This window comes from Pinus tabuliformis, chromosome 9 (genome assembly GCF_031772625.1).
Source record: "Pinus tabuliformis cultivar Carrire ecotype Pingquan chromosome 9, CPIR1, whole genome shotgun sequence".
NCBI classification, from domain to species: domain Eukaryota; kingdom Viridiplantae; phylum Streptophyta; class Pinopsida; order Pinales; family Pinaceae; genus Pinus; species Pinus tabuliformis.
This window is the reverse complement of record NC_142307.1, coordinates 924,284,332-924,356,420: the sequence shown is the minus strand read 5'-3', so window position 1 is coordinate 924,356,420 and position 72,089 is coordinate 924,284,332. Positions and strand designations below refer to the sequence as shown.

The window sequence follows — 72,089 nt, the reverse complement described above, 5'->3', positions numbered from 1 at the left end:
AGATGAACTGAGCAGCCACATTCTTGTATATAACAATAGCTACCTAATGTAATAAATCGAATCAGTTTTTCTGATTTTTTTGCCAAACTGGAGTTACTCCTGGCCTGACACTTACAATGCTAAATTACTCGATGTATAGAGCCTCTTACTTACTCAAGTTTACAAGACAAAAATCGTCCCAAAATCCCATCTACTCTCCTACACTCAGACATAGACTCTACATCTAGGAGAAAACCTCCATGAACGATTCTAGAACAATTCCAACCAACATTATTTCCCACAAATTCCCATAGGAACCTAACTGCCACCATCTGAACCACTATTCACACATCAAGTACACTAACATCACATCTATTTCAAATGACATTAATTAGAGATTGTTAAACACTGGACTCCACATGTGTGATTGCATATGTGCCACCTGCCAAACGATCACTCTTCCCAAATCAAGAGTGGGGCATAGGGTGGAGAGCCCTTGTTATGATTTTCGATATCCCTCTGTCTACCACCCCCATCATGTTTTATTTTATTTTAGTTCTATTTTAATTTTATTCTTATATAATTTGACTGAGTCAAAAAAATTTAAGTAATATTATAATATTTTTTTTTTTAGTTTTAATTTAATTTAGTTTTTAATTGTATGTAATATTATCAAGTAGAAATGTTCATATAACATAACATAACAAGACTAGACATTATAACATCTCTTTCATACTAGGTTAGATAGTGCACCTTCACTGATACAAAATGGCTAATCAATTTCTAAACAAACGGCTAAAATTTGCATATAAACGACCATTTTTCATCCAATGACCAATAATCGCTAATTTATAGTATCTTATAATGTGATCAACTTCCATTCATATTTAGCTTAATCACTAATTCGTTGTCTCAATTTTATCTTCTAGTAGTATGTCATAAATTTGGCCATTAATTTAGCCATTAATCGCCACAATTAGTGACCAAATACACAAAAAAATATACTACTACATAATCACCTGAGAAATCTAATTAATGACCAAAGAAATATTAGCAAAATTTTGGTTGCGTTATAAGATACTATAAATTAGTTACTAATAGTCATATATGTGCAAATTTTAGTCATCTTGTGAAACTAATTAATGATCAAAGAAATATGATTAAATTATGGTCGTGTTAAAAGATATTGTAAATTAGCTACTAATAGTCATGTATATGCAAAATTTAGTCGTCATTTGTAATCACATATTTATCATTTACAATAGTCATTTTTTTTTTGTAGTTTCATATTTCATTGTATAAACGAATGCTTTAGTAGTTTATATTCATTTCATTTACTTTCATTAATAATCATTATAAACGACTAATTTAGTTGTTGTGTATTTATTTTATTTGTGTTCATCATTAATTAATATAAAATACTAATGTACTAGTTTTAGATTGATTTTATGTATTCATTATTAATCAACGTAAATTAATTGGTATGATTTTGTGACTAAATTTTAAAAAATGTCATATAATGTTCATTTTCATATAATATAAAAACACAAAGTTACATATGTTAATTACAATACTAAATAATATCAAGTACAACTATAAATAATTTCAACCACATAAATTATATTATATGAAATGTCAAGAATTAGAATATGAGTTTCCAACCTAATATTGGTTGGAATACAATATACACATGAAATATTGTTTGATTACTTCAAAACATTATCATTGTGTTGCCAAGGAATTGTAGGTGAATGCACCAACTCTGAAGACTTGACCATCAGTTTGTATGTGTGTGTGTCTCATGCAGGATATTAGCTTTAAGGGTATCACTAAATCAATTATCTTCTTTCTCATTTTTTGAATTTGTCACTCAATTGTTATTTTTTTCCTCTTTCTTCAATTTCTGCTTCTTACCATCAACACTGAGTTCCTTTTCTAAAAATGAAAGAAGATACAATTCAAAGTATAATACATTAAAGACGATGAACACTAGAATATAAAATAAAGTAGACTATAAAGGATTTAAATGACATCTACCTCAATAACAATAATGTCAATGCAAATTTTTACCAAAAAAGCAAGAAACTAGAAAATTTTTATTTAGTTGGGCAATAGTGGCCACTATGTGGCCAAATGACCTGTATAGACAAAGAGAATAAAACGTCACTATAGAAAATAACACTTTAGGAACTTTGTACTCAACCTTTAGGAAAATATTAGGACTAATCATGCCAACTACGTTACATGCTAAAAATATCAGGTTGTATATAACTTGTGAAAACAAATGTAAAGAAAAATAAAATACTTAATAAACAATGTATGATAACTGGCTGAAAATTGCATCAAAGAAGAAAACTTTTCTCTTGTGATTACCCATACATGCGGGTGGGTAACATGGTGCAATATAACATGGCCCTGAGGGTCTAGAGGAAGTAAATCTCCTACTAACATAATGATTGACTCGTTACGTCTTGGCCTTGCCTATCCTCAAAAAAGATATATAATTCCATCCTTAACTAGTTGTACTCCATAGTATCCTTTTCACATGTTATCTCCACATACCCACCAAAAATGTCAGATATGTCAATCTCCTCAGTTTGAAAGGGTTACGTAGGTATCAAGTAACCAATCAGAAAACAAAATTAAGCTTTACACACACAGAAAATCAAATCATTCTTAGAATTCATTGTCAATAAGAACCAAGATTAACAAAATGGATGACTAAGAGCAATTTTCCACCAGAATAGTTAATTATAATTTGAAAAATTCATTGTATCAAAGATATTTTTAGAGATCATGTAATTTTGTGAGATCTAATTATAAACAAATATCAAACTCTTTGTCAATCCCAAAATTATCAAGGCAAAGAATAATCACTATTAAGTTCTTTTCTTCTCTCTTATTTTTCTTATTTGAAGATAAAAACCAAGATTTCTTCAGTTGCCAAAATAATAGTACACATAAAATTCATATACAATCACATAAAACCAAAACATTTAGATGTCAATTACTTCAACATATTATGTTATTATGTGATATATTTTCTTCTTTGTCATAATACTGTTGTTATTGCTAAACCACTAAATTATCTCTAGCAAACATTGTGGTATTAAAAACAAAATTACATTAGCTTTGCCAACAAAAAATATCTTACGAAAGAAAATCATAATATCCATTTAAATATATTGAAAATTAACTATTAGCCATGAAGAACCAAAAAAAAGAAGTTATCTTCTAGATCCCAGTGACATAACACATACTTGATTCCTGACATCCAACATGCTTTTGCCAGTGATTGGATTCTAAGAACTGAGTGTGAAGGATATCAATTATAATGTCTCATGAGGTGATCCAGATTGGATTATTATATTGTTTTTCAACCATATATATGCATTTAGAGTGGAAAACACAAGACCATTTTTACTAGCGGGACCTAGTTTGGCAAAATAGGGTCTGAAACCTTCCGGAAGTGTTTTTAGGCATCAAACGACATTATTTGGGGGTAAAAATTTGCCACTTTAGTGTAAAACATTTTCCTGATATTCTACACACAAATACCTTTTGAACGATGCAAGAAGCATGTTAATTGGAGTATGTATGCAAAAGTTATGCCACTCAGAAGCTGACCTTCCTGTTTTCACCACCATAATTCGAGAGGGTGTTATGTCAACCACCATAATTCATGGAGAAGGGGCTAGTCACATGATTATGATGTTAAATAATATACAAGAGCATATATTGTAACTCTAGTTAAGAGCTGATATAGTCAAACCTAACCACTAGTAGGCTATCAAGTTGTGTTATAATTGGGCCACTTGGAGGAAAAGGGAATCCAATTTTATTTTGAGTGTGTTTGTTCCATGAAATAATAAAAATAGGCAAGAGTGATAGGAGGTAGAGCACACAGAGAGGATATGTGTAATGTAGCAACCCATGAACTAGAGGCCATAATTCTTTATACTCACAGAAATATCTCTAGACAAAGAAAGAGAGCGACATGACCTCACCTTCTAGCTGCAATTTTCTCCCAAAAGGGTTTCCTAGAGAAAATAGTACGTATAATGTGTGCATGAGATTTTATTTTTCCATTCTCTATTCTATGCATAAAATTTATTTTCATGCATGCACTATTTACAGTAAAATATACAGATTTAGAAATATAAGAAAACTATAATAGTGTAGAATTTCATATTTTAAATATAATAATATCATATTTGTTGTGACAAACTATCTAGTGGAATATCCACAGAATTTTACGGATCACAAGGTCAAGTATCTTAGAATTTAAATATTAGCTAAGCACTCCAAGAAATGTAGTGTGATGGATATAAACACCCATTTAAAAATAATTATCCAATAATTAATCTAATGAGAAAAATACATATAAGTAGCTTAGCAGCAATCTTAGCAATCTGTCCCTATATCCCAAGTTGATTTTCTAAATAATTGGGAAAGTAGATAGAACATGAGAATATTCAGTGTTATTTGATTCATAGCGATCCAATTTGATTTTCAAAATCAATTGGCAAACCACCTAGAACTTCACCATCCCAATCACTGCAAAATCATTGTTTTGCAATGACAGGCCTCACCACAAGCTTAGCTAGTTGGTTCATGAGGAAAAAGTATTAACACTGTCAACCTCCTTCGATGTAGGATGGCAACATGTTGTGTAATGAATATAATACATATAAAATTATATACTAATAATAATGCTAATTAAATAAAATAAGGGACACAACCTTTCACCTTCATCACTAGTCTACTTATAAATTATACAATCACAAGCCTCATTGTACAACTCACTTATTCATTATCAATTTTATGTGTATATATATAGACACAAACACACCCACACATATATAAAACATATGGGCTGTTTGTGTTGTCCTTATTATATAGGATATTTTTCCATTATTGAACTATTGTTCATTGCATTGGTATGAAAGCCCCTTCCAGAGCACTTGCTAATCTAGCCTTTGGCCACACATTTAACAAAGTTTCTCTATCTCCGAGTATTTGACCACAAATTGGCTTATGGTATTTTTAAATTCTGAAATTCCATTTAGTAAAGATAATTTTTCTGTAAATTGAATAATTCCATAGCAGTATAAATGTTTAGTCCCCATAACAATACCACTAGTCTCCACAATAATTAGTGTTGCACTAGTGATCTTTTGGATTAAATGATTTCCTTTCTACTACCAATTTTTCATTGCATCGAGATTCTAGAGAAATTAAACTAGCGAAGATCTAAGACATTGGTATACATCACTACATATATCAGCCTAGAAAATACAATATTCAATTCTTTGAAGACTATAGAATGCATCATCAAAAATTGTGAATTAGATTACTCATTCAATATAAGTTAGAACTGTAAACAACTAACAAAACATTAGTTAGAAACATAGTCAAGAAAGGAAAAGCCATAATAAGCTACTACAAATACCAATTCCACAAATATCTTTGAAGGAAATATAGTCTAACAATTTCTGTAATGAATTCCATGAACATCTAAAGTGTTGTAGCCACAAAGTGAGGTGTGCCAATGCAACTTAACAATACAAGACAAAGATTTCACAAACAACAATCTAGTTGTTTTTTAACAACAATTTAACTCCAAGGTAAAGTTGACTATTAAATGAATCAAAATGAATAGAAGCTTCAAAATCGATGAAAATACATAAATATATAATAAATTTGGTAATACTTATGCCAAGAAAGACCAAGTACATTTCCATTAATGATAACTCCATTCTCATACTTCTAGAAAAACAAACAACTACAATCAATTTGCCAATACTAATTAAAGAGTATTTTGATTAATTAAAAGGAATTAAATATATGGACCAATTAGACAAATAATAACTCAACAACATTCTAATACCTTTAATTGCTAAAAAACCTTAGTCTTAACAAACAAGGTATATTCACCCAAACACTAAAGTTCAACTCTAAATGTTCAGAAGCAATAAAAATGGGACTAGATCCCTTGAGCCATTAGGTTTTTAATCATTCATGAGATTCTTACACTAGCACACACTTTTAAACCCACACCAAAGCACAAACACCTAAATAGTATAAAATAGCATTTAAACCCCAAGAGTTGAAAGTTAAAAACCATCTAGGATAGAGGATATAGGAAAATAGGTCTCAATTATGACAAGAAATTCTCCCAAATTTCCTATGTTACAGTTAAAAATAAATAAAAATTTAAAAACTTCATTTTTTTTTGTAAGATTGGTAGCTCCTTTGCTTTCATTTTCAACAAAAACAAGAAATATTTACATCCATATCCTTTGGTAAAGTGGCCTCAACCTTCCCATTGGGAGAGAAGTTCTGTTGACCACTATACCACATTATAAGCCATCCAAAAAAAAAGAGTGGATGATTCCATCTCTAGAAGACTCTACTTGAGTGGATGTCTCTACTCCTAGAACCTCTGCATGTGGCTGCTCCACATCAGTCTGAGGCTCCTCCTCCTTAGGAAACAACAGTTCCTCCACAACCTGTAGTTGGAGCTCCCTCTCAAGGGAATCTCGCATGGCCTTCTCCTCATCATACTTGAGATCTCTGTGAACCATTGTCCTCCGACTGGTAGGCAAGTACACCTTATAGTTTTGAGTTGTATCAGTGTACCCGACAACTATCCCCAACTTTGGTGTCAGCTCAAGCTACTTCCATGCATCCTTTGTCACATGGAAATATACCGATGAGCCAAAGATCCTGAAGTGACCCACATCTGGTTTCTTACCGTATAAAGCTTCCTTTTGTGTCTTCATCCCAAGTATGTGATGTGGGCTTCTATTCTGCAAATAGACTGCTCTATTGCATGTCTCAACCCACAAGTGAAGTGGTAGGCCTTGGTCATACAACATTGCCTGTGTTTCCCCTACAATTGTTTTTTTCTTCCTCTCAGCCACCTCATTCTGTTGTGGGTTATGAGGTGTCGTTAACTCTCATTTAATTCCTTCCACTGCACACAAGTCCTTAAACTCTTAAGATACATATTCTCCACTGTTGTCACTATCTATCATAGCTATATAATTTTAATTTTCCTTAATTCTCTTAGTGACAAGATAACTAAGAAAAAACATTGAAGTATGTAAATCCTTCATTTATACATAGCAAAAATTAAAACCCAAACAATGCAATTAATACTACTACTCATCAAACGAGTCCATGGGTGTTGGATCATTTGCACTAGATCCTAGAAATTTGGTCTATGGGAGACATGGAATGTGCTTCTCTATGCGGCTAGGGTGAACATTCTATTGTTAAATATGAAATTGAAAGTGTTGAAATTCCTTGTGAATTTCCTAGAAATCTGTAGTAGTCTTGGAAGGGCTAGAAGAGGATGTCCTAATGGACTTGGCCATGATGTTCTTCATCAGCTAATAGAGATAAATAGTTTATTTAAATTGAGACGACCAACCTTTGGAATCGCCAAGGTCCAGCACAATCTCCCTCCATTCCTCCATATCCAAATCAGTTATTCTTTCCTACTGATTTAAGTCTACTTCCCACATAAAAATTAATTCACAGCTTTGAGGTTGATTATTTTCCTCGTATGCTTGAGTGGAAGCAAGGATTAGGATTGAGGTGGATTTGCAGCCGTTTACCCTAGTCGGTCTAGGATGGGCCTGAATTCCTCTACTCCTCTATTCATTTCCCTGATTATGCCACCTACCACCCCTACTTACATTATCTCGGCCATAGGAGGGATGTGCTATTATATAGCTCTTCCAATCACGCGGGAGATAGAATAAAATGAAATCAAATGTGAATATGCTAGCTCAGGGGGATGACTTAGCATAGAGCCTTGAGAAATACAATGGGGGACCATACATGTAGAGTTGCAGCAACATATTACAACATGTCTATGAGCATGCAACCTATAAACCATATTTTTCATCACAATATTGAATTGGGATTTTCAAAACAAGCCTCTCATAGCATCACATAGCTCCTCAAGCTTTCTTGGAACAAGAACCAATATCCGATCATGAGTTTCCTTTCCCAAGAATCCCTTTTTCATATGAGGCAACAAGTTCAACAAAGATACTAGATAGTAAACAAAATCCTCCATGCAAGAAGTGAAGACTGAATTCCACCTATTAAAACCAAAAAGCATGCACATTCTAGAAAGAAAAATCCCGTAACATATAGAAATAATTCTATTATTTTAATCTAGCCTATAAGAGTAAATTATTCTTTCCTCTTGAATTAAAATGTTTCCTTTCAAACCCAAGACATCATCTTAGAGACACACTTCCAATGAGTTTTTAGATAGTATATAATCTCAGGGTTAAGTGCAAGCATGAAACATACATAAATAGCATACCCATCACCAACATTCATTGGAATAAGGGTGAAGGCATCTGCTCTAGGGTGGTGGCCTTATTGAGTTACATTTGCAGGAATCTTGGATATTGCAGAGGAAACTGTAACAATACCTCTGGTCTAGGTGTAGACCGTTGCATAAAACCCCAGTTAAGGGATATCTCCTCAATTTCTACTCTCCCAACTAATGAATATCACATGTGCTTCCACCTTGCACCTGGAGGAAAATATGTGAGAGTCATCAATCAGGCACCTGGTGTGTTTTCTCATAATGCATCTAGCCATGGCATGGATCCCGTCAGTGCCTGATAATTGTCTCTCACCCCAATTGATGATCTCTTATTCAATCTTGGTTATTTAAGTTTTTATCCCTAGCATCACTTTCCAAGCTTTTCCCTAAATTATCCATCTCTTCTCTGTGGTCTTGTAATGGCCATGTTACGTCCAACACCCTCCTTGCATTTAAGCATCCCCAGTTTTCGAAGAAAACGACTACCCATTTTCCTTCTCACCTAATGTGCGATGGAATTATGTAATCAAACCCTAGTAGGATGTCTCCAATATTTTGTACCACGCGACTAGTTCTCCAGTTGTGAATAGTCTTTTCACTACCGAAGCCTTGGTTCAGTTTTTTAAGAGCTTCAATCACATGGTTGTAATCTCCTTCTATCACCAACTCCATGTATCCTTCTCTTTTGGATATAAGTAGGCCTTTCTCCAGAGTAGTGAATTCACCCTCATTATTTCTAGCAAAGAAATAGTCTACCATGTAAATTATTTTGATATGGTTCTTAGAGTCTCTAAATAAGACCCCAAACCCAGCCTCCCCAGGGTTTCCTTTAAAGGAACTATCAAAGTTTAACTTTAGGAATCCTTCCAGGGGAGCAGCATACTGGTTTTGGAAAGATCTAGGTGAAACAATGAGTTTCCAGGAAGAAGGAGCGGTCATTTGAGGAGACAAATTCAATAGGGAAAGAATATAAGCTTCATGGGTGGGAACCCGCTAGTCATATAGATGCCATTAGTTTTCTAGAATTTTTTCTCTTATATTTTGAATAATCCCATTACATACCTTATCCTGGGTTGTACATTGAGCCTTAAAGATTCTTCTGTTGTGTTCTTTCCATATTTCCCAAAGGAGTAAGTCAATTTCCAACACCTAGGCATGGTTCAAGAATGGACTCAAGAAAATCCCTTTTTCCATATTTAAATAGTTACTTTGATACTATTATTGTCCCTGTCTAGGTGTCCAAAGATGAGGTCTATCTTATACCACAGCTTCTGAGCAAAGGGGTAGGTGTTCAGGAGGTGTTATAGATTTTCACTATAGTTTCTACATGGAATATAGAATAATGATCCTTGAACTCCTGTTTTTTTGAGTTGATCCTAGGTGAGGATTCTTCTTCAACATACAAGCCATAGGAAATGAGAAACCTTAAACTAAAAGTTCTCTTTCCATATCGTTCTCCATATAGAGCTATTCTGGTCCAAAGTTTGTTATGTCGCTAATTTGTATGCCTCCCAAACAGTGAACATTCTTTTGGTGGAATACCCCCATCTAAGGACGTATTGGCCTTGTTGTTTAGAAATCTTTCTAGTTTGAAGCCCTCTTTCTAGTACTTTACACTGATTGGTTGAAGGAGGGTTTGTCCAATGTTGTTGGCCTTTCCATTTTCTCCAATTCAAATCATTCTGTATGGGTTTCCATAATTTTTCAATTGAGGAGCATCTTTGACTACTTGTAAAAAGAAAGATTTTACCTAGATCTTTCCTACTGAATAACTTCCCTCTTTGCTTCAATGCATCTTTCCAAAAAAGAGAGATTTTCCCATCCCAAATTTCCTAGAATATGTGATGTCTGATGAGATCTCTATTATTTGAATCTAGGTTCCCAGTTGATGAACCATTTAGGATATCAGTATGTCTTAATTTTTCTACGGATGAAGTCGATATTCTATATTTTTGGGTCGATATGTTCTTCCAAATAACTACGCCTCCCTTTACCCATCTCCACCATAGCTTGGCCGCAACACTTGGTTTAGAATTGTTGAATCTCTTAGGACCAGAACTCTTGCTAGTGTGGGTTTTATAACATTTAGCCAAGAGATGAGGGTCCATTTCTTAGCCTTCTGAGATCCTCTCCAAAGGAAGTTTTTAAAAATATTTTTCATGGCAAGATAAGTAGTTTTGGGTGCTTCCATTCTCGAGATTTGGTATACTAGAATGGATTGTAAGACGAATTTCAAGAGAATCACTCTTCTTTATAAGTTTAGTGCCCTTAAGGCCCAACCATTGAGCTTTTATTATATTTTCTATAGGATATCTTTCCAGCAAGAAGTCCGTAAAGAGTTAACAACCAGGGGCATACCCATATACTTGATGGGTAGAGATTCAATACCAAAACCGAGAGTTCAACCAGGAAGGCTTGGATGGAATTAGGGGTATTGGAAAATAAAATGATTGAATTATCATTTTTTATCTATGTTTTGGATGTTTTGATCAACTCATGCGGGATATCTTTCATCTTTCTTACTTGTAGACTTTACAAAACAACATAATATCATCCACAAATTGTTGGTGGGTGACAAGGAGATCATTTTTCGAAAGGTGAAGGCCTTTGAGACTAGAGGACTTTGTGGATGATCTAATATATCTTCCCAAGCCTTCAACGACAAGGATAAATAGAAAAGGATACAATGAGTATCCTTTAGAGATACCTCTAAAAGGGTTAAATTTTTTGGATGGATAATAATTGATCAATATTGAGAAAACTAGAGTAATGATGAGGGAAGAAACCTGGCTAATCCATATTGAGTCAAAACCACAGGCCTACGAGATACTTAGGAGATAAGGCCAACTGACGTGATCATAAGCTTTGGATAAATGTAATTTAATCATCATTCCTTGAGTTTTAAGTTGTTTAAGAGAGTGAAAAAATTCCTAGGAGGTGATGATACCATTCATAATCTCCCGACCTTCAATGAAACCTATTTGTTCTAGGGATATTAGTTTGGATAGGAGGGGCTTTATCCTTTCTACCATAATGGTGGATATGATTTGTTGGAAACTAGATCACTACTAAGAGGGGGCAGGCGGTGAATCAATAGTGATGGCCTTTATGTCAATTTTAAATATTTTTACCACAATATCAAATAGGCATGCACATTCACAGCATTAGCTTAACTGAATATGAAAGCATCAATAAACTCAAAATATAATAACCATGAGAAACATCAACACAAGCATGCATACATAAGAACACAAGTATTTCTGGTGGAAACTCTTTCGAGAGAAAACCAGCTTGTTATTGTTGCACTATTCAATTATTTTATTAATCTGTTGAACAAGATTTTACGTGGATTAGCTTACAACCATAAATTTGAATACTTGGCTTCCTTCATAGTATGCTAACACCTATTTGTTAGGAAATCTATTTCTTTCAAAGGTCTATGTTTAAAGGCCGCTATGATCAATGATCCTCGTCCAACCCCCAGTGGACTATCCAACTCCTATTGGATGGAGAAATGCATTCCTCCCAGTGAATCAACAAAATCAATGTCTACTCTAAAGCCTCCATGCCTTCACTTTGTCCAAGTGAATGACATTTCATCAATGTTTCATATTGGGTTCTCAATATGCTGAATATGAGAAACCCAACAACACCATTGTTATGCGCATAAAATCTAAATAAAAAACGTTTCCTAGAGGAGGGAAATTCTTCTCTTCTTCTCTCACCAAAATTCTACTCTCTAACACACCACAAGCTACCAATTCTCTGCCATATGCAACACATAAATTATATTTTCTCTTATCAGTTCTATCTCTAATTTTATCATACAACACTCTAAAGAAACATTGCAAAACTATGTGAGAGACTGATGTAACCTCTAGTCACTCTCAATGCCCTCTCAATGGCATACTCTCACACTCTCAATGGAACAAAAATAACCAATGAACAACACTATTTTTTTTTCACATAAGTAAATTCCAAAATATCCTCAACAATTCTCCAAGTGAATACCACCGTAAAATACCATGGTTATTCCAATACCCAAGACACTTGTACCATGGTAATCTCCAAAACAATACCGTGGGAAAATACATTGGATATGTCAATACCAAGGACACATGTACCATGGTAATCTCCAAACCGATACCACGAGAAAATGACTTCGTTATGTGAATACCAAGGACACATTTACCATGCTAATCTCCAAACCAATACCATGGGAAAATAACTTGCTTATGTCAATACCAAGGACACATGTACCATGGTAATCTCCAAACCAATACCATGGGAAAATATCTTGGTTATGTCAATACCAAGGACACATGTACCATGATAATCTCCAAACCTATACCATGGGAAAATACTAGGGTTATTTCAATAGCAAGGAATCTTGTACCATGGTAATATCCAAAAAAATACTACGGGAAAATACCATGGTTATGCCAATAGCAATATTATCTGCACCTAGGTAATATCATGTGCCAACCTACTCCACACACACATATCAATATCATGGCAATGGAAACACTAAGAATACATGTACCATGGTAATATTTTACTCATTGTCAATCTAATACCAAGGTAAAACATTTAGCTGCCATACCAAATACCATAGGAACCATCCTTGGTAACACTATATAACGTAAAAATCATATGCATAACCAATGCATATCCAAACACCTCACCACCATCCAATTCTATGCAAAAACATTATCATGAGGACCATGACATCCTTTTCTCACACTCTATATGAAGCACTCACAAATCATAGATCCACTTGCACATCTCCATGCGAGTAGACGTGCCAAAACCAATGCAACACATCAACCAAGTAATGTATTTGGCGGCAATATAATTAAATTCATAGTACATTCAAATTACATTTTAATAAAAAATTGATTTTTTTCATTGCATTTTTTAATAACTAATCATTCTAAAAAGTGACTTTGAAGCTCCTATATGCTCCCTCCGCCCCAATTTTTGAATAGAAACATCGGTAATTCACCCTTTTATGAGAATGAAATCAAACTTCAGTTAAATATCATCAACATATCCTAATTTATCCTTGAACCATGGGGTTTCCAATTGTAGATATCATGCCTAGGAACTAAAGTTTTTCGAGATCAAGATGATATCATCAACATATTGTAATTGATCCTTGAACCATGGGGTTTCCAATCGTAGATATCCTGCCCAAGAACTAAAGTTTTCTGAGATCAAGATAATGAAGATCCCAATGCTCCAATGAAGATTTACTTCCCAGAGTCAGAAAACTATGGCAATTCCCTCCTACGAACACGAACACGTTTTCTTGGTGGGAGATTCAAAATTTTAGAGTTTCAAATTCTATTTCGACTGTCATTTTTGCATTGCATAATAAGTATCCATCTAGATTTTGTCCTGCCCATCGGGAAAAGATTATCATCCAAAATGCTTACTACATTTTCTAGATTTCGATCTAGGGTCTTTATTTTCAATGTGATGGCAATCCGCATGTAGGGTCACTTCTTGTTGTTTTGATGAATTTTGCGTGAGGTTACAAGAGGATTTTATGTAATGTTGAAGCTAATTTGGGAGATGTTTGGAAGGAAATTGTTTTTATATGATGTATGTTTAAATACCCAACTATTATTATATCAATGATTAGCTTTCACTTGCATAGAATACTATGGATTCAATCTATTCCTGGTAATGGATTTCAACGGGGTTGCTATGTGATCATCTCCATTTTGGCTGGGATAGGGTTCTGAAATGGATCAGTATGGAAAACTGGGGGCATTGAAGAGTGGAATGGGTCTAGTTATGGCATGAAGAGACAAAACTTCAAGTCGCTCAAGCATTATATTGTGAATGTTGGAAGGGAGTGTTGGATGTTGTAGGTGATAATGAACCCTTGTAGAGGTCATTTCCTTCAAATGTCGATGGATCAGTGAGTCGTCAATGGGCCATCATTCAATGATTCAGTGACTAATACTTCTAGTATCAGGCCTATTTCTACTTCTGCTCCTATTCATACCTCCTCCCCTTGATTCTCATCCCTTAGAAGGTTTCAAGGGAAGGATGCGTTATTTTATGCTAGTATATTGCAATCGAGGAATACTTTTGGAGATGCACTTGGTTTCTATGAAACTAGTCTCGAAATAGAGCCTACCAATATCAAGGCTAGCATTGAAAAATGAATTTGTCTCCAAATACAAAGTCTCATTCCAAGGGAATTTGAATGCTTTACATAAACTATTGTGCTCAATCCCCAGAATGCGTGTGCTCTCACGCACTGTGGAGTTTTGTACAAAGATGATGCACCAGAGGTTTGTTTCTCCCAACTAACAATGTTTGATTTTTTTTTCTTTTTCTTGTGTACTATTTTTTCGTTACTTATTTTTTTGAGCTTCTATATAGTAGTAGGTGTTTTATAATTGATTTTGAAACTGAATGCATTTCAGCATGTATCTTAAAGAGATCAATTCTTGGTTTTTTAGCTAAAAAAAGTTAGTGTACACCCAAGCACTAGTTTGGAAGTTGGGTTTAAATTATGGAGGTGAGGCAACAAATATGACAATTTATCGAGAGTTTTATATTATTACAACCAGATTGGAAAAATTTCAAATCTTATAAGACTGGTAATTTGTTACTTTGGTTTACAGGCAAATGGAGTTTCAATCCTAAAGTATGCGACTGAAAGAATAAGTAAATTATATCAAGGAAGTACATCTGAATACAACCCTTACTTTTTCTCAGCAGATCATAACACTAACCAAACTATGGTGGAAGTTTCACAATTGGATATTCCTGCATAGAATGTTATTTAGGAAGCAGAAAAACTTGGGCAAGAGGTTCAAAATGTGACTATGGAAGTGCTTGAGAAAGTGACAGAAGAGATTGGAAAATACAAAGACAAGATCAAGGAAATGGAGGTTAGTTTAGAAGTTGGGATCTCATTAGAACCTGATAATAAATCTCCTGCAATGGATAAATATGATAATAATTTGCAAAGTTGTATGCTCCTTCCAAATGTTGATGGGCCTTCTGTTGAAAATAGTGATCTTGTTTAGTCTATAAAATTTCCTTTTGTTTCAATGAGGGGGATTATAACCTAGAGAAGGTTGAGACTGAACATGGAGATTTAGAAGCCAACTCTATGTCTCAAATTATAAATACTTTCACATTTGAGATTGGATAAATAACATCACCACTAGAGAGGGTATTTATGGCTCAGTTGATTTCACCTAGTTTGGTGAGATAGATAAAAATTTTGGATGCTGGAAACTCTTTCAGACTAGCCACCCAAGCAAAGTGATTTAGGTTTACTTCCATTTATGATATGAAGTTTCTTTTTATTATGTTAAAAGAATTGCATTCTTCATGTAGAACAAGTTTTACAAACGAGGCTTATGTTCATTACAATGTCATTTGGAATTATTGAATATGTTGTGGTGATTGAAGCTAGATTGCTTTCTTTTTTTCTAAAAGATTTTGATTATTTAATTGCTCGGACCTTATTCATTTTGACTTCATTTTTTGGACTGGGTTAGAGTGGGTCCTTTCTTTGGCTTTGCAGACTTACAAATAGGGTTTTTATTGAAAATATCATATTGTTACTAGATTTTGCTACACAAAACAAGGCTTCTACAACATGCCCAACTGGGAAAGATGAAGTTGAAGCATGTAAAAAACATGCAAATGATAATGTCAATTATGTAATTCCTGATACAATTTCAATACTCTTGAAGGGCGGTTATGCCTTTGTCGAAGCCAAAGCTAGAAACATACCTAGTGGAGAGAAAATAAGTCATGCAAATATTGATACAGAGTCATAAAACAAATTTACAAGTCATGACAAAAATCTAGTGATAGTGAGGTGGTAAGTTTATGTACTATGGCCATGATTTGTATTGCATCAATTATGCTAGGGAGCCATTCCTTTAAAATTGAGGCTAGATAGGAACAAAAGCCTTCTAGTACAGATCTTCTTGATATTGGCCCACAATTTACATCATCATGTACTATGCAACTATCAACATTAACATATTTCAATGCAACAGTAGTACCAACATCAATGTTGTTTCAACAACTTTTCACAAATTCACAAGTACAGTTGAGTGCAAAATTCTTGTGTACTAGTTGCTTATGTGAGTTATCTCTATTGTGTGTATTCTACCTCAGAACCCACAATTTCTCTTAATTGGGATCTGCATTCTAGCTAGCAATGCATGATGTGTTTTGGCATTCAAGGGTCATTACCATACGAGGCATTGATAATAACAACTTTTTCTAATATAGGGGAAGGTGTGTGACCATGTGTTATAGACATTTTTGTGCCTTACAGCATAGAGCATCAAATGTCAATAATCTAAGGGATCCAAAGTCCCTAAACATGTTGTTCTTACCCTTAGAGGAACAAGGTCAGCAAACCACAACACTGCAAATCAGTTCTCCACTGAAAAACACTCAAAACAGGTCAATTTTGGATCAAAGCAGCTGCTCCAAAGGCTACCTGCACTGCATAGCAAGTGCAACAAGGGCTACCTGCGCTGCATAGCAGGTGCAACAAAGGCTACCTACGTTGGGCGTACTTGGACATGTGGAGGAATCTTTTTCTCAATGTGCCAGTGCCCAGGAAGCTTCCAGAAAGACACTTGATCATAAGATTCGCCTAATGATGAGTTAAGAGCTTCTAAAACTCCAAGTGAAGAACTGAAGAACAACTGGAGTTGAAGAGGACAACAAGTCACACATCAAGCTGACTTATCTTCACTCCAAAACTCTATATAAGGATCTCATCCCATGGGATCTAGAGGCCGGAATTTTGTGCAAAGAATTGCTGTTGGTTTACAGTTGAGAGTATTGGGTGATTGCTTGAGGGAGGTGAAGAAGAGATTTCTCTCCGTCGGGAAGGTGATGCTGGATTGGACCTCTCATGGTTGTATCACCGCCTGAACCTTACTTCCATATATTAATAAAGCATTTGAGGTTCTTCTATTCGCATGTGTTTCAATGATGTATTGTCTTACTTGCGTATTTGATTTATGCTAATCCTTGAATCAGTTATGAATGCATGCCTCTTGTAGTTTCCTTTCTTTGTCTTGTTTGCAGGATCTCGTGTAGCTGGGCCCGTGAAAAGACTTGGAGCTGGGAGCAAGCGGCGAATAGAGGAGATTGGATCGACCATTTGTGCAAGACATCGGTAAGTGGATCTCGTCCTTCTATCTCTTGCATGTCATAAAGAAGAAACTTTAGATAGCTTTGCTTTCAGCTGTTGCTAAGGAACTGTCACCCTTAGAGTGGGTTAGGGTCATTCCAAGTTGGATACTTTCCCCCACAACGGACTGGCGACTCCGCTGGGGATCGTGTCTTCTTGGTAGCTTATGTTTCTTGCTATTCATTTCTTGAACAAAGAGAGTACCGAATCGAACTGCATTCGAGTCCTTCGAATGCAAAGTAGAGGGCAGCTACTCTAGCCCAGTGCTGGGCATGTTTATGATCTGAAGAGCTGATCCAAAAGGACTCTTTTTAGCTCTTTGTGATAGTGTTCATCTTCCTTTAATCATCCTCTAGTGTATACTTGACTGACAGCCTCTGATTTGGCCAAAAACCATTGATTTTTGAGCAAACTGTGAGCCGGAATCTGAGAGAGACGAGAGTTGTCTCATCAGTGCAGCTGCAACAAAGGCTACCTGCACTGCAACGCAGGTCCCGAAGGGGCTACCTGCGCTGCATCTCAGATTGACAGTGCAGCACCTGCGCTGATCCAGTTTTGCCTTGTGCAACTGGGATTCCCCACTGTCTGTTGCCCAGTTTTCAGTATTGTTTTTGCAGCCTGTTGTCAACCTGTATACCTAGCTGAAACCACTTCTCTTTGCCTTCATTTCGCCTCAGTTGTATGAAGAAACCGTGATTGTTCTTATTGTATTTCTTGCTGTCATTCACAGTTTCCCATAGCGAAAGTGAACTAGTCTTGCTATGACCTCTTGGATCTAGACCCATGAGAAAGTGTCGTTGTGATTCTAAGAGTTACTTTATTGCTGTTCATAGCTGCTTGAGCATTTGCTTTCGTTATATGGTTCGAATTTCAGTATTTCTTGTGTTGAAACGAGTGGATCTTAAGGTGTTCTTTTGATTATTGGACAAACACTTGTTGCTTTCGCTTGAAATTGAATTCGAAATTATACAACAGCTTTCTTTTTGTAATACATCAACATTAAGGAAGAAGAAAAGAAATACCTACATTGTGCATGTTCATTTTGACAGTTTGCATGTCGATTTAGGAAAAGTGCATCAGTGTGTGCTCTATGATCTGTTTGAAAAGATGATGTCTTTCTTTTCCTTCAGTAGTTAAGGTTTTCATAAGTTGAAAGAATTGAAAAAGCTTGCTTATCATTCTTAGACTGCATTTAGGAGTTGTATCATACATCACGTGGTGATCCATAAAGGCAAACTGCTAAGCAAGATCAACCTAAAAAGAACTGAATTTATCTAACAACGCTTTGAAACATAACGAAACACAATAGAGGTCTAGGTAGAGACGTGAACCGGCATCGTTAAACATAGTGACTGTCGATCTCTACGAAGGTGGGTGATTCCTCCTGAGGGACGATAGCACTAATACGGACTTGTGCCCCCGCGTACCGTCGCGTATATTGGGGGACCCCTATAGGAACAAAGCCTTTATCCATAGGAAGCCGTGTCGGCCGCCCTACTGATCGCGATGCAGTGAACACAGCATTCACGAAGATCGACCACTCGTACTGTAAAACGTATTCTGTGGTTTCGCGAAAGGTTTGGCACACCCTTGCCTAGAACTCCAGAGTAGTTTCTTTTGGCCTTTTTCAAACTCTATAACTGAAAAAGTCCATCCGAGCATTTGTCACTTCGGGCTCGTTAATACATCGAAGGAGACTAGAGTCATCTTTAGCTTTTTCTCGACTCTTAAAACATGAAAAAGCAAGTTGTGTCTTAAAAGGCGTCTAAAATTAATTCAATTCGAAAACACATTTTACCCTGTGCATTGTTGGTTGATCAAGTAATCCGCAATCGTGGAAGAAAGTCAATCGATGAACCGTCGTTCGCAGAGGAACACGAGACAAACGTCTTTGTCCCCGGAATCGAAAACAACCCGGGAAAAGCGACCTCGTTCAACTGGTTCCAAATCTCTTGTCAAAGTTAGAACAAGTGTTCCAACGACATCTGAGGTTCCAGTTACTCCAAACATTTCTGGAAACCCTGCCCCTATTGAAGAAGTTCAACAGCCCCAGAAGGACAGTAACACTGATCCTAGTCTGAAAGCAAATACTTGTGTTACTGAATCAGGTCCATCAGTGATCGGTTCAGAGAGTCTTGCTCCTCAAACGACTGTCGCTGTCAAAACAACCCCTTCTTCGGCACCAGAAATATTCTACGGACCTGACAGGTCTTCCTCTTCCACCCGGTCTGATCACAATAGAAGAGATTGTAGAAGATCTGCAAGCAACTACTCCAACACATTTTGGAGCAGGGATCACTCTACTTCCTACTGCATCAGAAGCTAGCCTATCACCCAGAGAAGTTCCTGAAGAATCACTAGGCAATCTACTGGATAGTCTCAAAATGTCTGAACAACCGTCAACATCTAGGACTGTGCCAAATGACACAGCGACAGCAGAACTCCCTGCAGTCATTCCGACAATGTTCGCCGGCATACCATCTGTCCCTAACTCTCAACAGCTGGAGGGGGTCCCTTCGGGGGCCATGACAACAGTATGGTCTGTTCCTGTTTGTTCTCCCGGGATAAAGCCCGGTAACTCCTATGTTGGAACTCAACAGATTGATCCTTTTGGAAATCAGTTGGGGCAATCCGGTCCTCGAGGTGTAATAAATCCTCTCGGTTCCGGACCACCACCGTATGGGGGGCAATATGCTTTCTCATTACCTCCTCCGGGAGGTTACCCATACGGGAGTTCACAACCATACCCAAGTTATACTGGAATAACTACCAGTGGTTGGATACCTATGCTACCCCAGCAACCAAGAGTTGTGTATTCTATGCAACAACAAATGCCTGTGACGAACATCCCGACGACACCAGCTATTGTGACTGTGTCGCAAGTTCAAACAATACCTGTTGCATGTCAACCTCAGTTTTCTCAGGTTGTAATGCAACAACCCTTTGACCCTGCAACTCAACCACAATCGCCAACTGGCGGGGCAACACAAGCACAAGCGGGTACCCTTACCCCCAATCTTGGCCCAGCGGTAAGAATAGCGCAACAACCAATGGTATCACAACCATGGTTGGTGAAGTATCAACAACCGCAGTTCCAGCAAGTGTACCAAGGTACCGAGCAGCAAATTTTTGCGAACAATGGACAACCGTACCTACAATACGGTCAAAACCAACCACTCTATGGTGGAGTAGTCCATCAACCGTATCAATCATATCAGCATCAAGTACATTATGCTGGTATGCAAAGACCAACTGCTCAGGCGATTCCATCGTATCCTGGGTACGCTTCGCCTAACCTGAGTCAACAGCTGCCATTCGTGGCAACTTTGGAGTTACCCGATTTACATCGGTTGACAAACGATCTGATTGCCTACGCCCCTTGGTGGCCAGGGATTCCTCACAAACTTCCCTCGGACATTCCTAAATTCAATGGAAATCCAGGTGAAGACCCGTCGAATCACGTCATGACTTTTCATCTGTGGTGTTCATCGAACACTCTGAACGATGATTCGATAAGACTTCGCCTCTTCCAGAGGACATTGACAGGTCCGGTGGCTAAATGGTATATAGAATTGCCAAGAGCCTCTTTTGACAATTTCAGTTCCTTAGCCACGACTTTCTTAACCCATTTTCAATTACCTATCAGGTATGAAACAGGAACCGAGATACTGACCAACTTCAAACAGACGACAGCTACTCACATATCTGATCATATACATGAGTGGCGTCGCCGTCGTAGGATGGTGAAAACATACGTTCCTGATCAGCTACTAGCTGAATGGTTTATAAAGTCACTACTTCCAGCTATAACGGAGGATGTGGCCAAGGGGGGAGTCGTAACAGAGGAGCAAGTCATTGCTCGTGCTCAATATTTAGACTTGGTATATACTCAGTCTGGCACGCTCTATGACAAAATACCTGATGCCCCCAGACCTGAATTTTCAATTCATCCCCCTCCTAAATCGAATATTGACTCTCATGCCGGAAATGGCATGATTGGCACTGCAAGCGCGAAGTCGAAAAAGGCTTCACCTCAGAAAGCCCGTAAGACTTTAGATCGAAATGCCCATGAAGAGATTCTTGCTTCGGAAGTAAATGCCATATCAGCAGATAAAGGCAAAGAAACCAATCAACCAGGAAGCAAGAAGAAGCAAAACAAAGGGAAGAAGAAGCAATAGGATGATCCGTCACCTGAAAAAGCTTCTTCGAACTCTCCTGAGAAAGGGAAAAAGAAATGGCCCTGTATGATATGTGACGAAGATCACAAGACACCAGATTTTCCATACAAAGCTGAGCTCAAGAGATTCTTTAAAAGTCCAAAGAACCCGGCTGTGCTGACTGATCCATTTCCCAATCCAGTTCAAAATATGGTTGATAGTGGAAATGCTTCCCCGTCGCAAGTGCTGATGTTGTCGATCTCTAAGCAGCAAAATGATGCTTTGATTTCGACAAGGAGCAAAGATTACGGGAATCCGCAACTGTCAAACGAAAAAGGTAAAGATCAACCTAGTAGTTTGACAATGACTTCGACAGAAGTTGTCCCACCCATAACGCCAGAATTAACGATAAAACCACCTAAGGGTGTAGTACACAAGTCGACATTTAATCCTCGTGCCAGAGCGGCGCAACATTATAACATAGTAGAAGATTTGGCTCAATCGCCATCCGCTATGTCGACTCTAGAAGTACTACAAAATTGTCCATCCCAAAGGCAGGCATTGTTATCGGCAATAGGGGGGGTTGATCCTAAGGATTCCAATCTTGTGTCCTTTGATCAAAAAGGGTATGACCCTCAGCTACCAGCTCAACTAGCTTTCCTTATTTAGGTAAAGGCCCTCAACAAAATTGTTCAGAGAACAATTATTGACGAGGGAGCATCGACATGTATTATGTCAATGAGCTGCTGGAAAACGCTAGGGTCACCAACCTTGTCAAGATCTTCGACAACACTAAAGGCTTTCGACGGTAGGACATATACCCCTTACGGTATCCTAAGTAACTTGAAAGTTGAACTAGGTGGAAAAACAGTAGAGATTGATGTTGAAGTCATAGATGGAAATCTAGATTACAACATCCTACTGGGAAGACCATGGATTTATGCCATGGCAGCTGTCGTGTCGACTTATTTTAGGAAGATCGCTTTCCCATTTGAAGGAGGGATTACGGTCGTCGACCAACAGAACTTCCTCCTTAATGGTTCACAAGTTACGGGAAGCATTCCCATGATCCATGAAGGCGACCATTCAATTCAAGATATAGGAGTAGGCCTGTTGAAAGACCCCACGATGATGGGGACTTTCTCGATACCAAATCATATGTACATAGGAAATGTACCATTGGTGGCCACCTGCAACATGATATCTTCCACGAAGGCCGCAAAAGACAAAGTCATCATGGATCGGGCAATGGTGTTACACCCGAGCCCAATCGAAATATTGTAGCAATCAATGTTTCAGGCATGGGAGGCGAGCCCAAATCAATGCTCGTCAAGTGTTTGGGTAGATAGGTCAGGAGAATGTGGAACCCCTTTGGATCCTTGGTCACAAGTGCATTCAAGTGACGAAGGAATCCTGCAATCAATGATGATTGAAGGGGCACCATGGGATGATAACCACCATCGTTCCCTTCCAAAGGAAGATACTCAAGGCGACCTATATCACCCTTCAGTATTTGAATTCCTAACAAATACTGTAAATACGGTGGATTCCGAGAGAAACCTATCCAATATAGAATAGACTATAGCCATAAATATCTCGACCAAAACAGACATTGTAGAGAATATTTATGTCGGAAAAGGTTGTTCCCCTTCAGAACAAGAAATATATAAAGCTCTTTTCCGCGAATTTAGAGATGTCTTTGCTTGGTCATATGATGAAATGCCAGGCATTGACTCGAGTATCGTTGAACATGAAATTAAGATGTATCCTGATGTCAAACCAGTAAGACAACGGCTTCGGCAGGTACACCCCAAGAAGGCCGCTGCCATTAAAGCAGAAGTTGAGAAGCTTCTCCATGCTGGTTTCATCTACCCGGTTCCTCTAACCGATTGGGTATCGAATATTGTCCCTGTTATGAAAAAGCAAGGAACAATACGAGTGTGCGTCGATTATAGGGATGTAAATCAAGCCTGTCCAAAGGACAACTACCCTGCACCCTTCATCGACCAGATAATTGATGAATGCACCGGATGTGAAATCTTTTTGTTTATGGATGGATTTTCCGGGTATAATCAAATTAATATCCGCCCACAGGACCAGTCAAAGACTGCATTTATTTGTCCGTGGGGCACCTTCGCTTATCGAAAATTACCCTTTGGTTTAAAGAACGCAGGGGAGACGTTTCAGAGAGCAATGAATTATGCTTTCCATGACATCAAGAACATTGTTCAACCTTATCTCGACGATCTTCCGGCTCATTCGCAAAAGCGGACTGATCATCCGCATCATTTAAGAGCAATATTTCTATGTTGCCGACACTACAAGATAAGACTCAATCCGCACAAATGTGTGTTTTGCGTCGGTTCTGGTCGTTTACTTGGCTTTATAGTCTCCAAGGATGGGATTCGTCTCGACCCTTGCAAGGTGCAGGCAATCATTAATTTGCCTCCACCTTCGAACTTGCTTCAGATTCAGAAACTCCAAGGGAAAGCAAACTTTCTGAGGAGGTTCATTCCGAATTACGCAGAACTTGCTAAAGGTTATACCCGTCTCCTGAAAAAGGATGTACCTTTCGTCTGGGACCAGGTTGCACAAGCTTCCTTTGATGCTTTGAAAGAAGCGCTAGTCAAAGCATCATTAATGTACGCCCCAGACTATCTAAGAGATTTTAACCTGTATCTGGCTGCAGCAGATACGACCATTGCAATGGTTTTAGTTCAAGAAGTCGATGGAATTGAACACCCTATATATTATTTAAGCAAAAACTTAAATGATACGGAAAGTAGATATTCTCATGTTGAAAAGCTGGCATTAGCAGTTGTTCAAGCGATTCAAAGATTTCGACATTATGTCCTCTTTAGGAAGACCACCGTATTGTCAGATTGCAACCCCATGACTTATATACTGTCGCGACAGTTGCTTGGGGGCAAATATTCAAAGTGGATAGCTATCCTTCAAGAGTTTGATCTGGAATTTGTGAAATCCAAATCAAAGAAAGCTTTAGTTTTCACAGAATTATTATGCGATCTCCCATCATCGTACAACGATGAAACGTCCAAAGAATCGATCGTGGACGAAAGTTTGTTTCTGATATCAACAAGTGATGAGTGGTATGGAGATATAATAGTTTATCTCCAAACCCAAAAGTTTCGGCCAGACACCTCTCACTCAGAACAAAAACGCATTCGATACCAAGCAAAAGACTACATGATCGTCGGTGATACGCTTTACCGTCGTGGTGTCGATACGGTCCTGAGAAGGTGTCTAACCCATGAGGAAGCCGAAAAAGCCCTGAATGAATGTCATTCAAGCACCTGTGGGGGGCATCAATCTGGATATGCCACAGCACAAAGAATCTTACGAGCAGGATACTTCTGGCCAACCATGTTCAAAGATTGCATAACCGCAGTTAGAAGTTGCCTTGCATGTCAGATTTTTGATAGCAAAACCAGAAGACCCCCCGCTCCTTTATAGCCAATAATAGCTGTGGGGCCTTTCGCCAAGTGGGGCATCGATTTCATGCAATGTAACCCCACCTCGACCCGGGGGCATGGGTATATTATAGTCGCAGTTGACTATTTTACCAAATGGGCCGAGGCGATGCCTACATTGGATAACACTGGTGAAACAGCAGCCCTATTCTTTTTTAATCATGTGGTCGCTAGATTCGGTGTGCCACAAACCATAGTAACAGATCATGGATCGCATTTTCGCAATCACATGATGGTTGAATTAACTGCCAAACTAGGATTGTCTCACGACAGCTCTACTCCGTACTATCCGCAAGCTAACGGACAAGTTGAAGCGATCAACAAAGTCCTGAAGCGCATGCTACAAAGGATGGTGGGGGTTCACAAAAGAAGATGGCATTTGATCCTGTACTCGGCTTTGTGGGCCTACCGAACATCGGTAAGGAACGCCACTGGGTTCACACCGTTTCAACTGGTGTATGGCCTGGAAACGATCCTACCAATCCAGTGTGAAATCTCGTCCCTTAAACTCGCAATTGATCTCCTCCCCGGAACCTCAGAAGAAGAAGCTCGTTTCTTGGAGTTAATCCAGTTGGACGAAACTCGTCGTGATGCCGCCTTGGCCAACGAAGCCCATAAGAAACAAGTCAAAGCGCAGTTCGACAAAAATGTCAAACCCCGTGTCTTCTCGGAAGGTGATTTGGTCTTGCTTTATGACCAAGAATCCGATAAATTGGGAGCTGGGAAATTCAAGTCCTTATGGATGAGCCCTTATATTGTTAAAAGGGTGTTAGCAAAAGGTGCCTACGAGTTGGTAGATTATGACGGAATTCCACTGGCGCAACCCCGCAACGGGTTGTACCTTAAGCGTTACTATGCCTAATAGTAACCTGTATGCTTTTGTTACATTTTTGTTTTCGCTAAAGCGTTTGTTCCGGTTTAAGTAATCCGCTTTTTAAACTTATTGCAGATGTCAAATCCATTGGAACCGTGGGTTGGATATGTTGACGGAGCGAGTCGTAGTTCGAGGAACCTATCCTCAGCAGCATGGGCCATTTTTAACCCAAGCGGCGAGTTAATGAGTTTCAGGGGGGTATGTATTGGTCAATCAACAAATAATATCGCTGAGTATAGCACGTTGATAGAACTCCTCTCTGATGCCATGACACATGGCATACGCCGGCTAGTCGTCAGGCTAGACTCACAGCTCGTGGTACTACAGCTCAATGGTACCTACTCTGTCCGAAATCCAGCTATTTATCGCAAGTTCCTAAGAGTTAAAATCTTGGAAAGACAGTTTGATTTTATCCAATATCAACACATTTCCAGAAACTTAAACACATTAACCGACTCATTGGCAAACTATGTGTTAGATAGACATTTGCAAAATTGATAAAAAGAGAAGCATCATAGATGTTTCATACATGGATCACATAAAAACTGGAATAAACCCCGAAAATCAAAAATATATATAACTGTTTACGGTTTACATATAATGTTCTGTAACCAAGACAAAATCGGTCATATGACCCCAAAACTCAAAATGGCTGGGGGCACCCTGGCCTAGTGATGCTCATGATAACATGCCATGGCCTGTGCGATCATGCGCAGAAGACGAGACCATCGTCTAGGAACACCAGCAGTATGTCGCTGCAATCGCAGAGGCAACTCGTCAATCCGTACATCCGGAATCCCAAGGGTAAGACCCTCGACCTCTTCCTGCACAGCTGCAAGAGTCTCGACCAAGTCAAGGTCACGGAGAATAGCCCTCCCTAGAGCCTCCCCTGCTGGGGCAGCGGCCGGAACTCCCGGACGAACTGCTGGACGGACAGGGCCCACATCTGCATGCACACATGAGTTTGATTAGAGTCTTGATAGAGTAAAGCACAAAGACATTATAAATAAAAACAGTAAACAATGATAAGGTCAAAATATTTACCAAGATCACCCCACTGCTCGCCATCCGGTAGTACCAAATCTGGATCACCTCGGAAGTCCATGCCAATATATGGATACTCGGAAAAAGCCATATCCTGCCGCTCGAACCACCTAAAGAAGGCATCAGTAAAAGTAATCTTAGATTGACCCGCATGTCTAGCCATGTGGTCAACCCACCTTTGCATGCGTGGCTCAGTGGGAGATGGCAAGTCGAGGACAATGTACTGAGGTTGCATCAGGGGTATCTTCTCCAGAGCGAAGGCAGTCAAAACTGAACCAAAGCCAAAATTCTTCAGTCTCCTGTCCTTCACTTTGGTCAACTGGTTTTTCATCTGAACCAGTACTGCATCACACCAGTTAAAAACTTTCGGCTCAAGACATTCCAGGGCGTGCTGCACATATGACCTGTTGGCAACATGAGGGGATGCACTACCGGCCATCCTACAAATCATGTACAGAATAGACCTGAGAGACCTGTCAGTGACATCACAGATAGAAATCTTGCCGTCTCTGCTTGGCTGAGATCCCTCCCTGCAATACTGACGGATATAATCTTTCACGGAATCACTCCCTCGGGCCGAACCGGACAAGGAAATGGGGGCACCCCGCCTTGACAACCCAGTCAAGAAGTAAATGTCCACTATGGTCAAAGGGATGGACTTGCCCCTAATCTGGAACACTTGGTTAACAGGATCCCAAGCATCAAGAAGGTACTGCAGTAAACGTATCTGTGCCCTCATTCTAGATATGCGGAAGAATTTTAGCAAGCCACAGTTCCGCAACACGCTCACGGTAACAGGATCATGGAGGGCAATCATGTCCTCCTCTTCATGCTCTCGTTCTCGCCACGTAAGAGTCATTCTGCTCCAATAAACTCTGCAAAACAAACAAGAGGAGGAGTAAGATCCCTGACTCAGTGAAGAAAATGGCAAAAATCTCATAAAAAATTGTGCAACCAAGATGTTTTCTGCGCCCAACGCAGGTAGGGAAGGGTCTCACCTGCGTTGGGAGACAAACTGCCTTTAGAAATGAGCACCCCAACGCAGGTTTCGATATAGGGTACCTGCACTGATGGCAGAGCGCCCTAAGGAAACCCTAGGGGCTCATGGGGGCAGGAAAGCAAGCATAAAACTAAGAAATAAGACCATGAAAAGATAGAGCTAGGGTTTAGCTCCTACCTGGTGGAAACGGCGCTAAAAATCGTCCACAGAATCTCCCGAAATCAGCTGGTGAAAAATCAAGAGGAAGAGGCACCTCTAAAGCTCCAACAAACCAAATGCACATGAAATGGTAAAATGAGAGGTAAAAACATCTTTTAATTGCTTTTTGCGTAGTTCAAAGTGAAATATTAGCATTTTTACTTCATGTTATCCATTTCTAACAAGTTTGTTGCAGCAATTGATGAAAACAGTACTATCTCTGGAAAAGAAAAACTAGTCATGGTAAAATATGAATTTGACCTTATCAAACGAGCAGTTTTGGCAAAGTTCATGCTCGTTAAAAAATAAACGCAAGATCCGAGCAGTTTTAATGCGGAAATTCATGCTCGTTAAAAAATAAACGTAAGCTTGTGAGCAGGCTTTCCCCCAGAGTTCAAGCTCATTCAGAAAAAATGAACCAGTAAATAACCATTTGAGACCGTAAATTCATCAGCCATAAAAGCCTTGGTCGTGTTTGTGCACCGTCACCTCCACTTTTCATTTGGCCGTTCATTCACATCCACTTGATTGTTTACCTATTTTGAGGAACAGCTGCGAAGAGTGATCCCACTTAGCCATCCTTGTAATACTGCCGTGATTGGAAAATTCCAACCTGTACCTGGAATCTACTGCTATCCCGTTTATCACTCGTTCCTCAAAATACGAGTCTTCTTTGAGCTCTTTTCACTGACTCGTAAAAAATGAAAAGTTTGCCGAGTTTTGGCCTTCCAGCTCGTTAACAAGACCGGAAGAGCTATCCCTCCTCTAGATTTTAATCTTTTTGGACCTGAGGGATTATTGCACAAAAAGAGCGAGCGCTTGTCTAGTTCGGCTCGATAAAGATATCGAACATTCATCCCTTCTGTATTGTTTTATACTTTTTCAGACTTAAGGGATTAGATGACGAAAAAGGACCCCTGGAGTCTACTTTATGTACCCCTTTTCAGACTCTCTAAAAATGAAAAGGACCGAGTTGTCTTTGTCGCTGGGCTCGTTAAAAATATTAGATAGCGACAAACATGTCTTTAGACGAGAACGAGTTTCCCTATCGTTAGGCTCGTTAAAACATAGCGATGGGCTTGCCCGAAGGGCAGGTTATAGAACAAGCATATGTTATCCTCCTCAAGCTTGACAAAAATAAAGAGGTACTGGTCAGAAATGACTGGGGAAAAATTGGGAAGAACCTCAAAGCTTAATGGTAGCAGGTCGCTCTTGAACATGACACTTTTGCCTCCGTATATATCGGGTTGGGTTATTATCATTCACCGGTCCCTTCACCATGGTCTCGCCATACCATCCATACATGGGGTAATGCTACCGATCCATCACATCAGTGTCGTTATATGTTCAAGAGATGTCATTCAGAAAGTGTCAACTGGGTCCCATCCACTACCGTACATCATCTTTCATCCTTCCATGACCGCCACCCTGAATCATATTTCACAGATCGTTTTCACCATCATCACTAGCTCCGTTCTGTGTCACTGATGTGGGATTCATTAAGGCCCTCCTTCGACGGATCACTTCTTGTCGACATCAGCTCATTATCCAAGAAGTTGATCTAGGGACACCCCTTCAGTACTTTGAAGCTTGCATGCCTCAATGGCAAGTTTCTCACTCCCGGCGATAGGTATACATTAATGACCTTCGACCAGGAGACTTTGCGTGGTGTTCGACGTCAGATCCTATATTCACACCACGTGAATTGTGCTGCAGTACCGTGAGGGTCATCATCATTATCGGTGATTCCTCTCACACTTGTTAACAGTTTACATTATTGACTGGTAATCAAGCGATGTCTTTCCATGTTCGACTTCAAGAAATTCTCACATGGATCGACTTGTACTAAAGTGAAGATCGGACAAGTTTGAAGACCCCGGATCTAGTTTCATCCATCCGAGCTGCGATATATATTCAGGAGATAAAAACATAGACATGTGCAGCAGATGAGCATCCTACTAAAAGGATGATAATTAAAAGCAGAGAATTATCAGTCTATTATTAGACGATCGTCTGTTTATGTACGACAAATGTATTTATAAAGCTGATCATGGGAAATGCCCGCATCAGCTAGATCATGAAAAGAAAGTATGAAAAGATAATGTATTGTATTGTATTTTGTTACAGGTAACCTCCCGGCGATTGAATGAACTTCGGATCCTCCTAATAAAGCATTTCACCCGATAAACAACCTCATACTTTAGGGGGCAACTGTTATAGACATTTTTGTGCCTTACAGCATAGAGCATGAAATGTCAATAATCTAAGGGATCCAAAGTCCCTAAACATGTTGTTCTTACCCTTAGAGGAACAAGGTCAGCAAACCACAACACTGCAAATCAGTTCTCCACTGAAAAACACTCAAAAACAGGTCAATTTTGGATCAAAGCAGCTGCTCCAAAGGCTACCTGCGCTGCATAGCAAGTGCAACAAGGGCTACCTGCGCTGCATAGCAGGTGCAACAAAGGCTACCTGCGTTGGGCATACTTGGACATGTGGAGGAATCTTTTTCTCAATGTGCCAGTGCCCAGGAAGCTTCCAGAAAGACACTTGATCATAAGATTCGCCTAATGATGAGTTAAGAGCTTCTAAAACTCCAAGTGGAAGACAGAAACTCCAAGTGAAGAACTGAAGAACAACTGGAGTTGAAGAGGACAACAAGTCACACATCAAGCTGACTTATCTTCACTCCAAAACTCTATATAAGGATCTCATCCCATGGGATCTAGAGGCCGGAATTTTGTGCAAAGAATTGCTGTTGGTTTACAGTTGAGAGTATTGGGTGATTGCTTGAGGGAGGTGAAGAAGAGATTTCTCTCCGTCGGGAAGGTGATGCTGGATTGGACCTCTCATGGTTGTATCACCGCCTGAACCTTACTTCCATATATTAATAAAGCATTTGAGGTTCTTCTATTCGCATGTGTTTCAATGATGTATTGTCTTACTTGCGTATTTGATTTATTCTAATCCTTGAATCAGTTATGAATTCATGCCTCTTGTAGTTTCCTTTCTTTGTCTTGTTTGCAGGATCTCGTGTAGCTGGGCCCGTGAAAAGACTTGGAGCTGGGAGCAAGCGGCGAATAGAGGAGATTGGATCGACCATTTGCGCAAGACATCGGTAAGTGGATCTCGTCCTTCTATCTCTTGCATGTTATAAAGAAGAAACTTTAGATAGCTTTGCTTTCAGCTGTTGCTAAGGAACTGTCACCCTTAGAGTGGGTTAGGGTCATTCCGAGTTGGATACTTTCCCCCACAACACCATGTTCTATGCCGAGTTTGTTATCTATGTGGGGTGATCATTGCTTACATAATATTTCATTTTTATTTATTTCTTGTCTCTCCAATATCTTTAAGACAAACAATTTGTTTGTGTGCTAATATTGTGTGTCAGCATCTCAAAATGGTTCCTTTGCGTCAGATGGAAGGAGTATGCGGGAGAATTATTGGCATATTTTTTCATACCGTATTCATGGGAAGGGGTTCTCTAGTATCTCAAACACACCTGTTCATGCCCCTTGATCAAGCACAACATCAACAGTCTCTAGAAAAATTGTTGAAGTCATGGATATTACAACTCTTGCATCAGTTGATGCCCCTTATGCAAGGAATCTTTCTTGAGGAATGAGGTCAACAGACTTGGTAGTGTCAAGGAGCCATTTATTACTGACTAAAATGACCAGGGATTCTAACTTAGGGAGGGGTAGGAGCAAGAATAATCCTCGAGCAATTATGAGTCCACTTCCCCCACTCACATTGTCACCACCAGTGTGGAGTACTCCAGTGAATGAAGGGATGCATGGGTTCACCATTTAGAGGAGTCTACATTTTGAACCCCATGAAATGACCGCAGTAAGGCATTTCTATCAATGTGCACAAATTGGAAACTACCTACTCCAGAAGTGCTACTCCTTGGATGCCTCACTTATCTTTCCCTGGATCATGAGTGGTCCCTCCTCAACGACCACCACTAGATATTGGCTTATAGATTTCTAGTTTTTCAGTTCTAGAAGGAACTCAGAATGCACTTAATAACTAAGGTATTAGATATCACCTTATTTACCATATACACCAATGACACCTGTGGTTCCCCATTTCCTAAGTGTGGTTGGGGCTACTACAATTCACACTGGTACCAATGTTAGCACATATGTTCCAAAAATAGGTGTGGTAGTTGGTGGGTAGTCCAACGAGGAGCAGATATGTAGAAAGAGGAAAAATAAAAGTGTTTTCAAAGAAATTGTTTGAACTGGTGGCTTTCAAGTGAGATCTAGTGTTCCTAAACACCCTACTAAACCCACATCAATATCTTTCCTTGGGTCATTAATGATTTTCTCAACTACTTCAAACACACTCATTGCATAAGGTACTGGCATCCTAGGTACACCTTTTGTTTCTCACTACCAGGTAATAAGTAGAAGAGAAACTGGACAAAGAATTATATTTTCAGAGGAAACAACAAATTGTATACAAAAGGTGAAATTGAATGTTGCAGATGTTGCTTCTATGACAGCTACTGTGGTTAGGCACAACCAGGGAATTTAGAGTTAGTTAGTGTAATTTCTCGGTTACATTTCCCTCTTAAATTAAACATTATAAATAGGTTTAGTTAGGGACATGGGTTCCAGGGATGAGGAGGAATTTGTGTGGGGACAAATGGAAAACAAGGGGCAGGTGGCATCATAATGATTAGCTTTCAAGACTTGGCAAGAAAGCATAAGTAAGTCAACAATGACAAGGCTAACACACAAAAAAATATGGAATAAGATGGACAATTAGGAAGGATTAGATTGGCTTGTTGTTTTGTGCTAGGTTGGAAACCAACAGAAACGGGTAGATATTTTTTTCTTAAGCTGTAGGAGCAGGGGTGCTAAAAAGGAGAGGAGAATATCACAAAAGAGGAGCGTGGAGAGGGGTTTGGTTTCCGCTATTGTAAACAACGCCAGGAAGGAACTATTGGGTTGCATGCATAGGAGGAAGGAATAAGGAGAACATTTCATGTCCTTGTGCATAACTCAAGGCCTATAAATTCACTAAAGGGTGGAGGGAATCAATCCCTCGGAGTCCCTACATCAGCTACCTATTTTCAATATAATCCTTGATAAATTTCTCCCCGAAGCTCTAGAATATGGCTCGGGGGTGATTGGGTTGTAAGAAAAACAACATTTTGGTGTAGGCTAGTCTACATACGTGTGGAGAAGTCTAGTCCTTAACTTAGTTTCCATACCTGGTTTAGAGATAATTATTTCCACCATTGTTGACTTTAAGTTATATCTCGTGAAAATATCATTATAAGAATAATCACATTTACATGATGCTACGTTGTTGGGAATTTAATTGTTTCCATTGTCATCCTTATTATTTCATTCATATCTTGATTGAAGGCTATGGGGTGGTACAAGTGATGGGTTTGTCTATTATACATGAGGTGAAAATTATTCATGTGCAAAAATTTATAATAGGTTGTATGTAGGTTACGTTATGCCTACATAGATTGTTCCTGAAGGGTATGAGTAGAAAACCACACATCTAACCAATGTATATATTCACCTTTTGGAAACACTGATAAGTAAAAAAAAAATGAAAGGGTAATATTCAAAATATGTCCTATTTCTCATCGGGGAGCTGTAAAAACTTATTAAAATATCACTACAACAATGATGTTGGAAAAACTGCATTCATTATTGATGAAGGATGAAAAATATTTATCACTCCTTAAGGTTGGCTAACTGACTTGTCAAGGAACATTGTGTTCCTGTTAGATAACCAAGTCAGATCCTCTCATTAGTTTAATCTACAGCTTCAGCCTTGGAAGTGGTAGACTTCAGTGCTGTAGGTGGTGTTAATTTTAGCTTGACATGTTCTTTTCTTAGGAAAATTACTTCAACGTTCCATATTATCCCATTTATCAATCCATTTTATTTCCATTAGAAATCACATGAATCATTATCACATCGATAGTAACTAAAGAAAGGACATAAATGATAAATGCAGAAGACAAGCCAAGATAAGAGAACACAAGTATATGGCTCAAGCCAGGGAAAGCCCCCAAGATGGGGAAACCATTGATCAATTCTTCTTATTATTAATGTCAAATGTTCAATAGAGAGAGAGTACAATAATTCAAAGTCAAAATGACATGGAAATTTTAAGATCTAGTATCGCTTCCCTTAGACAAGTAGATGGCCCAATCAAAACTGCAATTTCAACACTTTGTCAACAAAAGACAAATTGTACCCTATCTAATGGTCAACGATGGTCATGTAATAGAAAACACAGTTCCTCTTGAACTCAGAATTCTTTAGTAAACTAAATCTTGGTTAGGGCTTATTAGATCACTGTAATAACTCCGTTTCTCAACTTCAGACTTCCTTCAAGCAATTTGAATCATCTTTCTAGAGTCTATATTAATTCTAGCCCTCAAACATGCCTCAATACCCTTCTTCTTCCATAAGACAAGGTTTACAGCTTGCGTGGGTTGTTACTTACCTTTTTGGCCCCTTGTCCAAGCACTATTAGGCTTGCAGCCTTCCTCATGAAGCCTCTTAGTGCTACAACCTACCTGAAGAAGAGAGATCCCACACAAAATAGTCCCAACACACATTCTGAACTACCTTGAAGTCTATAACTGCCTTCTTGTAGGATCTCACCTACAAAATAGGATAAACACTACCAAGAACATGCATCAAATTAACCCAGACTTTCTCCTAACAACCTCAACCTCCTGCCTAAGGAACTCGACCCATCAAACAACCCAAAACAACCTTGCCCTTCCTCATTCGGTGGAGACATCTTCTTTCTTTGTCTATTTTAGAGAGGAGAAAATAAGAGATGTCTATGTATCAAATGATGTTGGAGGTCACTTCCATTTATATGAGATGGAGAGGGGTTCAACTTGGTTAATTAACCCCAAATGGACCTTGTTAAATTACACATATGTCGGCTTGAATCCAAAAACATATATCTCCTTATCCAAATTTGGGAATATTTAGGTCAATTTTGGTTCTCTCGAAAAGAGGAATTCAATGCCATGATTATCTTCATCAAATAATATTCCCAAAGTGAAATTTGGCCCTAGTTTCCAATTTTTACACCGTCTCAATAAGTGAGAATTCCACTTGCCAATCCATCCATTATCATGCCATCCTATCATCATGAACTATCTATGCTTCCCTTCTCAACTTTGCTGAACACTGATATAGATAATGAAGAAGAATGGATCGAGAGTGAGTCACAAGACCTTGGCACTTTCCACTGACAAAAGTAAATCCACATAACTAGGGGTAGAACCCTAATCTAGCCTGTCCCTAGACCAAGTTTTTGAACACAATGTGTCCTAGTCAGAAGGAGTACAATAGTACATGATGGGTCCAACTACAATGCTATGGTCCCTATCCACTTTTCCCAACTCATTGGCTAGGTGAGAGGTACTTCCTATGAGTCTAAGACTACATGGATAGGATGTATGTGGGGGCACCTACAGGAGAAGGTGAACCACTCATCGTGCCTATACACCATAGGAGAAGGTGAACCACTCACGCTATGAATCGTAGGGGATGGTGAAACACTCACCCTATACATGTGTCATCATACTAGGGTATATTCTCACAGGGGAAGGTGAACCAGTGACCCTGTACATAATGAACCAATAGGGGGAGGTGAACCACTCACCCTAAAGTCGTACATAGCTCTACGAAGTACCCCAGGCCACTAGGAGCTCCCAGAGCTAAACGTTCAACCAAGGCCCTCATAGTAGGGTCTTTCCATGACTCCCAACCTCTCTTTAAAGGAAGGTAAACTTGACCTTACCAAGAGGCTTTGAGGGGATGCTCATAACCTGCACATCCATCTTGCAATATTGGAGCTTGTTTTCTCCCCATTGTACGATATCCAAAATAAGGTGGTACCTAATACCAATATGCTAGGAAAGGTCGTGGAACACAAGATTCATTGAAAGGAAAATCCCACTCTGCAACAATGGTTTCTAGTATGTGCTCAAATGGCTCACTGATGAGCTTCCTCAACCAAATGGTTTCATAATAAGCCATGCTTACTACTTTATACATTCAGCCTTAATGGTGATCCTAGAGTAAAAAAATTCATTCTTTGATTTAGTCACGAAATAAAGTTGGTCCCCTAGGGATATGGCACTTAGGTGCACCCTTTCCATTTACCATACTTAAAATCCAACAATTCTCAACAGCATATTTCAAATCATAATTAATCTTAATGAGAAACTATCCAATATATGAGTCTTAACCATAATTGTCTCAGTGTCTTAGTATTATGGGCCATCGCATACACCAGTGTCCTCAAAGTTTTCTATAACCAGATCAACAACGTCTCCATCTTATTAGACCTTTAAGCTTAGGCACAATGCTAGGTCTCTCATCTTGATTTTAAGAGTCAAATACCTCTTACATTGATAAATGCGAGGATCATCATTTGTTGGGAAGAAATCATTAATAGTTGCATCCAAACATCATATCTGCCTTTGAATATCGAGAAAGTAACTTTGTCCAAAACATAAACGTGGAGCTATCTGCAACCTGATATTAATCCTCTAGACCATGTACCAAAATCATCCAATCATAGTCATGTGGCTTCTCAAGTAACAAAGATTTATCAAATCATCATTATAGAATTATCACTTGTCATGTCTTGCCTAATGTTCTTTGACATGCTCATCCTTCTTGAAATAATCATAGGGCAAAAGGATTCATCAAGACATTTGGCTAGGGATTATATAGCTCCCTCTGAAGTCTTAAATCAGTTAGTTATCCAACCTTCATCAATATTCTCCTCATATTTAAGATGATACATTGTCATGCTACATCAATAGTACCTCAATATTACATATATCACAAGTACTTCTGACTGTATGAAGACACCAAGAGACTTGTTCTGAATTTTTCCTTGGAATGATCTTCTCTGTTCCTTTTGAACTGTCTGCTTCAATTCTGATTATGCCAGGGTGTCTAGCCCTTATTAGCATTGTTCCAAACATCTTCTGGCATGCTTTAGATAGTTCAAATAGAACCCAAGCAATGAATATCATAGATCAAATCAAGTTATGGAAATTTACTTCTTAGCCACAAATTTTTAAACTTCGAAACATGTTATCATAGGATAGTTTCATAAGGTTGTCAATATGCTTAGAATATATATAACTGTTGATGTACTAGATTTATTCAAAGATTCAATGTTGTTACAGAAGAATGTGGTAAATAGATAATTCACCTTAAGCTTGTTGTTTAAAAACTGGCTTCTTCCCTCAAGGTTTTGATACTTGTCATTGATTGTTGAAGATGAAAAATTGCGAACACTTGTTGTGGCCCAGATACGATGTTCATCACGTATTGCAACATAACTTTCACTTTATTTCTCAATCCAATTTAGGTTATCTACTATATAATATATGGTTAGAAAGTGAAGTGATCTCAACCATATAGAATATTAGTGGCATGATAAGCTCATAATCAACAATGATGTAAAGTTAACTAGCTACTCATCAAGTCCTCAAGTCTGTTGATGTGCTACTATAATCCATGAAGATGTCTATTGTTGCAAAATGTGCCACTTGTGTTTTTTAAGATGCTTGCCAAATATATCACTAACAATGCCCTCACGTTTGGTGATCCACACTTCACTGTACACCTCTTTGCCACAACTATACAAGCTTGAGATTATCCACAATTATTTTGAAGATCCCTCAAGGTATTTTCATACTGATTGTAAGGATATGCTTTAATAAAAAAAAAATAACCTTCATCTCATACACATTTTCTCAGCTTTAGTCTTTATTTCATTTATGCCACAGACCTTAATAATATTTTGCAATATAAATAGACCTTCATGATCTAGACCAACTTTAGTGCCTATAACTGGTCATACCTTGAGTGATGTGTCATTTATCTGTCAATAGGAGTGCCTGAAGTTTCTTTTGATAGATTTCTTCCTTGTGATCAGGATTCATGCTTCATACTGTCCACTAGCCCTAATGTGTTGTCACTGAAACTGCCTTCACACATGCCAAGTATGAATGCCTTAAGTCTGCTATTGAAATTTTTGCTCACAATTTCCATTGAACTCACTATCTTTTGTTAATTTTCCTTTAGATAGGAGACTCCCAATAAGACGAAGAAGAACTACCTATATTAAAACCTTACTGCTTTACTTCAATGTTAATGTTTTTCCTTAGATTGTATTATGACTAAACCCTCTTAGAGTTCAAATATAGGCAAGCTGCACTTGTCTTAATTAAATTCAATGTAACTCTTATTCAGATTAAGACTTTAGGAATTTATTGAAGAACATATATGATTGTATTAAAGTCAAAAATTGCTACACAGATCTGCAACCTCATAAATCGACCTTCAACTGTAGACTTCAATAAAGATTCTAGAGTGAAACAATGATTTAAATCTCGGATCACATAACCATTAGTTTCAGATCAAATTATTTATGGTAAGTTGTCCTTGAGAGGGTTTCCTTGATTTTGTCCTAAATACAGAGGTTAGGGTATATGAATTTTTTAGAATCAACATTTACGTTAGAATGAGGTAGAAATATTCCTTGATGTACTAGGTCAATGAATTTTTAGCCTGTATCTTGTACAAATTACCGATATAACTCTTCCATATCTATCTTGAACAAAAGCGATGATGCTGCCTTAAAGAGGTTGATTGCTTGCTTCAAAATGACTTGTCAAATAATGTTAAGAGGTATGTCATAGAAAACCCTTATACTAGGCCTCAGAAACCCTTTGAATAGTCACAAAACTAACCTTAAGAATAAGCAAAAGACCTCAAGAAAGAGCTTCAAGATCAGGTTATAAACTTCCATGGAAAATTGCCTAAACAAAGCTTGGATTACCTTCAAACTACAAAATAAGCCAACAAATACCACAACATTACTACTTGTTCAAGGGAGAGATTTGATCTATATTGAGATTGACAAGACTCCCCTAGATGTAGAGCTATATAATAGAAAGAAATCACTCTTTTAGCTCAGCTTGAAAGGTCTTCAATAAACTCGGACGTGGTTGCTTCCTTTCTCAAGTGAGAGGACAACTTCAAAATGTTTTCCAAACAACAATTTAGATAATATATTCATAGTGATTCTGAATTTCAGACCTATGAAGAAACTCAGAGAATTCAGTCCTCCTAAATTGATTTCTGACCTCATATGATGTGCCCATGACTTTGATTTCTTTGAAAAATAACACAGCTTTGCGTGTGGGCTATTAGATTAGCCCCTTGGTCTTATACATCAGGGTTTATATGCCCCTCAAAAGCCTTCACTCTTCTTGATTAGGTTTCTTTCCTAGTCATAGTGATTATGGCTTGAGATCCTACCCAAAATTTGACTTAATGCCATAGGGAGCTTGGTCCTAGGTGTTGAAAATGGCAACAAGAAATGCTAAAAATAGAATTGCTATAAATAGTAGTTCGGGTACTAGTGTTGGACAGAGCAACAAGGAATGAAAATGAAAGTGCTAAAAATAGCATTTTGGGATAGATTCCAATTTTGGTTAGTCCTAGAACTAAAATTGAGAAGTAAAATTCGAATTTGATCTTAGCAGCTGTTTGTAAAATAATTAATTAATTCACCATGAGTTAATTAGTTGTAGAAAATCAAACATGAAGTCTATGTGAAGACATGCAACAATTATCCCATTGATCGAGGGATTTATCCATCAGTTAAAGAGATAAGGATGAGTTGTAATATTGAGTTGTAATTAGTTGGCTCAGTTAACTGAGTCAAGTCCAGTTAGGTTAATTCAAAAAGTTTTTTGAATTAATTGTGAGTTGAGTTAGTTAATGCATGCATGCATATAACTGCTGCACTTCAGATAACTGAATATTCTCTCATAAATAAATCATGTGTGTCAGTTCAAATAGAGACCCAATTGAGATCAGAGGAAGTGACGGTGTACTATCAGTTGGAGGATTTTTCCTATATAGGAAACTCATCGATGCAGAAGGAATTATCTCCTTCAAGTTTGTGCAGTTATTTCAGAGGTCCTAGGAATGTGTGAGGGATTATTACACACAGGTGGTATCTTGAGGACTGTTACACTAAAATTTGTCACCATGACTATTTTCAGTTAGTATGGCTCCATCAACTGTCATACTATCCTCCTTGGCAAGTCTCATACCTCTGCTCCTCATGTCAAACTCCAAGAAAGAGAGAAAGTCCTTAAAAAGTCAAATAAATCTGGTTACGCAGTTTCTCTTAGCCTTACCTGCGTGTACGCACCCCAAGTTCACAATACCTGCGTACTTGTATGCTCTGTCTGTAAAGGGGTGGGTGCGTACTCCTGTAAAGGTCAAAAGGTGCAAGTTTCACTTCAAAAAAGTTACTTGTGGTCATTTCTAGAGCATTCTAGAAGTTTGTTTGACGTGTATTGAGCGCCTCCAGATGGTTCATGTATCCCTATGAAAGAGGAACTTATCCCATCAAGAGGGGAGCTATCCCATTCAAAGAGGGGCTTATCCCATTGATGGTTGACCTGATTAACTTCCTCTAAAGCACTATAAATGTAGGCATTGGGCCAGAGGGAGGGGAGGTTGAAAGCTGAACATTCCTAATGGTAGATGCTGCTGGAATTAGGACTCCCTTATAGAGCTTGAGAGGAGAGATTCCCATTCTTTCCTAGCCTTATTTGGAAGTGGGTGAGCTGATCAAAGTAAAGGAGAACTCTTGTTGGACCCTAGGAGGGACCTGCACAACACCAAGGCTCAAGTTGTAATGGTTTCTTTTGTTTCCACTTAATACAATTAAGCTCACTTTTCTCAACAGATTGTTATACATGATTTGTTTCATATACTCCTTGGTCTGTATGATGATTATGTTTTATTTTATAAGTTATTCAGGTGCTATGTAATCTTTTGCTTGTTAGTGAATGCAGGTTTCGAAGAGAAGGAGGAGCTCATCCGGATCGGCGAGGCTGGACTACTACAAAGCGTTGGACTAAAGGTATGTTATAAACACCTGATTACTTGTATTCTAAATGCATATTTAGAGAAAGGTAGTGTTTAATTGTCTTGTTTGTCACTAGAAAGCCTTAGCTTCTAGGGAGGTCGGTTTTGTCCTCAAAATTGACTCTTTCCGCATGACAAAATGGCGACTTCGCTGAGGAACTCCATTGATGTGAATGATTTTTCCTTTGTGTGAAACTTTGATTTGAGAAAAGTCGTTTGTTTTCTGGTTTTTGGCTGTTTGACTGTGTATTTGGGTGGGATAGCTTAGGGTTAAATTAGATTTTAGTTTTTCTTGGTTTTGCTAGAAGTATGCAGCCTCTACGTTGAGCACAGTGCGTACCTGTACGCACTGCAGCTTTGTACACAGAGCGTACACGCACCTGTGCAAACAGGTTGCCTGCGTACCCTGTCAAAATTGAGAAAATTTCAATTTTCCCCTTTTTACCTCTTAGATTTTGTTTACAAGTTGTTTTTACTGCCCAGATCCACTGGTTACCTGCCATAAATCTTCATCTAAACTTGTTTCATTAGTGTCAAGGGTTTTAGTGAAATTCATAGAAATTCTAGCCCTAGGGTTTGATTTTTGCATTGGTCCTGTAGTGACTTTGGCTTTAGAAGTTGTAAAACCTTGGATCTCCCTGTTCTTTTCAGTCTTCTTAGGAGTCGGACCTTTCATAAAATCCACCTGTGTGAGAAACCTACCTTTGTGTTGTCTCTTTGCGGAATTTCGAGAAAGCTTGCTGGTTAAAGTTGTGAATTTCATTCTTAAGAAAAAGAACAAAAGATTTTGATTTTTGTTTTTGACTGGTTTTTGATTCTGCATTAACTAGTCCTTGGTTAAATCATGACTGAGTAAAACATCCTGGAGTCATACTTAGTAGGCTTTTTCCTCATTAGATTTGCTTTTAGGTGATTTTCTCTTAGATTTGCTTTTAGGAAAACTTGTTTTGATTGTCATAGATTTTTAAAATTTGAATTTTGATTTTTATATGCTTTGTTAATATAGGGAAAAAATCCAAAAAATCTCTTTTGAAGAAAAGTTTGCTTTAGTAGCATTTGAGTCTTTGAAAAGAAAAGGAATTTTCGTGAAATAATTAGTGGTCATGTGTTGTATGCTTTGGAAAAGATAAAGAGATTGTTTCTTTGATTTTCATTGCCAAGAAAGTTGTCTTTATATCAATTTTGCATTCTGCAACTCTCTTAGCTAGGGAATTCATTGAAAAAGAAAATTAGTATAAATCATCCTAAGTGCATATTTTTAGTGGATTTGAGTCGAGTCTACACACCATTAGTTTCATCTCCACTACCTTTTGTCCTAAAGAAAAGCCATAAAAATTAACGCTTAAAGTAAAATCAACTTAGTAACTTTTATTTACTAGGGCTCTGAAACACCAATATAGATCAGGCTAGTGTCTTGGAGTAGGAGAGTAATTAACTCTCCAAGACAGTAAAACCAAACAAGTAGCTCATCTTGTGGTAGGATATATCCAATTGTTTCATTTGTACTCTGGGAAAGCTCCTCTTAAAGGAGAAGCACGAGACCGTGTCTGAACCAGTGAGGGGATCAATCCTCCTTCATTGGGAAAGACGTCAGATACGCACGTACTACAAACGGTAAACCTAGGATTATTGTCGAGGAGCCTAGGGTCACTTGTCGGTAAACCTTGGATTATTGTCAAGGAGCCGGCAAGGGGATTGAGCTTGTTACTCTGCCCTTGCGTGCTATCAGGTCGTAGACTGTTCCCCCAGGTATATTTGTTGTTGTTGGTAACCTTAGTGACCATTATCTTTAGGATTCTACCCGAGGTGATGGTGGAGGGAAGATCCCACTGTACCTGGAGCAGACGTCGGCTAGACTCACTTGGATTTTCCGGGGGGTTCACTTCACTCGAGACGGTTAAAGTGGAGGAACTTGTGCCAGTCTATTCATTAAGCAGGTTGCCGGGGTAACTGTTCCACCCACCACTTCTATACTGAATTCGGCAATGTTGGGTTTCATCACCAACTAGTGTTTTTGGTCCGGAAGGCTACTGTTGGTGTATGGTTTGATGCCCTAGATTCTTTGGGCGTGTGATTCGAATTTGTTTGGTTCTTTAGAGACTTTAGGCGGTTTTCTTTGAGATTTTACTTTGTTTGCGTGTGCAGTAGTTAAATTTTTTTAAGTGTGGCTGAATTACCGAGACAGTCCCGTAGACTTCGGGGCCAGTCTCCTGAGATTGTTACCGTGGCCGATTTGTTGAGGAAGTCTCATAGACTTCGGGGCGAACCTCCTGAAGACATCCCGGGTCATTACGAAGGTTTGAAAGTCCTTGTAACTCCTAGTGCCAGTAAAGTAGGTTCACCTGAAGAAGGAGAGTCGTCGTTGGTAGTCCATCCAGATTACCAAGCTTTAGAAACAGGTTACAATCCCGAAGCTATTGCAGTTTCCGAGCTTGCTGGTAGTTTTTCATCTACTAGTGATATACACGAAGAACCTGAAATCTCTGAACCTGTTACTCCAACTTCTAGTGCTCCTGATTCACCTAGGGTAGAAAGAGTCATCACTGAAAATCTTGCTTCTGGTTTGATAGCTATTGAAGAACTTGCTCCAAAAGAAGAAATAGGCGTCTCTATCCTTGAAGATCAATCTACTATTGATCTAAGGGAGCGTGAATCCATTTTTTACAGTCCTCCTAGAAGTACTACTTGGTATCTTTCGTTAACCAATTATTTGGACAACTCAGGGTCAAGTTTTTCTCCACCTCGTACTCCTTATCCACTTGGAGGTATTTATACTCCTGTAAATATGTTTGGTCAGTCGTCCGTGTTCACTCAATCTCCTGAATCTTTCTTGTACGGCGGTCCTTCTGTTCCCTCTAGGTATCTTTCACTTTCTGGTACTTTTGCGGGAGCATCTCCTCAACCCATTGAACATGGGTTATTAACTGGAAACAATGGTAATAAACCATTGGGTGTAGGAGACATTTATATGATGTCAGGTTCAATTCCCGGTTCTCAACCTCAAGGTGGCCAGTTACCGCCTGGGGGGCAGCCTCAATTAACGCCTGGGGGGCAACCTCAAGGTACACAAATTGCGTCTGGGGGGCAACCTCAAGGACAGTATGTACCCATAGTACAGTACATTCCTCAAGGTCAACCCCAGCCTCAATATGTACCCCAAGGTCAACCTCAGTATCAATTTATGCCTTAAGGTCAACCCCAGTATCAGTACTTACCTCAAGGGTATCTACCTCAAGGTCAGTACTCGAGTCAAGGTTATCAACCACCCCAAGGTCAATCGTATATTCAAGGTATGGGAAATGTACCTTTCAATTATCAATCCTACCCTCAATCTAGTTATGGATCTTAATATCATCAACCTGTCGTGGGTCAATACCTCGGAATGAACATAGTGTGGGATCCATCGCAAGTTCAACAGGTATTGTAGCCAAGTGTACAGTTGTCATCTCAAGCTGGACAACCCTTAGTTTCTGGTTCACCCCAGCAACCAGTCCAGTCTAATGTTCAAACTTCTGTACCTTCGGTAGTTACTCAGTCGTCCATTGCACCTAGTACTCCATCTCAAACGACTGCTGCAACTACCGCAACATCTGTTCCATCCACCACACTTACTTCTGGAGTATCGACAGCTCCGGTTTCTACTGTCTCTGCCACTACTCCTCAGACATCTTTACCATTTTCTGGATCCACAATTCAAACTACGGTTCAGATGCCTGTAGGACAGCCTGGTTTAAGTACGGTTGTCACTAGCCAACCACAATTTGCTTATCAACCGTACCAGGGACAGTACCAATACGGGCCTGCTGTCCAGCAACCAGTTTACCAGTATCAACTGTATCCTGGGTACACTTATCAACAACCTCAACAACCCCAATACGGTCCGGTTAATCCTGGCTTTCCAGGAGGATACAATATCCCGAATGCGATTCCTATTCCAAGTTATCCTGGATATCCTCCTCCTGGGACTGGTCTTGTGACCCAGAATTTTAGGGATCCTAATCGGCAATTACCATTTATCGCAACTTTGGATTTACCAGACTTGACGCGCCTAACGAACGATCCGATCAATTATCTTGCGTTTTGGTCGCCAATGCCGAATAAGTTGCCCACTGACATTCCCACGTTCGAGGGTAAGTCTGGAGAGGATCCGTCAAATCATGTGATGACTTACCACCTCTGGTGTGCTTCAAATTCCATCTCGGATGATTCGATCCGCTTATGTCTTTTCCAGCGTACGCTCATTGGTCTCGCGGCCAAGTGGTACATTGAGTTACCACGGGCCTCTTTTTATAATTTTAGTCAGTTAGCTACCTCGTTCTTAACTCATTTTCAGTTGCCGGTCAGATATGATAATGGCACGGAGTTACTAACTTGATTAAAACAATCGACGTCCACTTATATTTCCGATCATATACATGAATGGAGACGTCGAAGGCGATTAGTGAAAGTTTTTATCCCGGACCAAATCTTAGCTGAATGGTTTGTTAAATAATTATTACCGAAGATTACTGAAGACATAGCTAAGGCCGGTGTAGTTACTGAGGAGCAAGTGATTGCTCAAGCGCAGTACCTTGATTTAGTTTACACTCAGTCAGGTATGTTACACGAAAAGATCCAAGATCTTCCAAAGTCAAATCAAATCGTTGTTGCTCCTTCGGGATCTCATGCTGCTGATGAAATGATTGGTACGGTGAATACTAAAAGCAAGAAGAAGTCTTCAAAGAATTCTTCGCCCATTATAACCTTACCAGACTCCTCGACAGGAGAATCTTCTGCTGAAGTTTCCGCTGATATTCACGCTGTAGAGTCATCTACGGCTAAATCAAAAAACGGTGGAAAGAAGAAAGGTAAGAAGAAGAATAAAGCAGACAAGACTCCAAAGGAGAAAACTGAAAAGTCGGAAACCAATGACGAAAAGCGCAAACCTCGATATCCTTGTCTTATTTGTGAAGAGGATCATTTTACAAGAGATTGCCCTCATCGGGCCGAGGTTGTGAAAATCGTCAAGGGTTCCCCAACTCCTACAGTTTTGAAAGATCCATTTCCAAAGCAGGAGAGTAAGATGATAGGTTCTTCCTCGAGTGCCAGTGAAGAACCCATATTGATGATGTCTCATGTAAGGATTGCGACTCGATCGCAAGATTATGGTAGTAAAAGTCTTGTTGATGGATCGAAAGAAGCAGAATCTTCTCATTCTAATCCATCAACCTCAGCTCCCGGTTCTGATCCACTACAGATCGAGAAACCTAACCCTGACTTAGTAATCAAACCGCCCGCCAAGGGTGTACTTCGAAGGTCTGCTTTCAATCCACATGCGAGAGCGGCCCAGAATTACAACATTGTTGAGGATTTAGCTGTTTCACCCTCAGCAATGTCGGCTTTGGAAGTGCTGCAATCATGCCCAGCAAAACGCAAATTACTTTTGTCGGCTATAGGAGCTGTTGATGTTTAGGACCCAAACCTAATAATCTTTTATCTAGAAAATAGTACACCGCGTTTGCCTCATCAGATGGCTTTCCAGATCCCAATGATAGTAAAAAACAGGCCTATTCATCGGACTGTAATTGATGAGGGAGCTTCCACGTGTATTATGTCGATACAGTGCTGGAGATCGCTTGGTTCTCCTTCACTAAATCAATCCCCGACAATTCTTAAGGCCTTTGATGGCCGTGGGTTTCATCCATTTGGCATTCTACAGGATTTGCCTATAGGGGTTGAGGGAAAAACCGTTAGTCTAGATGTGGAGGTGGTTGATGCCCCTCTAGACTACAACCTTCTCTTGGGTCGAAGTTGGTCTTACGCTATGACAGCGGTCGTTTCATTGGTCTTCAGAGTAATAAAGTTTCCACATAATGGCAAGATCATAACCATAGACCAGCTGGCTTACTTTTCATCCGAGCCAGCCTCTTGAGAGAGTATCCAGCATGTCGGTAAAACGACTATCCCTTATAAGGATGTTGGCGTAGGATTAGTTAAAGATGTCGGTTTACTGGGAACTTTTCCTTTTCCTCCAATCAACGTCGTGTCTTCATTTGCATCTATTCATATGATTACTTCAGACACCATTGTTTATGACGATCCTTGGATTGTTCCTTCTAAATCTAAGATAGACTCATTTGGTGATGCGATGCCTTTGAGTCCATATGAAATTGCATATGAAGCCGTGCAGTCTTTTACCGACCCGAGTTCAACCAAAATCGACCAAATGAATGTGGTCCGTGAGGAATCACTTTTCACCTCAACCTCAGAGTTAATAACGTTTCCCGAAGTTGTGTCATTTGACGAACAACTTTGTGAAGTCCTGTGCGTAAACGATTTACCTTGGGAAGATCTCCATCATAGATCTTCGTTTTTACCTGAGGATGATCATTTTGAAAACGATTTCTCATCAATCTTTACAGCTGAATATGTCAAAGAAGCTCAGAGTCCAATGAAACATCCTGATTCAGAGCTGAATTTGGGAAACATTTCTCGCACTATTCCCATTGACATTTCAGTCAAGCCTGGAATTGTTGAGCAAATTCATATAGGTGCCTCGTGTTTAGATGACGAAATTCAGACATACAAGGCCCTATTTCAAGAATTCCGCGACGTGTTTGCCTGGTCCTATGAGGAAATGCCAGGAATTGATCCCGCAATTGTTGTCCATGAGATCAAGACTTACCCGGATGCTAAACCTGTCCGGCAACGTTTGCGTCAGATTCACCCACGAAAAGCGGCTGCAATTAAAGCAGAAGTTGAGAAGCTGTTGAAAGCAGGTTTCATTTATCCGATCCCGTTAACGGATTGGGTATTGAATATTGTTCCGGTTAACAAAAAATAGGGAATAATAAGAATATGTATCGACTATAGGGATATCAATCGTGCTTGTCCCAAGGACAACTATCCAACACTCTATATCGATCAAATAATTGATGATTGTGCTAGCAGTGAAATATTTTCCTTTATGGACGGTTTTTCCGGTTACAATCAAATCAATATTCTACCTGCCGATCAACCAAAAATGGCTTTCATTTGTCCATGGGGGACATTTTCTTATTGCAAATTACCTTTTGGGCTGAAGAATGCCGGAGCCACTTTTCAAAGGGCGATGTCTTTTGCATTTCATGAAATCAAACACATTGTGCAACCATATCTCGATGATTTTCCCGCTCACTCCTTACATCGAGCTGATCACCTTGTCCATTTACGAGCAATTTTCATGAGGTGTAGGCATTATCGTATACGGTTGAACCCACACAAATGTGTCTTCTGTATAGAGGTGGGACGATTGCTGGGATTTGTAGTTTCAAAAGCCGGCATTCGCGTCGATCCCTCGAAGGTAGAAGCTATCATCAAATTGCCTCCTCCTTCGAGTCTTCGCCAACTCCAAAGTTTGCAGGGGAAAGCAAACCTTTTACGCCGATTCATTCCTAACTACGCCAAGATTACCAAGGGTTTTACCCGGTTGTTGAAACAGAACGCTCAATTCTCTTGGGATGAGATAGCTCAGAAATCTTTCGATGCGATCAAACACGCGTTGACCCATGCACCGTTGCTGCATCCTCCCAACTACAACCAGGATTACTTTTTGTACCTCGCCGCCGCTCATTCCACCATTGGAATGGTCTTAGTACAGGAAGACGAATTCGGAACGGAACATGTGATATATTACCTTAGTCGGACCTTAAATCCAACTGAGCTCAAGTATTCACATGTGGAGAAATTGGCATTGGCACCCGTTCAAGCTGTCCAACGTTTTCGTCACTACATTTTACTCTGTAAAACTACAGTCATTTCGGATTGCAACCCTATGATTTACATTTTGACTAAACAATTGCTAGGGGGCAAGTACTCCAAATGGATTGTTATCCTGCAGGAGTTCGACTTGGAATTTGAAAAATCTAAGTCTAAGAAATCTTTAGTTTTTGCCGAGTTAATGTGTGACTTCCCGCGTGCTGACACGGAAACTGTGGCAGAGGAACCCATTGCGGATGAATCTTTGTTTCTCATCAGCACTTTAGATCCGCGGTATGGGGATATAATCGTCTATCTCCAAACCCAATCCTTTTGGCCCGAAGTTTCAAAGTCAAAACTTCAGAAAATTCGATTCCAGTCCCAACAGTACAAAATTATTGGAGATACTCTTTATCGCCGTGGGGCGGACTTGGTTTTTCGTCGTTGCTTAACTCACGAGGAAGCTGAAAGGGTTCTAAATGACTGTCACTCTGGAGCATGTGGCGGTCATATGTCTGGGTATGCCACAGCCCAAAAGATATTGCACGCTGGCTACTTCTAGTCGTACTTGTTTAAAAACTGTATTATTGCGGTCCGGAAATGCCACAGTTGTCAAGTGTTTGATCGCAAGATGCGTGCACCACCTGCTCCTCTCCACCCTATAATTGCCGTTGGTCCTTTTTCCAAATGGGGTATCGATTTTATTACATGTAACCCTCACTCGGCCGGGGGGCATGCGTATATCATCCTTGCGCTTGATTATTTTACTAAGTGGGCCGAGGCGATGCCTACATTCGAGGCAGACGGCAAGACAGCTGCAATTTTCGTATTCAATCACATTATTGCTAGGTTTGGTGTCCCACAAGCGATAATCACTGACCATGGGCGCCATTTTCGAAACGTTATGATGACAGAACTTACAGGCCAACTTGGTTTGCGTCACGATAGCTCAACTCCTTATTATCCACAAGCGAACGGTCTGGTTGAGTCCATCAACAAAGTTTTAGTTATCATGATCCGACGAATCATTGGTATTCATCGGTCGAATTGGCACAACATGTTATTTTCCGCGCTTTGGGCGTACCGAACCTCAGTGAAAACATCAACAGGGTTCACTCCTTTCCAACTAGTTTATGGTTTGGAAGCTGTGTTGCCCGTTGAATGCGAAATCCCGTCACTTCAAATGGCTGTCGAATTACTTCCATCTACTTCCGAAGAGGAGAAGCGTTTATTATACTTAGCTCAATTAGATGAGACTCGACGTGACGCTGCATTAGCAATCGAGACTCACGCAAAACGTATGAAAGCTCAGTATGATCGAAATGTGACCCCTCGAAATTTTTCGGAAGGAGACCTAGTGCTATTATATGATCAAGCTAACGATAAATTAGGTGCTGGAAAATTCGTTCCTATGTGGCATGGGCCCTACATTGTCAAGCGAAAGCTAGCAAAAGGGGCCTATGAGCTGGTAGATTTCGACGGGGACTCTTTGGGTAAACCTAGAAATGGAATTTACCTAAAGAGGTATTATGCTTAAATGATGGGTATGGAGATTTTAGGTTAGGTTTTTCTTTCTAGCTGGTTTGTTTATTAGTATAGACAGTGTGCCTAGCTTAGAAAGTGTGTTTTTCGTCGTTATTCTGGCTTATCTTGGTTTTACTCTTGATATTGCAGATGTCGACGCCTCTCCAAACGTACATTGGATTCGCTGATGGTGCTTGTCGTAGTACACGGAATATATCTTCTGCAGCTTGGGTTATCTATTCGCCCTCTGACGAGTTAGTTTCCATGCATGGGGTGAGCCTCGGTCAAACAACAAACAACATTGCAGAATACAGTGCAGTGATTGAATTATTGTCTGAATCTATTTCGTTTGGGATTCAGAGTTTGATAGTGAGGTTAGATTCTGAACTCGTTGTATTACAGCTTAATAGAGTATATGCCATTAGAAATCCAGTGTTATTAAGGTTATTTTTGAGAGTGCATCTCTTGGAACGTGAATTTGATTACATTGAATATCAGCATATTCCAAGGTCTTTAAATACATTAGCAGATGCAATTGCTTCTCGAAATTTAGACAGACATTTACGATAATCATACATGTAAATTTAAAAACATTTCATCACACATGTTTAACAAGATAAGCCGGTAATAATGATATATATAGATAGGAGTGTGTCAAAAAATACATCGTCTTCGATCATAGGTTGAAAAACACCTTATGATCGGCAAAAATGATAAGTACAAAAAACCAAAATGTCACATGTGTCTACAAAAAGCGACCATCCAATCACTGGTGATGCTCTCTATACGACACCACTGCAGGCGCCACCCTACAAAAGAACCTCCTAAAAGGTCCTGGGACTGCGATGACATAGCGCTGAAGTCTGATAGGAATATCATCTATAGTAGTCTCTAGTATGTCTGCCGTAAGACGCTCTAGGTCTTGTTCCAACTCAGCTAAGGTCTCTGCGGCCGCGTCCTGTGGGGCCAGTGCCGGTGCAACTGGTACTCTCCTCTCGAAAGGCCGGAGATTGGCTGGACGCCGTGGGCCTACATCTGCATTTTGAAAATTGTCACTGTCAGCTTTGAGACGATATAAAAACAAAAAAATAGATAATTTAAAAACTTGTGAAAAATGAAGTACCTGTGTCATCCCACTGTTCTCCTGGTGGAAGAATCATGTCCGGATCTCCACGAAAATCAACTCCGGCATAAGGAAAATCCTGTATCGAGAAGATCTGGTTCTCCAACCAGTGAAAATACTCTGGTCTAAATCGGACAACCTCCGTGCCCTCGTCAGGATGACGGGCCATCACCGCAACCCATCGCGTCAACTTAGGCTCTCAGGGAGGCCCAACCTCAACAGTGAGCTGCTGTGGGATCAGCATCGGAACCCTCTCTAGGGAAAAAATCACAACTAAAGGCCCATAACCAAGAGTCTTCAGCTGTCCGTTTTTGGTCCTAGTCAGTTGGCCCTTTAAGTTGGCCAACACAGCATCGCATCAGTTGAAAATGGTGCCCCGATAGCAATCAATCGCCATTCGCATCTGGGATCGAGTGGAAATGTGCAAAGCGGCAGCCCCGCGAAGTCTGGTAACTGTAAAGGCAATTACCATAAGTTCAGGTCGGGATATCTTTTTAATCTCTATCCCCTTCTCCTGGTTCTGATTATTGCACCACTCTAGTCGGAGACTAGCAATGGGCTGGCCACCCGGCCTAGTCCTGGACAGAGTCAATTGTTCGCCCCTCTTGGGCAAACCAGTGAGAAAGTAAATATCTGAGGGCTCTATCTCGAGCTGGTGCCCTCCAATGTAAAAGCACTGATCCTGAACGTTCCACCTTTCAACCAGCCACTCTAGAAAGCGCACCTGGGCCCTCATGCCAAGTATGGCCCAGTATTTGTAAAGGCCGCATGCCTTCAAAGCATCAATGGACGTTTGGTGATTAATGGCGGCCAAATCAACATCTTCGTGTTCTCTCTCGCGCCAATCAAGCATGGTGGGCAATCTACACACCATAAAACATCTGTTAGAATCCATAAAATTAAAATTTTTTGGTTCATTTTGGAGAAATGGGGGTTTGAAAATCCTCTCCGCGGTGTACGCAGCCCGCCTTTAGGGACAAAGCGTGTGTACGCAGGCTCTCTTAAGGCAATCTGCGTACGCCCGGCATTTTCCCAACTAAGAAAATGTCGGGGTACGCAGGTCACCAATGGAGCACCTGCGTACCCCGAAAAGCGGACCTTGAAACCCCAAGGCCTCCAAAAAATGAAACTAAAGCTTAAAAACAAATTCTAAATGGATGGAAATGCAAGGGAGGATGTTGTAGAATACCTGATGTGACGACGTTCGGTTTCGACGGTCGGATTCTCCGTAGTGCCCATGGGAAGTTTCTTGCCAAAAACCCTTTTTCTCTCCTCAACAGTAAATGGTAAAAATGAAATGGTAAAAGCCCTTTTTATAGGTTTTTTGAGTAAATAAATGTTAAATTTGTTTATTTTCCACCATGGAAAGGTATTTTTCAAAGTATTTTTATCTATCTTTAAACAGGTATGAGTAATGTGTTGGTTTTTGTGCAGGATAAAAGGATTTTCAGGGAAAATTGTCATTTTTCACAAACAAAAACATCAGAGTCATCTTTTAAGCCCTTTTCTGACTCCTAAAACATGAAAAGGTTGCCAAGCGTTTCTTTTACACTCGTTAAAACGAAATTAAAAGACGGTCCCCTTATAGCTCTTATCTGACCGTAAAAACAAGAAAAGATTGCCGGATTTTTGTCGTTTCAAATTCGATACTGGAAATAAAACGACATGTCCTTGATCGCTTTTTACTTTTCAAGTCAAAGGCACTAATCATGAAAGTACTCCTTGGTTGCAAGATCAAGCGGTTCTCTCAAGTATTATTTTATACTTTTTCGGGCTTGGGAGACACAAATTTACGAAAAAGTTCAACCTTGGAGTCTTCTTAAGTTTTTCAGACTCTCTAAATTTGAAAAATGCCGAGTTTATCCTATACTGGACTCGTTAAAATTTCACAGTAAAGGGCCTGTTCGATTACAAACAGGAATGGACCACTCCTTCTTAGGGTTCGAATCTAAACTAAGTTGGACTCATCCGAAGGATGAGCTTATAATCAAGCATATGTTATCCTCCTCAAGCTTGTAAAAAATAAAGAGGTACTTGCCATAAATGGTGGGGGAAAAGAGAGGAAAATGAGCCTATTTGTTATCCTTTGTCTCAGAAGAAACCTTATCACCACTCTTGAACATGACACTTTTCATTCACCTGGGTTGGGAAATCCTTTGCCTCATAGTTAATTGACCACATTGAAAGTCTTCAGCCGGGTATTAACTTTGGGTCAAATGTCACAAGCCATCTGTTGTGTCGTTATGTGTTCAAGAGGTCACTGCAAATAAACCATTCATCTGCAAAATACCCGTCATCCATCTCGATCATCCCTGAGTCAGTCCTTACAACTACATTTCTTCAACTTGATCTATGATTTCGTGTTGTGGGCTTGCCTGCAACGGGTCGCTTTCTATTGACATCAGCACATTATCTAGAAAGATGACCTAGAAATTGTCAGTACCTTGAAATCTGCATGCATCAATGGCAGGTTTCTTGCCTTTGACGACGGTTTACATCATTGACTTTCGATCGAAGGATTTCGTGAAATGTTCAAGATCAACTCATTCATTCACATCTCATGGATTGTACTGGGTACTTTGAGAACCATTGACATCACTGGTGGTCTCTCTCACACTTGTTAACAGTTTACATCATCGACTGGTAATCAAGTGGTTTCTACCATGTTCGACATCAACTCATTTATTCGCATGGATAGAATCGTACCTTTTCGGGAAGTAGAAATGAAGACCCTGGATCTAGTTTCCACCATCCAGGCTGCGAGGAGTTTTGTATTCATTGTATAGTAGACCAACTATAAACAGATGGCTGTGTCCATACTGTGTCTACACAAGTCTATGATTATGATGTACTGCGAAATCATTCCTGTATCAGAGCAGTAGTTAGTTTGTTAGTTAAAATTTTCAATCTCAGTATGGGAATGCCTACCTCAGCGATGATATGATCTTATATATGTATTTTGTGTTGAATATTTGCAGGTTCCGACTGAGCTCTCCACAAGATAATCCTTGAAATGATAAAGTACTTCACCCTTCCTAGATGATATGAAACCCTAATCTACTACAGGCTTTGCACTTTAGGGGGCAATCTGTTACACTAAAATTTGTCACCATGACTATTTGCAGTTAGTATGGCTCTATCAACTGTCATACCATCCTCCTTGGCAAGTCTCATACCTCTGCTCCTCATTTCAAACTCCAAGAAAGAGAGAAAGTCCTTAAAAAGTCAAATAACTCTGGTTACGCAGTTTCTCTTAGCCTTACCTGCGTGTACGCACCCCAAGTTCACAATACCTGTGTACTCGTACACTCTGTCTGTAAAGGGGTGGGTGCGTACTCCTGTAAAGGTCAAAAGGCGCAAGTTTCACTTCAAAAAAGTTACTTGTGGTCATTTCTAGAGCATTCTAGAAGTTTGTTTGACGTGTATTGAGCGCCTCCAGATGGTTCATGTATCCCTATGAAAGAGGAACTTATCCCATCAAGAGGGGAGCTATCCCATTCAAAGAGGGGCTTATTGCATTGATGGTGGACCTGATTAACTTCCTCTAAAGAACTATAAATACAGGTATTGGGCCAGAGGGAGGGGAGGTTGAAAGCTGAACATTCCTAAGGCTAGATGCTGCTCGAATTAGGACTCCCTTATAGAGCTTGAGAGGAGAGATTCCCATCCTTTCCTAGCCTTATTTGGAAGTGGGTGAGCTGATCAAAGTAAAGGAGAACTCTTGCTGGACCCTAGGAGGGACCTGCACAACACCAAGGCTCAGGTTGTAATGGTTTCTTTTGTTTCCACTTAATACAATTAAGCTCACTCTTCTCAACAGATTGTTATACATGATTTGTTTCATATACTCCTTGGTCTGTATGATGAATATGTTTTATTTTATAAGTTATTCAGGTGCTATGTAATCTTTTGCTTGTTAGTGAATGCAGGTTTCGAAGAGAAGGAGGAGCTCATCCGGATCGGCGAGGCTGGACTACTACAAAGCATTGGACTAAAGGTATGTTATAAACACCTTATTACTTGTATTCTAAATGCATATTTAGAGAAAGGTAGTGTTTAATTTTCTTGTTTGTCACTAGAAAGCCTTAGCTTCTAGGGAGGTCGGTTTTGTCCGCAAAATTGACTCTTTCCGCATGACAAGGACCCAGGAGAAACTGCACAAGGAAATAGGAGGCTTGGAGGGCAAAGGATAAGGTCTGTGAGAAGCCTTTGACTGTCTATGAGTAGCAGTGAGGGATTATACTGAGAGCTAGATAGCTTGTGAGCTAAAGCTTTGTGTAATCCTAAGATATTTCCACTTGTATGATAATATAGATAGCCAGGGTTTTAGCTGAGGCTTTCCCCAGAGTATTTCTTCTATGTTATGTGTGATTGATTTCTCATTCCTAGTTATATATGTTCTCTTGATCTTGCTCAATTAGATTAAGCTTCCACAAAGTGTTGTAGAAGTAGATCTTGTATTGTGTTTTAGTATATTGCATAATCTATTGATCATAAAGATTCTAGAGTGAAACAATGATTTTAATCTTGGATCACATAACCATTAGTTTCAGATCAAATTATTTATGATAAGTTGTCCTTGAGAGGGTTTCCTTGATTTTATCCTAAATACAGAGGTTAGGGTATCTGAATTTTTCAGAATCAACACATACCTTAGAATGAGGTAGAAATATTCCTTGATGTACTAGGTCCGTGAATTTTTAGCTTGTATCTTGTACAAATTGCCGATATAATTCTTCCATATCTGTTTTGAAAAAAAGCGATGATGCTACCTTAAAGAGGTTGATTGCTTGCTTCAAAATGATTTGTCGAATAATGCTAAGAGGTGTGTCATAGAAAACCCTTATACCATGCCTCAGAAACCCTTTGAACAGTCGCAAAACTAACCTTGATAATGAGTGAAATACCTCAAGAAAGAGCTTCGAGATCAGGTTATAAACTTCCATGGAAATTTTCCTAAACAGAGCTTGGATTACCTTCAAACTACTTCAAAATATTCCAACAAATAGCAAGAGATTACTACCTATTGAAGGGAGAGATTTGATCTATATTGAGATTGACAAGACTCCCCTAGATGCAGAGCTATATCACAAAAATAAATCACTCTTTCATCTCAGCTTGAAAGGTCTTCAATAAACTCAGACATGGTTGCTTCCTTTCTCAAGTGAGATGACGACTTCAATTTTTTTTCCCAACAACAATTTAGATAATATGTTCACAAGGATTCTAAATTTTAGACCTATGAAGAAACTAAGAGAATTTAGTCCTCCTAAATTGATTTTAGATCTCATATTATGTGCCCATGACTACGATTTCTTTAACAAATAACTCAGCTTTGTGTGTGGGCTATTAGATTATCTCCTCGGTCTTCTAGATCAGGGTTTATATGCCCCTCAAAAGTCTTCACTCTTCTTGATTAGGTTTTTGTCCTAGTCATAGTGACTATGGCTTGATATCATGCCTAGAATTTGACTTAATGCCATAAGGAGCTTGGTCCAAGGTATGTCTCTATGCTTTGTCTCTTGCTTGGGCTTGTCTTCAACTAAGCTTTGAAAACATGTAAATTTTAGCTTAACATGTTCTTTGCTTAGGACAGTTACTTCAATGTTCCATATTATCCCATTTATCAATCCATTTTGTTTCCATTAGCAATCACATGAATCATTATCACATTGACAGTAAATGGAGAAAGAACATAAATGATAAATGTAGAAGACAAGCCAAGACAAGAGAACATGAGTATATGGCTCAAGCCAGGGAAAAAACCTAAGATGGGGAAACCCTTGATCAATTCTTCTTATTATTAATGTCAAATGTTTAATAGAGAGAGAGTGTACAATAATTCAAAGTCAAAATGACATGCCAATTTGAAGATCCAATACCACTTCCCTTAGAAAAATAGATGGCCCAATCAGAACTGCAATTTCGGCACTCTATCAACAATAGACAAATTATGCCCTATCTAACGGTCAACGATGGTCATTTCATCAACCAAACAATCCCTCTTGAGCTCGAAGTTCTGTAGAAAATGAACCCTATTTAGGGCTTATTAGATCACTATAATAACTCCTTTTCTCACCTCCAGACTTCTTTCAAGGACTAGGACCTTCCTTCTAGCAATTCAAATCATCCTTCTAGACTAATTCTAGCCATCAAAGATGCCTCAAGACCCTTTTGCTTCCATAAGACAAGGTCTGCGGCTTACCTGGGTTGCTATTAACCTTTTTGGCCCCCTATCCAAGCACTGTTAGGCTTGTGGTCCTCCTAATGAGGCCTCTTATTGTTGCAGCCTACCTAAAGAAGAGAGATACCACACAAAATAGCCCCAACACACATTTTTAACTGCCCTGAAGTCTGTGGATACCTTCTTGTAGGATCTCAGCCTACAAAAGAGGATAAACACTACCCAGAACATGCTTCAAATTAACCTAGAATTCCTCCTAGCAGCCTTGGCCTCCTACCTAAGGAACTCGGCCCATCAAAAATCCCAAAACAACCTTTCCATTCCTCATTCATAGGAGACATCTTCCTTATGTGACTATTTCAAAGAGGAGAAAACAAGAGATGTGTATGTATAAAATGAGGTTGGAGGCCACTTCCTTTTATAGGAGATGGAGAGGGGTTCAACTTGATTAATTTAACCCAAGGCAACCTTGTTAAATTGCACATGTGTGGGCTTGAATCCAAAAACATATCTCTCCTTGTCCAAAATTTGTGATCTTTAGGTCAATTTGGTGCTCTCGAAAAGAGGAATTCAATGACACAATTACCTTCTTCAAATAAGCTACCCAAAGTGGAATTTGGCCCTATTTTCTGATTTTAACATTGGTGAGTTCCTCATTAATAAAATTCCTTCCTACCACAGAATACGTAACAAAGTTGAATAACTTTTCAATTGTTGCACTTGGAGACTGCTCTCATATTCCATATCCTAAGCAATGGATTAATTCATTCTTGAATGCTAATGGAAGCATTGAAAGCTGGGATTGGCATCCCATGCAGAATAGCATACATGTATTATGCTACTCACAGGCTCCCAATGTCTAGTCTAGGTTACTCTGAATTTCATCAACATGTATTAGTCCTCACATACCTAACTGATCATGGTAACAAGATTTCACTATTGTATGTTTAGGCTTGAACAACATACATGCTTCAGTCAAATCTTATACAAATCACCTTGATATAGGCATCCTGAGAAGATCTCATCTGATCTGGTTGCATTAACCTAATTAGTAAATTATATCTACAAGTTTTGTTTCTTACGAAACTTTAATTAGCATGGTATCTAGTATGACATTGTGGTGATTCTCATAGTCACACAACATTGTTTGTTTGCATGGTTCTGTGCACTAGTCATGAAAATTGAGTGTTTTTCTTAGGTACACCTTGCTACTGCATACACATTCCCTAGTAGTATTTCCATTTGAGCATATGGTAACAATAACATGCAATTTCCTGAGTCAAAATAAGTATATTATCACCTGTTGTAGTCTAGCAGCATGCCGCATCCCATCACTTATTTAATCCCAATGTATATATCCATTGTCAAGGAAATTTTTCCATCTACTTGCATTGATTCATTGTACAAGCATAAGGTCTTGTGGCACTATACGGTTAAATATAGGTCTCCACTCAGCACATGAATATCTGTTTTTAAATCCAAATCCAGGGTTTTTAAGTCTACCTTCCCTTTAGGTTGATATGAAATGAAGATTGTTTAAGTGTTCTGCCATATTTATATCACTAAAATTTAATCACCAGGGATAGTTGGATCATTGGAGAGATTAGGATATAAGCTCCATGCCAAGTTCATTGGTTTATTTTGGGTCCCATTCCCCTGCTTTGGTACAAAGTGTGTATGTGTTAATGGAAAAAGTATGCTTTTCCTAGACTTTGCTGGTGATATGAAGAATAATATTCCAATGCCTCAATTACTTTTTACGGGAGTGAGTCTGCATTAGTTTTTCATTCCATGGGGAACAATTTACAAGGTGGATTGTATAGTAAACATACAAGAAATAAAATAAAAATGATGATATCAAAAGTAGGGTAACAAATAATTAATTCAAGCAAAAGAGATACAAAGGATTAAAAAAAACATGTAGAATGTTGTGAATGATGAACTGTAAAGGGTTCCCCACCTATGCATTGTAATTTCTTACTATTTCTCTGTAGTATCTCATGGAGAATCAATTATGGAATGAAGGTTGGACTACACCTTATCTGGTTTTTTAAGGGAAAACTTGTGAATTTTGATGCTTGATTATTTGTTATTTGGAAGGATAGGGGGCTCTGGTCAATGTTGACCATGCCACCCACAAAGTGGCTGTCTAATTCGTTGGGACAAAAATGCAAATTCAAAAGGCATATATTTTGGCCTATTACTGTGTATTGCTACCATGGTGGATCTTTGTTATGCTAGCCCCTATTTTGACAAAGGATAATTCAAATGATAGAAATTTCCTATATGTTATTGTCAATTGTGTACCTTTTTATGTGGCCATTGCAACATTCCTTGGTTCAAGCATGTCCAATTTCCTAACTCTTTATGTAGTTGATTGTTGCTCATCTTATCTAGTACCTTTATTTAAGATTTTTTTAACTATGAACTCTCGAGTATTCATGGAAAAATGATCTTAAAGAAACCCCATTTCTATGAGTGAAAGGAATGTGCCTCATTCATTCAAGGATACTGGAGAAGCAAAAGCTTAGTGTCTTTATTTCATATCTCACCTTTTGTCTTGACAAAGTCAAGAGTACCATATTGCATCTTGGACCTGCTAGAATATGGTATTATGTTGGCATGCAAGATGATGGTGATGATTATTGAGAAGTATGGTTTTTTGCAATGGTTGTCATTCATATCTCTTTGAGACCCCACTCCTTAGATCCAAGCATGTAAGACTTTTGTTATAGGTTTCCCCACTCAAACTCCAAATGTAAACCTTTTGATATTCTTTCACCCAAATGTTGTAGAGGATCTATGATAATAATTTGGCATTGTTTCTAGACTTACTTCTTCTTAAATGTTGTTATTGGCACAAGAATGTCCCCTATGAATGGATCAATAATGAAAAATCAAATCAGCATTGGTTGAGGAAGGAATGGGAGAAATTCCTCTTCCCGGGTGGAGGTATAATGTTTCCCAATGGAGTTGGTGAATATGTGGATCATATGGAAGAGTTGGTCCTAGGAATGAAATATGGAATAGTGTGAACTGCACTTGATACTGGATTTGGGGTGGGTAACATTCTAACTAGTGTCAATAGTTTTACCAAAATGAATCCAATCTTTGATACCTTTCTAAGTTTATATTGTCGATCACGCGACGTAGTTAGGTTATGAAGGAAGTATACTCCATAAACATCAACAAGGAATCTAGAGTCAAGTTAAAATGATGGATGCACCATCAACACACATGGTTGATCCACCTTATGATGTTCACTATACCTGACAGTCTCAAACATCCAGATTATCAAAAGAAATCTAACAGAAATTTTCATGTCAAAAGCAAGAGGATTAATAGGAATTGATCTAAAGTTATTTTTCTATGCATCATTTTACTTTACATAACATCTGAACCTGCTCTTGAGCTAAGTTTAATAGTAAACATTCTATTAGAGAGACATTTCTCTTCCCTCCTACTAGTTGTGATAAGGTGGATTTATACAATTAGGCCTTAGTGAACATGTTGACATGGTACTTAACAAAGAATAGCTACAGAATTACAAGTCTTTTCTAGAAGTTGATTCTCAGATAGCCTTACATCCAGTACTCATTAATCTATTTGTAATTTCTATTGCTTGCCGTGATATGTATATTTTTGTATCTTACATGATAAAGATCAAAATAATTTACTTAATGTAAATGTTCATAGTTATGTTATTAGAATATGACATGTGAGATCTACTATATAAGTATACATGTCCTTATTTATATAAGAGAATACTTTCTGTTCAGGTTTCCAGTTGGGGTGGTGATTTGCTGGATCATGGAATTATTACAACGTCAATGGTGTCTAGAGACAGTCATGAAGCGCAAGTGCAATTTTCACTTGTATAGGGTATTCTTGCAATGTTGTGTATCATCTATACACAATGGCTTCCTTATCCATCCAATGCATTTGACATGGCTTCCTACTCTTAATGTCTCATTCCATGGACAAAATTAGGTATGTTTGATGATACCTTCTAAATTTTCCTTGTGTTCTAGATTTTGTAATGGCTTAGAAGTACTCAAATTAACATGGATAAAGTTAGCAAAACACTTTGCAAATCATTACTTGGTAAAAATAAATATAGTTTCATTCTTATTACATAATCAATATGAATAACCAGTGGCAAGAGTATAAGTGCTACTGCAACTAAGTGTAGGGGACTTCCACCCAATTCCCAATTAGTTCATTCCCTTTTCATTATTTATTGAATAGAAATTTTCATATTCACTTTTGATTTGATTGTTATAGTTTAGGAAGGTGTACATACTCTGTTTCTTTGGATTTGAAGTAGTGATTTTTAATGAGAAAACACATGTTCTTAACCATTAACCCGATACTAATTATTTAATTAAAGTCCTTACAATTATTTTAATTTCATGTATTTATTTAATTTTTAGTATTTATTTCAACAATCAAATGTTATGGCTATGAAGCATTTTAGATTCATATTCCTATTTAGTTTAGTGGGTTTTGTTCACTGATTTAGTAAGAGAGTGATTTTATGAAAACAATAATTTCCCTGGAAGACATAGGGAACATGATCCAACTAAGGTGTTTGAATTAGTTTCATTTTATCGAAATTATCCTTCATTGTTCTTCAATTCTTTAAATTTTATGGGATCTTGGTAGCTATTTGTTGAGTGAAGTTCCATTGATGCAAGTAGAGCCTACCTTATGGAAATAGATCGAGTACTGCAACTAGGAGGATTTTGGGTCCTATCTGGAGCACCAGTAAACTATGAGAATAGATGGCATTGATGGGGCACAACTATAGAGGAGTAGAAGGCTGACTATGATTCCCTTCAAGGTCTTTTGAACACGATGTGCAATAAACTATACAATGAAAAGGATGACATTGTTGTATGGCAGAAATATTTGGACAATGGTTGCTACACTACCCATGAAAAAATACTTTACCCCCTTGAATGTGATGACAACATTGAACCAAAGGCTGCCTGGTACATTCCCATGCAGTCTTGTGTAGTAAAACCAAATCCCAACTTCAAGCGGTTAGGAGTAGGATAGACTCCAACGTGGGTCCAGACATTTTTGGGGGCAGTGATGGTGCTTTCAGAAATGATACAACTCAGTGCATGGTGCGCATTAACCATTACAAGACAGTGGTACCTAATCTTGGAATAGATAAAATAAGAAATGTTATGGATATGAACACTCTTTATGGGGGTTTTGTTGTAGCACTGATAGATTATCTTCTGTGGGTCATGAATGTGGTTTCCTCTTATGGTATAAATTCCTTGAATGTTGTTTATGGCCGAGGACTAATTGGTACATATAATGACTAGTAAGTTTCTTTCTCTCAATGTTTGATTAGGCAATTTGATGTGCTCAACACCATTATCTTCGCTAATACTTGAGGCTTGTGTTGTTCAGGTGTGAGGAATTTTCAACCTATCCGAGAACATATGATCTCCTGCATGTTGATGGTATTTTCAGTGTAGAAAGTCACAAGCAGGTACATAAGTTTCTATCAAGTGGTGCTCAATGTTGGTTTTTTAATCCTGGTGACCTTGAATGAGGAAAAAGTACCTTTGATTATTGATTATGTGTATTTTGTGAAACAGATATGAGATGAAATATGTGTTGTTGGAAATGGACCGTATATTAAGACTTGTTGGCTATGTCATAATGCGTGAATTACCCCATTATTTCAATAGTGTCAAGAATCTAGCCACAGGAATGAGATGGAATTTCCACTAGAGGGACACTGAGGATGCTAAGAATGGGGATGAAAAACTTCTCATTTGTCAGAAAAAGGATTGGAGGTCTTCAAAAGTTGCGTCTGAATCATAAATCAAACCTTAAAATTTCAGATCCTCTTTTCCTATTCTATCCAATCAATCTGGCATTAAAGTGAGTGTCTGTCTGTGAAGGTATATGTTGATAGGATGCATTTTCTAGCCATTATATATCATTTCAGTGAAATTCAGTGATCCGTTTCATTTTCCCAGGATGCCAAGTTATTTATTCCCCTAGTATTTGGGAGGCCTAATACTGAATATTAGAACTACTATATTGAATCAAATCCATTCTTTTTATCTTGAAGCTCTAAGGCGGGTAGTTAGTTGTTATTTATATTTGAAGTTTTCATGACGTAGGGATTCTATAATGCCAAAACCCTTTGCGCTACGGTGTTTTAGAACTCTTTTATTACTTTCATTTCTTGTGTCTTATGATACAAACAGGTGCCCAGTGATGCATTGTAAAAAGAGCAGGCCATGAAAGTACTTATTGGAGCATTTTAATGCCTAGCTAGCTATAGGAAATGGACTTGCATGAGTAGATTATGAAGCCTGAGGTGATTTTCAAGGTAAAGGGAGGGAAGAACTGAGAGCACCATCTGAGAGGGATGAATTTGGTCTTCCACATTGGAGCTTTTCATCTTCTTGGTAGTTTGAGGCTCTCTGTAAAGATTAAATATTATGCCCTTCATTTTGAGATCTTGAATACATCTACTCGTTGCCCTAGAAGTAACCCTATAATTACCATTTTCCCATTCTATAATGAACTTGGAATTATCCTCTATCCAAGAAAAGTTTATACCTCTTTCAAAAACAATTTTTAGCATCAACAAAGTGTAAATATCTCTACTTTGTTATTAGTCTCAACCCTGTCGGCTACCTTTAAAGAAACAACATGGTTGTCTCCAATAATTATATTGTATCCTCCTCCACATTCTTCAGGAATACTTTGACAAACTCCATCAAAATAGCTCCATGCCTTACATTTATAAATCTCATAGTTTTTCAAATTTCATTGTCTGTTCATCTTTATAGGTTTGTAAATACCTTGATAGGCATATCTGACATGATGAACTCATGATACCCAACTAATAGGTGATATTTATGATATCCACTCAAAGATCTCCTCTTTCTAGCACAACAAAATTCCTATTCTATTTTCCTAAACACTAGAGTAAAGAACACACATTTAGCATTCTACCACCTGATTCTACTCATGCAAATTTGAGCCTCAAGGAAAATTTGGCTACAACATTTAAATTCATTCAATCTTCACTGAAGCATAAATGGTATGTAAAATCCATAAACATGCGTAGAAACAAACCTTACTTGTCAATACAAAGAAAGCATATGAGATAATTGTCATGTAGCCGAAGTATAGAATACCGAAGACAAGGTTCGTAATCTCCATCTTGGTGAAGAAGTAGAATGTAGCCTACAGGAATAGGTAAAGTGAAGATGAGCCTGAAGTTAGATAAGCTCTCCACCACCAGTGGTAGTCCTCACTACACAACTGAAAGTACAGAGGAAAATAGTGATCTTTGCAGAAGTAACAATAATGATAACAAAGACAATGAACAGAAACCCAAAAGTGTTATAAAATTGACGTAGCCAAATAGATGTTAAGATGAAGAATAATTCAATGAAAACTGCACCAAAGGGTAATATGCCTCCAATGAGTACCAAGAAAATTGGTTGCATGTACCATGCCTGCTCTGGAATCTACCTGGGAATTTTATTTGTCCTAACAATATCTTCAATTATAGGTTTCTTATAGCCAAAGTAACTACCAACAAAGACCAAAGACACAGATATCACAAACCATAAAAATACCGAAGTAACCATTGTCCCAATTGGTACAACACTAGACGTCTCTTCACCATAGATCAGTGCATTAAGGACAAGGAAAATGCAAAAAAAAAAATGCCAGTGAAGATGAATACAGTCTTCATTGTGATTATTTTCCATTCTATCCCCTTGAACTCTATATTGTGTCTATGAAGTTGAATTATTTTCCAATTGGGAAAAATTTCCTGATTAAATAAGAAGACATACAAAAACTAGGATACAAATTATGTAAAAAGGGACGTAAATCTTATGGTACACAGTTAGATATTTGGTGAATACAGTGGCCCCTTAGGCATTAGAGAAATTGAACCTACAGGTTTCAAAATTCCAACTCTTTGCAAAGTCTTCAATTCTGTCCTTTATCCCCTCTTACATTCTAAGTTCCAGTCTTCTTTAGTGTAACTGCTTTCCAAGAAGAGAAAGGCAGATGAGGTGTCTTGAGGAGGTTAGTCACCTTAGGTATGAAGGGTCTCAATTGTCTTAGAAAATAGTGTACTTTTTTGGCATTAATTTTCCATGAATTCCTACATTTATAACAATTTGTGAGCTATCTTATCTATAGTCATAAAGTGAAGATGCTATTATTGTATTTCTAAGTATTTATTCTGAATGCCATTTATCATTCTGAAAATACTATCCACTCAATGAATGTATCAACATCCATTCAGAAATTGATTGATTGAATGCTTTATGAAGCAAATGACAAATGTTTTTTTATATCTAGTTTTTCCATATGAATGCACCTTTGCTGCTCATCTCCTCATTGTAATTTGGAGTTTCCACCCTTGACCTTTCTTTTTGTTTCTGCATAGGATATACCAACACTGAAGCTTGAAACGATGGAAAAAGAAATGTTCTTTCTTTGATTCTATTTATTATTGTTAATATGGCCCTCATAAGTTTAGTGGCCAGATGGACTTGGAGCATTGAGAGAGGCAGGAGTTGTAGATCGGGAGCTGAAGGACCGGGCGGGTATGACCGAAAGGAGCTGAGGGAGAATGCGATAATCATATGGTCAAAGTATCTTGTCTTGTACTAGTGGATGTATGAGGGGCATTATCCCTAGTATGGGAGCCCTAGACTTTTGCATTACATGTTGTTAGTATAACAAAGCTGGGTTGAAAAATAACAAAGTTGTCTATTTTCTGTGTATATGTGATTTACTGTTTTATATTTCTACTGCGTAAAGTAGTTTATGGTTGAGATTCCTGGTTTGATAGCGTCAGTGATTTGAAGACTCTAACCTAGACCCAAGGTTTTGGAAATTCAATAATGATTTTTTTTTTCACTAAGTTGAAAGATTTTGTCATAAAAATCCCATAGTAGATATTTCTTCATGGTTGAATGGAACACTGAGTCCTTGCACAATATGTCTGTAGCTGGGCATTTTGATTTTTTTGTAAGTTTACTATTTCTAACATCTCAGTGTATTGAGCACCGAGTCTCCTCTTGTAATATCAATTGCCTTTTCATTATAAAGTTGGAGGAGTGGATCTTGATGAGTTGCCTTTTTTCTTATGATTTATCTTCCATCCATTAAAATGTATAGTGGTCATTACCCTGTGAATATAATTTCTTGATGTCTAACACTAATCCCAAGAGAAGCATGGATAAGGATATGACATACTTCCTTCCATATACTGTCCAACAGGAAGAGTTGCAAAATATTTAGAAATGACAATACAAAAACCCATTCAATAGGTCACTTCCATCTACCTTTGCCGTTGTGGAGCTAACTGACATGTTAAAAACAATTTTCTCTGGTATTTGATGGTCACAAACTTTTGTATACAGGAATATTGATGCTCATCCTTGCCACAAGCTCACATGCCTCTTATTGTCTTGAAATATGAACTGTGATATTGATTTTCTGTCTTTCACATTAAATTTTGAATAAATCATAATTAGAGCTCATGGTATAGGGACAATGAGGAGTGGTGTTCCTTCCATTTGTAACTAGTTTTCTAGCTTGTAAGAAAGATTTTTCATTTGTTGAGTGATCTACCTTTTGGTTTAGTCCTCTTAGCACATGGTATAAGTCAATGAAATCAAACCTTTTTTTCCTATCGTTTGATTCTTGAGATTACTCTTGCACGATTGAGAACCACTAGACTGGATAAAGTTGGCATGTATCTCATAATAAGACAAGAATCTCCTATGATGACCAGTTGATCAATTATTTGATTCCTCCCTAGACCCCACCCATAACTATTTCTATTTCTGCCCTAGGATCAAGCACATTCCCCCCCCCCCCCCCAACACCGGCCAGTGGATTTCCTTTTGAGTCTATTCAGAAAGAGTATTTTTTTTAGATCTGTCATTTTTGGGATTCATCCTCATGCATTCAAATTTGCCATAATGGAAGGTATTATTATTGTTGTTAGTGTGTTTCTTTAATTGGTGACACCCAAGCCTCAAACATAAACCCATGCTTCACACTTACGTTGTTGCATGGGAGTCCACAATGGCCATTTGTGTAAGCTGGGGCATTCCTTAAGATTTTCCTCTTATTATAGGTGGACATGTAGTTAAAGCTTATTGAATTACCTTTGATGTCATGGAAAGGGTGGTGTACACTATACTTACAACAATATTTACTCATTTATCTTGAGACAACCATTTGTGAAAGTTGTAATAATAGTTTTTTTGTAAGATGATGGATTGACTTCTTAAAGCATTAGATGTTGGGTTGTGTTATATTCTTTCCACAACTAGCCCATGTAGTTAACCGGGGGTTTAGAAGGGGGGCACAGCCCCCCCTTCGTTTTGTCGATTGCGTAGTGGGGGGAGTCATAGGGGGTTTGAGGGGTGCAAGTAACCCCATTATATGGGGTCCGGGGCAACGCCCCAGAAAATTTTGTTTTTGAAACCTATGTTAGGTTGGGTAGACTTACCTATGGTTTTGTGAATGATTTTTTGCAGATGGTTTTGGAAGCGATGGTTTTCGGTCCATAGTATTGGATGCTTCGGCATGTATAAATATGTATTGTAACATTGCAAGGAACATAATGAAAAATCAAGATGGTAGTCCTGGTTTTTGGATCCAGGTGAAACCTCTGTGTATATGTGTTTTATGTGTTATGCTATAGCATTATTTACTTTTTGTGTTTTAGAATTCGTATGCAGGTAATTTCTGTACAGGATTAAAACCTACATTTGGTATCGGAGCTGTTTTGGCTTCAAGGGGATGCCTTTGTTACCGAGGGGTTTTGCTTGGGCATATGGTAGACCTTGTTCAGTGGGAGATCGACGAGATCGATTTTGGTGGTGAAAGAAGATGGCGAGCAGTGGAAAGATAGAGATCGAGAAATTTAGTGGTCAGAGTTTTGAGTTATGGAAACTCAATATGGAGGATCTGTTGGTGGATAAAGATCAGTGGATCACAGTAGATCTGGGTACTAAAACAATGGGAGTGTCCGATGAAGAATGTAAGAAGTTGGATTGGAAGGCAAAGAGGACAATAATATTGTGTGTCTCAGAATCAGTATTTCTAAATGTATCAGGGGAATCTACGATGAAGGCTTTATGGGACAAGTTAGGGAAAGATGGAGACTTGGTGACAAAGCATTAAGTGCATCAATTTGTTGTGTTCTCTACTAGATTCATGGGATAGTCTGGTTATTGCAATAGGTAGCAATACAAATGCTTTGCAATTTGATGAAATAGTCTCATCCTTACTGATGGAGGAGATAACACAGAAAAATAAGGAGAGCTAGAATGGTGATTCCTTATCCGTACGAGAACGGTCCCAAAATAGAAACAAAAATAAGTCATCGAGTGGGAGATCTAAATCTAGAGGGAGATCTAAATCTCCAGGAAAACCTGTAAAGGTGGTGTGCTCGAAATGCAGAAAGGAAGGGCACTACAAAAGGGATTACAAATCTAAAGCTACTAATAAAGGAAAGGGATCTGATGATGCTCCTTCTGCAGAGGCTAAAACCACCTCAAATGAAGGTGGGGATGTGTACTTGGCTACTTCAAGTACACATGTTGATCATGAGGCATGGTTGATTGACTCAGGTTCATCCTTTCACTTCACTCCCCATAGAGAGTGGTTCTACGAGTATGAGAAATACGATGGTGGTGATGTCTTCTTAGGGGATGATAGGAAGGCTAGAATCGTTGGTCACGGAAAAGTAAAGTGGAAGTTGCAAGGTGGAAGCATTAGAAAACTTCTGGGTTTTCTACATATTCCTACATTGGCCAGAAAATTGATTTTTGTAAGCAAGCTAGATGATGCAGGTGTAAAAAAATGTTCGTGAAGGATACTTGCAAGATGGTTTGAGGGGCATTGGTATTGATGCAAGGAGTTCGGATTGGAACTCTGTACAAGCTGCAAGGTAGCACTATTGTTGATGGGTGCAACGGTGCTGTGGTTACTGAAAATGGAGCAGAAAATCTAATGGTCTCTGGAGAGAAGACCATGCTGTTGAATCAATGGCTTGGACATATTGGAGAGAAGGGCCTTCGAATACTTCATGGTAAAGGTATGGTAGAAGGAGTAAAATCTCTCTGGATTTTGATTTCTATGAAAATTGTGTATATGGGAAGCAGAATTAGGTGAGTTTCCCCTCTAGTGGTAAGAGGGCGAAACAGATATTAGAGCTTGTGCATAATGATGTGTTTGGACCTGTGAAGGTTCCATCACTGGTTAAGTCTGTGTACTATGTATACATTTATAGATGACTTCTCAAGGAATACATGGATATATTTCCTTGAGAAGAAATCTTAAGTCTTTGACACGTTTAAATAATTTACAGCTTTGGTGGAAAACTAGACAGAGAAGAAGATAAAGGTGCTGAGGATAGATAACGGTGGAGAGTTTTGCAGCAAGGAATTTGAAGAATTATTTAAGAAGTGTGGTATAGCACGGTAGTAGACTACTCCATATACACGTCAACAAAATGGATTTGTAGAAAGAATCAACAAGACATTTATGGAAAGGGCAAGAAGCATGCTCAGTGGTGCCAGGTTGGGATAGGAATTCTGGGTAGAGGCGATGGAGACAACATGTTACCTAGTCAATAGATCACCTTCATCAAAGTTGGAGAATAAGACTCCACAAGAGGTATGGACTGGTAAGAAACCTTCTCTTTCACATCTGAGGGTATTTGGATGTGATGCATACTTACATGTTCCAAAGGAGAAATGAACCAAGTTGGATGGTAAATCTGAAAAGTGCATCTTTATTAGGTATAAGGATGGTTTAAAGGGTTATAAGCTTTGGAACCTAGTAACAAGGAAGATTGTGTACAGCCGAGATGTGGTGTTTAGAGAGGTGAAAGATGTTATTAAACATGAAGTCCAACCAAAGGAACCTGAGAATATAGAGTTTGAGCTAAAGGAGGAAGAATCGGACTCTACAGCAGAGGAGGAATCAGAAGATGAAAAACCACAAACTCCGGTTGTGAGAAGATTAGTTTGAGAAATAAGGTAGGCAGAAAGGTATAGTCCATATTCTTTCTGTTCAAATTTCTCTTTATTTATTACTAATGATGATCCAAGAACTGTGAAGGAAGCAGTAGATTCAGAGGATGGAAAAATGTGGAAAGAGGCCATGGTTGATGAAATGGCATCTTTGCACAAAAATGAGGCTTGGGATCTGGTGGAGTTGCCGGTTGGAAGGAAACCCATTGGAAGCAAATGGGTGTTGTAGAAATACCCACTGTAGATCAACAGATTATGCAATATACTAAAGAAAAATACAAGATCTACTTCTACAAAAAATGCTGCAGAAGCTTAATCGAATATGAGAAATATCAATAGAACACATATAACTGATAAGAAGAAATCAATCACACATAACACATAATAAATAACTAGGGGAAAGCTTGCGCATAAAACCCCAACTCTGTATTATCATACAAGTGGAAATATAGTCTGGATTACAAAAAGAATCACCTCACAAGCTTTCCTGCTCTCTTCGCAATCCCTCTGCTACTCATAGATAGTCAAAGTCCTCTCTCAAACCTTCTCCTCTGCTCTCCAAGCCTCCTATTTCTTTGTGCAATTTTCCTTGGGGTCCAGTGCTGTCACTTGTGTGAATTGGCCTCTTCACACACTCACTAACCTCTGATCTAACTGCATAATCCTGATGGAGATAAATCCTTCTCCATCGATGAGCTACCTTTATAGCAAAAATCCATCCAACTGATAGTATAGTGTCCCTCCTCTGATCTCAACTCGGTCGCTGTTTGAACTGACATGCATGAGTTATTCATGAGAGAATATTTAGTTTTCTTGAAGTGCAGCAGTTATATGCAAGTATGCATTAACTAACTGAACTCACATTAATTTAAACAAACTGTTTAAATCAATTGAACTCGACTTTACTGAGTTAACCGAGAAACTAATGGATAAATTCCTCAATTAATGAAGAAACTGTTGCATGTCCCCACATAGACTTCATGTTTGATTTTTCACAACTAATTAACTCATGGTAAATTAATTAATTTATTTTCAAACAACTGTTAAGTTCAAATTCGAATTTTACTTCGTATTTTAGTCCAGGGAGTGACTAAACTTGGAATCCATCCCGAACTGCTAAAAATAACAATGCTATTTTTATCACTTCCATTTTTTATTCCTTGTTGCTCAATCCAGCACTGGTACCGAAAC

The 72,089-nt window shown here is 38.7% G+C and overlaps 1 pseudogene; it reads left to right on the top strand.

The window, feature by feature from the left end:
- Positions 1-45,371: 45,371 nt before the first annotated feature.
- LOC149151772 (putative methyltransferase PMT20) lies at positions 45,372-63,675 on the top strand (annotated as a pseudogene).
- The last annotated feature ends 8,414 nt before the right edge of the window (positions 63,676-72,089 follow it).